Source organism: Tachyglossus aculeatus, chromosome X1 (assembly GCF_015852505.1).
Source record: "Tachyglossus aculeatus isolate mTacAcu1 chromosome X1, mTacAcu1.pri, whole genome shotgun sequence".
NCBI classification, from domain to species: Eukaryota; Metazoa; Chordata; class Mammalia; order Monotremata; family Tachyglossidae; genus Tachyglossus; species Tachyglossus aculeatus.
Genome location: NC_052101.1, coordinates 116,212,595 through 116,281,649, shown reverse-complemented (window position 1 = coordinate 116,281,649; position 69,055 = coordinate 116,212,595). Strand labels below are relative to the sequence as shown.

The 69,055-nt window shown below is 48.3% G+C and overlaps 2 protein-coding genes across 2 annotated transcripts; one reads left to right on the top strand and one right to left on the bottom strand.

The window, feature by feature from the left end:
• The first annotated feature begins 9,260 nt into the window (after positions 1-9,260).
• Positions 9,261-49,388, top strand: ADGRE1 (adhesion G protein-coupled receptor E1). The gene is made up of 27 exons (XM_038771778.1): positions 9,261-9,291; positions 15,723-15,728; positions 15,826-15,942; positions 16,622-16,663; positions 19,241-19,387; positions 23,607-23,726; positions 23,875-24,021; positions 25,181-25,300; positions 25,449-25,595; positions 26,153-26,272; positions 26,421-26,567; positions 27,445-27,564; positions 28,603-28,749; positions 30,693-30,848; positions 33,342-33,436; positions 35,374-35,460; positions 36,049-36,226; positions 38,648-38,767; positions 39,578-39,780; positions 40,997-41,167; positions 42,753-42,947; positions 43,862-44,097; positions 45,564-45,630; positions 46,265-46,356; positions 47,871-48,039; positions 48,126-48,230; positions 49,178-49,388. The coding sequence occupies exons 1-27, from the start codon at positions 9,261-9,263 to the stop codon at positions 49,211-49,213; spliced, it is 3,321 nt and encodes a 1,106-aa protein (XP_038627706.1). The 3' UTR covers positions 49,214-49,388.
• Positions 49,389-63,045: 13,657 nt separating this feature from the next.
• LOC119949922 lies at positions 63,046-66,404 on the bottom strand. Its single transcript, XM_038771777.1, has 4 exons — positions 66,300-66,404; positions 65,807-66,118; positions 64,274-64,464; positions 63,046-63,450 (listed from the first exon to the last, which is right to left on the bottom strand). The coding sequence occupies exons 1-4, from the start codon at positions 66,402-66,404 to the stop codon at positions 63,306-63,308; spliced, it is 753 nt and encodes a 250-aa protein (XP_038627705.1). The 3' UTR covers positions 63,046-63,305.
• Between the last annotated feature and the right edge of the window lie 2,651 nt (positions 66,405-69,055).

Genomic DNA, 69,055 nt, shown 5'->3' with positions numbered 1-69,055 from the left:
TGTCTGCTGTGTGACCTAGGGCAATTCACTTCGCTTCTCAGTGCCTCAGTTCCCTCATCTGGAAATGGGGATTGAGACCGTGAGCCCCATGTGGGACAGGAACTGTGTTCAACCCAATTTGCTTGTATCTACCCCCATGCTTGGCACATAGTAAGCACTTATCAAGTACCACACTTATTATTATTATTAACTCTGTAGTATTGTACTCTTCCAAGCGCTCAGTGCGGTGCTCTGCCCACAGTAAGCACTCAATAAATGTGATTGATTGATTGATGGGGAGACCTGGAGGAGGCAGAGGTTGTGTGGGGTGGCAGGAGAAGCAGTTGGAAGGAGCCAGCCAAGGGGAGTGAGGGAGAACTGGCTGCAGGACTCATGAGAGACTCAGCAGGAGTAAACCTGGCTCTGTTAGCCTTTTCCTTCCCCTGCTCCCCATTTCTCCATTCCCCACCTCTGCCACTCCTTCCTGAAGCTTCCTGAAGCTTCACTGGGCTAATTCTCCCCATACAACTTTCTGCCACTCCTTGAGGGAGCATCAGGGAGGATGCTAATTACCCAACACACACAGACACAGACACACACACACACAGGTATTTTCCAAAAGAAATGCTATTATTGGTTATTCTGTCTCCATCAGGGGCAACAGGATGCTTGGAGGATCAGCTAGAGAATATTAATAATAATATCAGCTCTCTTGACTCCCCTCATCCTGAGCGCTTTCCAACAGGCTATATTGTTTCTGATCCATTCCCTACCCTCAAAGAGCTTACACTCTAATGGGGAAGACAAAGAGTGGAAACAAGAGTAAGAACTGCCGGCAGTAGTAGGCAGGCAGTAGACTAGAGAGATCAAGATGAAGTAGCCGAATAAGTAATTGAGTAAACAAATGAACAAACAAAAATGCACACTGATACATAAGTTCCAAGGTGAGGAAATTTTTAAAAAAGGGTGTTCCGTGTGGGTGTTGGATTGATGCTAGTGAAACACTGACAGTTGCTCAAGGGACACTGAAGGAAGAAACAGGACGGTACCTGGCAGGGCCAGAGGAATTTTCCATCTTTGGTTCTTTATTCTCCCAACAATCAACCCCTCCCCACCTGCCTGACTCCATTGCCCAGGTGCATGGGCCAGCGCCTAGGCCTCCACTTGCACTTCCAGTTGCCCTGAGCTGGCCCTGACCCACTGTTGTCATTTTCCTTTGCTGTGCCAAGGGGAAGAGCTCACCTCTTCCAGGAGGCCTTCCCAGACTGAGCCCCCTTTTTCCTCTCCCCCTCCCCAACCCCCCGCCCTACCTCCTTCCCCTCCCCACAGCACCTGTATATATGTTTGTACAGATTTATTACTCCATCTATTTTACTTGTACATATTTACTATTCTATTTATTTTGTTAATGATGCGCATCTAGCTTTACTTCTATTTATTCTGATGACTTGACACCTGTCCACATGTTTTGTTTTGTTGTCTGTCTCCCCCTTCTAGACTGTGAGCCTGTTGTTGGGTAGGGCCCGTCTCTATATGTTGCCAACTTGTACTTCCCAAGTGCTTAGTACAGTGCTCTGCACACAGTAAGCACTCAATAAATACGATTGAATGAATGAATGAATGGCAGACTAGAACATTTTTGTCCAATTAGAATGTGAAAAAAAAGAAATGCTTTAGACAAAAATAGGGAATAAAATAACTGAGTCATTCTCTGCTTCCGAGAGAACTTTCCAAGCACCACACTGCCTCTGTCTGTTTCATTCCTCTCCTCAACTGGGCCCTTTTCTGCCCTAGCTGACCTTGCTGTTGAACCCCTTATAATCAAGGAGATTTTGGTGAGGCAGAAGCTGTTTGCCCTAGTGGAAAAAGCAAGGGACTGGGAGCCAGAGGACCTGGGTTTTAAACCCTGTTCCTCCACTTATTGGTTGTCGGGACTAGGGAAGTCACTGAACTTCTCTGAACCTCAGTTTCCTCATCTGCAAAATGGGGATATGATACCTGTTCTCCTTCCCCCTTAGACTGTGGGGAACATAGACTGTGTCTGACCTGATGATCTTGTACTTACCCTAATGCTTAGCCCAGAGTAAGCCCTGGATAAATACCATTATTATTGACTCACAAATCTACCTCTCTAGCTTTGACCTCTCCCCGTGAGACAATCCTGCCTCTCCGCTTGCCTCCGGTACGTGTTTATGGGACTGCACTGCCAACACCTCCAACTCCACATGCCCAAAGCCTAACTTCTTAACTTCCCTCCCAGACCCTCTCCTTTTTTAAAAAAATGGTATTTGTTAAGCACTTACTATGTGCCAGGCACTGCACTAAGCGCTGGGGTAAATACAAGCTAATCAGGTTGGACACAGTCCATGTCTCATGTGGGACTCGTAGTCTTAATCCCCATTTTACAGATGAGAGAACTGAGGCACAGAGAAGTTAAGTGACTTGCCCAAGGTCACAGAGCAGATGGCTGGGGAGCCAGGGTTAGAACCCAGATCCTTTGACTCTTAGACTTGGGCCTTAGCCACTAGACCACACTGCTTCTCAATTTACATCCACGACTCCTCGCTGCCCTTTCTCATTTCCAACTTGTACTTCCCAAGCGCTTAGTACAGTGCTCTGCACACAGTAAGCGCACAATAAATACGATTGATTGATTGATTGATTTCACAGATCCTCCCTTTCCTTTCCACCCATACAGCCTCTGCCCTGGTTCAAGCACTCGGCGTGTCAAGATTGAACTACTGTGTCAGCCTTTCTGCTAGTCTCCCTACTTTCGACTTCTCCTTATAGTATCCATAGTCCACACAGCTGCTGGAAGCAGCATAGCATAATGGATAAAGCATGGGTCTGGAATTCAGAAGGACCTGGGTTCTAATCCTGGCTCTGCCATTTGTCTGCTCTGTGACCTTGGGCAAGTCACTTAATTTCCCTGGGCTTCATTTACCTCATCAGTAAAATGGGGATTTAGAGTGGGAGTCCCATGTGGGACAGGGACTGTGTCCAACCTGATTAACATGTTAGTGCTTAACAAGTACCATAATTATTATTATAATTTTCCCAAAGCATGTCTTAGCAAACTTTCCCCTCTTCCCAAATCCCTACAGTGGTTACCCACCTCCTTCCACATTAAGCATGCCTTAGCAAACGTTTCCCTCTTCCCAAATCCCTACAGTGGTTACCCACCTCCCTCCACATCAAGCAAGCCTACTTAGGCTTTAAGGCTGTCCACGAAGTTTTGTTTGGTGGCTCGCCTCACCCCCTACTTCCCTGTTCACACACCTCCCTCCCCTCAAATCCATCCTCTGGCTGTGCCTCACTCTCACCTTATCCACTTCTGACTCTGACTTCTGACTTTTCTGCCCTTATCCACTTCTGACTCCCTGCTCTCCTTGCCCCCGAGACCTCGAGCTTCCTTCTCACTCATACCTGCCAGACCTTCTGCATCACCTTTGCACTCAGGTCTGTTCCCCTTAAGCACTTTGATAGTTACCTCACCCCTACCTTCACACCACTACCCCCTCCCCACCACATCCACACAGCCACATATCTTTATACTCTGCTGTTTCCCCTACCTGTCATTTACATTAATGTCTGTCTCCCTGTTATCAAAAACTAGGGTGCAAAATAAGTTAACCGGTATAAATCGGCTGCGGGGTTCGAGAACCCAAGGTGGTGACACAGATAGGAAAAATAATAATGATGGTATTTGTTAAGTGCTTACTATGTGCAAAGCACTGTTCTAAGCACTTGGAGACATGAGTTCAGCTAGAGCAGGAAAGGTAGGAAGGTTGACTACCTGCCCGTTCACCTCCTGAGAGGTACGAGTGGCAAGCAGCCCCGATCCCAGCCACTTCTTCCTCTTTTATTTGGTTACTAATCTGAGCTACACAAAGGATTCCCACACACCTGCCGCAGGTGAAACCTTGGCATCCCTAGATCCTGAGTTAAATTACAACCCTTTGTTTGTCATGGTTTGGTTAATGCCCCCTCCTTCCTCTCCCCCTCCTCCCCCTCCCCCTCCCCCCGCCTTACCTCCTTCCCCTCCCCACAGCACCTGTATATATGTATGTATGTTTGTATGTATTTATTACTCTATTTATTTATTTTACTTGTACATATTTATTCTATTTATTTTATTTTGTTAATATGCTTAGTTTTGTTGTCTGTCTCCCCCTTCTAGACTGTGAGCCCGCTGTTGGGTAGGGACCGTCTCTATATGTTGCCAACTTGTACTTCCCAAGCGCTTAGTACAGAGCTCTGCACACAGTAAGCGCTCAATAAATACGATTGAATGAATGAATGAATGAATAATGTCAAAATCCCTGTTAACAGGATGCCATCAGGAGATAATGGTCAGCACAGGATGGGGACAACTCAGACAGAGAGAAGCCACTTTGGTTAATGAAGCTTTACACACTGGAGTACTTTTGGTCTGCACAAAGTTGGAGGGTTACTGTTGGTATGCACAAGACGAAATCAGTCATGCCAAGTTTGCTGGCAGACAACACTCCCCCACTATATTGTAAGCTCCTCTAGGGCAAGGAACATGTCTACCAACTCTATTTGCATTGTACTCTAGACTGTGAGCCCGTTGTTGGGTAGGGACCATCTCTATATGTTACCAACTTGTACTTCCCAAGTGCTTAGTACAGTGCTCTGCACACAGTAAGTGCTCAATAAATACGATTGAATGAATGAATGAATGTACTCTCCCAAGCGCTTAGTACGGTGCTCTGCACACAGTAAGCACTCAGTCTTCCATCAGTGGTATGTATTGAGTGCTTAGTGTGTACAGAGCACTGTACGAAGAGCTTGGGAAAGTACCAAATAACAGTAAACAGACACATTCCCTGCCCGTAACTAGCTTACAGCCTAGAGGGGGAGACGGACATTAATACAAATAAATAAATTACAGATATGTACATAAGCACTGTAGGGTGGGGGCATGAATAAAGACAGCAAGTCAGGGAGATGCAGAAGGGAGTGGGAGAAGAGGAAAGGATATGCCAATTTTGCAGATGAGAGAACTGAGGCTCAGGGAAGTTAAGTGCCCATTCTCTTTCCACTAGGTCGTACCATTGATTGATAAGAAGGGAAGTGGTACCATGATCAATGTATGGGACAGTTGAGCCACTGAGGAGGGAGAGGGGCAAGGGTGGCAAGAAGACAGAGTTGGGTGAACTGGAATGTGTGGGCTTCTCCTTGGATGAGAGCAAAGAGGAAGGGCAGAGCCTGCTTTGAAGAGTTTGGATTTCATCTGGGATACAAGACAATGAGGTGGCGGAGATTAGCCTGAGGCGTCCCCCGAGATTTCCAGGGCAAGTGGTTAATGCTGTCCGTACTCACGGGGAAGTTGGGCAGTGGTGGGGCTGTGGGGGAAAGATGAGAAGTTCTCTCTTCTATTATGGCAAGAAATTGAAAAGAAGATCAAGATCTTGATCTCCTTTCCCTCTCCTTCCCCACATTGGGGCTCCTTCAGGAGAGGTCACTGTCCTGGGAGTTGAACAGGACAAGAGAGATGAGTCTGGAGTATCCCGCCCCACCTCCTCCCTACAGCCCCGTTTTCTAACTAGCGAAAGCCCATTCTGCAATGAGCAGCTGAACCTGTAGTGAAGTCAAGGGCATCTTCTGGGGCGGGGGTAGGAGAGGGCCGTCAGGGCCAAAGCCTGTGTGTCCACCTGGGAGTCTTCAGATGTGTCTCACTGGGTTCAACTCGCAGGGTCAGAGTACTCCCATTCTACACCCCCACCCCCACTCCCTGCCTTCCTCCCTCTCACCACACACACCCAGTGTCCCTCGCTGGCCAGTACATGGGCTTTGGAAATGCTGACGTGGTTCCAATGACTGGACACTGAAGAAGAAAGTGGAGGAGCTCTAGGGCTCTCTGGGTGTGGTGGCGTGGAGCTGGCAAGGCCAGAGCACCACGAGTGGACAGGATGTGACCTGAAACTGAAGCAAGAGGAAGACATCAGGGTGGGTGATGTAGAAGTCACCCACTGGAGACGGGAGGTAGAAGAAACCTTGACAGCAGCTGACCCCACCAGAAAGAGGGAGTAGAGGGGAGAGCAGAGGGTCCAGGACAGAGGCCTGAGGGTCCCCCCATCTCAGCAAGAATGAGAGAAGAGGAGGAACCGTGGAAAGCTGTGTTGAGGGATTTTTGGAGAGACGAGCTGCCTGGGCGATATGGGGCATATCTATCTTCACACGATTCCACCGCATGGTATGGTATGGCATGGTACCACAAATGTTGGTAGAAACTATCTCTGTACTTTGAGAAGCAGTGAACAGTGTGGCCTAGTGGAAAGAGCACGGGACTGGGAGTCAGAGGACCTGGGTTCTAATCCTGGCTCCACCACATGCCTGCTGTGTCACCTTGGGCAAGTCACTTAACTTCTTTGTACCTCAGTTCTCTCATCTGCAGAATGGGGATTCAATACCTGTTCTCCCTCCTACTTAGACTGTGAGCCCCATGTGGGACCTGATGATCTTGTTTCTACCCCATTGCTTAGTACAGTCCTTGGCACATAGTAGGTGCTTAACAAATACCACAATTGTTATTATTATTGTTACTTTGCACAAATAAGACATTTTGGGAATATTTGCTGTCAGTGGAAAAGTCTAAGTGAAGATTCATAAGCAGTTCTCTCAGAGCACTTAGAGGCTGCTCAGATGGGTGAGAAGGAGGGTGGTGAGAGAGAGAGAGAGAGAGAGTGTAGCAGCCTGCCCTCTGTTTTCCCCCTTTGTTACGGGGGAGACCCCGAAGCCCAGCCCCAAGTTCCCTTTGATGAGGATTGGATATCTCAACCCAGTAAACTGAGCAAATTTCCACGATGCTAGACTACTGGGTGGGGCTACCATGGTCAGATTTTCTGGGGGTTGGTACTCCCATCCTCACTAAAAAAGGGTAATACAATAAGTGCATCTCAATCCATAGTCTGTCAAGCAAATGCCCACATGCCTACTGGAGAAGTTTGATTGATATCAAAAAGGATCATCAAGCTTAGAGGGATAGCTAGCCTAGAGCCAAGAACCCCATGGGAAGCATGACTGGGGCCACGTGAAAAGGATCCATGAGGGGCTGGGGGGCAGGGGAGCTTCAGAGAGCTGCTGGCCCCCACCGTCTTTGTCTTCTAAAATCCAGAGTGCCTCCTATCTAGACCGAGGCCCACTAGGCCATGATGTTTTTCTCATTCTGGAAGCCTCAACGTGGTAGCCAGAATGATGCTAGATGGAAGGAAGGTCATTTGGGGCAGGTGTGGTGGTGGCGGGGGGAGTAGATGTCAACTTCTTACTGTGAATGTGGGGGTGATAAGGGTACAGGGCCGTTGGGGAAGACCAAGTAGAACAAGAGTAGGACTGGCAGCTTTGAAGAGTGAACTGGCCAGAAAGATATTAAATAATAATAAATGTGATATCTGTTAAATGCTTCCTATGATGATGATAATTGCACTTGTTAGGCAGTTACTGTGTACCAAGCACTGTCCTAAGTGCTGAGGCAAATACAAGTTAATCAGATTGGTTACAGTCCCTGTTCCCCCTGGGCTCACAGCCCAAGGCAAAGGGGGAACAATTATTGAATCCCTGTTTTACAGATGAGGAAATTGAGCCCCAGAGAAGTTAAATGACTTACCCAAGGTCACACAGCAGAAAAGTGGCAGAAACAGGATTAGGACCTAGGTCCTCTGATTCCCAGGCCCAGGCTCTTTCTGCTATGCTTCATTGCTTCTCAAGATCCAATCTTAAGTGTTTGCAGTTCTACTGGGAATCTCTTAGGTCTTGTGGAGTCCTGCAATGAGCAAGGTTGGGAGTCTAATCCAATCAATTTAGTGGGGAAGGGGCATGACAACAACAGCTTTATCCACAGCTGGAAACCAAGGTGTGGAGTGACAGCTTCCAGTGTCCCCACCAAATTGGGACCTATGAGAGGGGTTGCAGGTAGGAACCTGGGCAAGTATAGCCAGTTTGGGCCTTCAAACAATAACCAATAATTCTCAGTCCCGTATTAGAGATGGCTGATCTATTTGTCTTTGAGAAGGGAAGTCATGGGTCAGATCTTCTTTCCTGGAACTTATCTGTTCCCTGCTTGTTTCTTCCCCTCGTTCTCCCCCCTCCCCTCTGCCCCCATCTATACAGTTGATGGCGATGTGAGGACATAGATACTTCCTTTCTGACAGAGGAAGCCAGGCCAAGCCTAGTTTTACTCCTCCAAAATGGTGCACTCCTCCAAAATGGTGCTTCCTATCCCTCTGGAATTCTGTGTGAGCCTCTATTTGCTGTATCTTGAGAAGAACCTAACAGCTAGAAAAAGGACCCTAGAAGGGCAAGGGCAGGCTGAAAAGATGAGCGCTTTTCAGTATGGCGAGATGCAGGCTGAGAGGGGATGGGATCAGGGTGAGGAGACACAACACAGACGGAAGATGGTAGGTTCAAAGCAAACCAACCGACAAACAGACACATTTATGGATGAGTGGGTGCATAGGCTACTAGAAGGAAAGTTAGGGATTAACTGGTCCATCCTTCGCCGTGAGGACAGCGGTCCAGGAAGGCCACCAGAGCACGTTTCTTCCAAGAGTCCTGGTGCCGCTGTTGAAGACAGTCTTGGGCTGCTTGGATCATGGGGCCAACCAGTATGGCTTTGTACATGATTTTAAAGCCTGACCATATTTCTTTTTATGGTACTTGCAAAGCACTTACTATGTACCAAACACTTTACTAAGCACTGGGGTAGATACAAGATAATCAGGTTGGACATAGTCCCTGGCCCACATGGGGTTCACAGTCTAAGAGAGTAGGATTTAATCCATTTTATAGATGAGGTAACTGAGGCCCAGAGAAGTGAAGTGATTTGCTCAAGGTCATACAGTGGGTAAGTGGCAGAGCCAGGATTAGAACCCATGTCCTCTGACTCCCATGTTCTTCCATGTTCCATGTTCTTTCCACTAGACCACACTGCTTTTCCTACTTGGGATGGCTTTCTCTCACACCATTGTTTTTCTCGTCGATGAATCCGAGATTGCATTCTAGGTTGTTCTTCAACAACTCACGTTCCCAGCAACTTCCCCTTTTTTGATGAAGAGAATTATTTCAGAGAGGAGGAAGGGAAATTTTGGGGCCAGAACCAATGGCCTATTGCTCAACAGAAAGTCATCAGATGACCAGATACACTAAAGAGGACCCCAGGACACCCACTCGAAGCAGCATTACCCAACTCCTTTCTTGGCCACCACAGAAAACCATTGAGAGGACAGCTTCCCTTCTAGAGCCAGAATCGTGCCAGCAAAATGCAGGACAGCCACATTGTGCTCCTTCTGGGTGAGTAGGACTCTTGGATGGGGCGAGAGTGTTGGTCTTTGGCTCTGGGAACCAGGAGGAGGGGGGATAGAGCTGAGAGGCCCTGAGTTCTAATCCCAGCTTGCTGTGTGACTGTCACTTAACTTTTCCCTGCCTCAGTTTCCTCTCCTGTAAAATGGGGATTCAATGCCTGTTCTCACTCCTACTTAGACTGGGAGTCCCATGTGGGACAGGGACTGTGTTGGGCCTGATACCTTGACTTCACTGACACTGTCTTTTCCTGGTTCCCCTTCCTCCTCTCTGGCTGTTACTTCTCAGTCTTTTTCAGGAGCTCTTCCTCTGCCTCACATTCCCTAAATGTGGGAATTCCTCAGTTCTGGGTCCCCTTCTATTCTCTATCTACACCCACTCCCTTGGAGAGCTCATTCACTTCCATGGCTTCAACTATTATCTCTATGCAGATGATTCCCAAATCTACTCTCCAGCCCTGATCTCTCTCCTCTGCAGTCTTGCATCGCCTCCTGCCTTCAAGACATCTCTACTTGGGTGTCCCCCCAACATCTCAGATTTAACATGTCCAAAACACCACTGTAAATACCACCACCATCTTTCCTGTCTCATAAGCCTGTAACCTTGGCATTATCCCCGACTCTTTTCTCATTCAACCCATACATTCTGTTGATTCTACCTTCACATCTCTAGAATCTGTTCTTTCCTCTTAATCCAGATTGCTCCTACATTGATCCAAGCACTTATCATTTCCCATCTTGACTACTGCATCAGCCTCCTTGCTGACCTCCCTGCCTCCTGTCTCTACCCACTCCAATCCAAACTTCACTCTGCTGCCCGGATCACTTTTCTAAAAGAAACGTTCAGTCTCCCCACTCCTCATAACCTCCAATAGTGGCCCATCCCTCTCAGAATTAAATAGAAATTCCTTAGCATCAGATATAAAAAACTGAATCAGCTCTCTCCCTTTTCCCTTACTTTGATCATCTCCTATTACAACCCACCCTGCACAATTCGCTCCTCTTACATCAACCTCCCATCTTTATCTTGATCTTGTTTCCCTCACTGCCAACCCCTCGCCCAAGTTCTCCCTTGGGTCTCCCTTCATATCCAACAGACCACCCCTCTCCACATATTCAGAACTATCCTAAAATCGTATCCCCTCCAAGAGACCTTTCAATCAATCAATCATATTTATTGAGTATTTACCATGTGCAGAATACTGTCCTGTTTGGGAGAGCACAATGTAACAGAGTTGGTAGACATGTTCCCTGCTCCCAGTATGCTTACAATCTAGTCGGGAGATTGACATTAATATAAATAAATTGTGGGTATGTACATAGATGCTGTGGGGCTGATGGTGTAAATAAAGGGTGTAAATTCAAGTTCAAGGGTGATGCAGAAGGAAGTGGGAGGAGAAGAACTGAGGATTTACTCGGAGAAGGCCTTTTGGAGGAGAAGTGCTTTTAATAAGGCTTTGAAGGTGTAGGGAGTGATGGTCTGTCAGATATGAAGGGGGAGGGAGTTCCAGGCCAGAGGCAGGAAGTGGGTGAGAGGTTGGCTGTGAGATAGATGTGAATGATGTGAGTAGGTTGGCATTAGAGGAAAGATGTGTGGAGGCTGGGTTGTAGTAAGAAATCAGAGAGGTGAGGTATGGGGGGACAAGGTGATTGAGGGTCTTAAGGCCAAGGGTAAGGAATTTCTGCTTGATGCAGAGGTGGATGGGCAACCACTGAAGGTTCTTGAGGAGTGGGGAAACAGGGACTGAATGGTTTTGTAAAAAAATGACCTGGGCAGCAGAGTGAAGTATGGACTGAAGTAGGGATAGACAGAAGGGAGGAAGGTCAGCAAGTAGGCTGATGTAGTAGCCAAGACAGGATAGGGTAAGTGCTTGGATCGACATGGTAGCAGTTTGGTGGAGAGGAAAAGCCGAAGGTTGAACTGACAGGATTTGGTGACAGATTGAATGTTGAGGTTAAATGAGAGAGATGAGTCAAGGATAAGGCCAGGTTTACGGACTTGTGAGAGAGGGAGGATAGTGGTGCTGTCTACAGTGATGAGAAAGTCAGTGGAAGGACAGGGTTTGGGTGGGAAGATGAGGGGTTGTGTTTTGGACATGATAAGTTTGAGGTGTCGGTGGGATATCCAAGTAGAGATGTCCTGAAGACAGGAGGAAATGTGAGGCTGCAGAGAAAGAAAATGATCATGGCTGGAGAGGTAGATTTGAGATTCAGCCACTTAGAGATGGAAGTTGAAGCCATGGGAGCTAATAATTCTCCAAGGGAGTGGGTGCAAATGGACAATAGAAGGGGACCCAGAACTGAGCCCTGAGGGACTCCCACAGTTAGGGGGAGGGAGGCAGAGGAGGAGCCCACAAAAGAGACTGAGAATGAGCGGCTAGAGAGATAAGAGAAGAACCACGAGAGGACAGTGTCAGTGAAGCCAAGATTGGATAATGTTTCCAGGAGAAAGGGGTAGAAGACAGTGTTGAAGGCAGCTGAGAGGTCAAGGAAGATTAGGATGCAGTAGAGGCCGATGGATGTGGCAAGAAGGAGATTATTGATGACTTTTGAGAGGGTGGTTTCAGTGGAGTGAAGGGGGTGTAAACCAGATTGGAGAGGGTCAAGGAGAGAATTGAAGGAGAGGAACTTGAGAAAGCGGGTGTAGACAACTTGCTCGAGGAGTTTGGAGAGGAATGGTAGGAGGGAGATGGGAAGATAATGGGAGGAACTTGTGGAGACAAGGGAGGCTTTTTTTAACACAGGGGAGACATGAGTATGTTTGATAGCAGTGGAGAAAAAGCCATCTGAGAGTGAACAGTTGAAGGTGGGGGTCAGGGAGGGAAGAAGGGAGGGGACAAGTGTTTTCATGCAAAGGGTTGGAGTCGGAGCAGGTGGAAGGGATAGATTTTGAGAGGAGGCAGGAGATCTCTTGAGATACTGCTGGGAAAGATGGGAAAGTTGAAGAAGGGGCAGGGGGAGGGGAGGACTGGAGAGAAGCAGGGGAGGCTTTACGTCATGCTTGATGGTTTCAATTTTGCTGATGAAGTAAGTTGCCAGGTCATTAGGGGCAAGAGATTCGGGAGGTGGGGGGGTAGGGGGTTTGAGAAAGGAGTAAAATGTCTGTAACAACTGGCCAGGAAATGGACATGGGAGTCATTAAGGATGGAGAAATAATGTTTCTGGGCATAAGAAAGGCCTAATACGTCATTTCCTCTACTAACCTTCCCTTCTGTGCCAACTATGAAGCCTCCCTGACTAAGCCCTCGTCTCCTCTTCTCCCACTTCCTTCTGCGCCACTCTTACCTGCTCCTTCATCCATCCTCCCTCCGATCCCCAGAGCACATATGTATAAATCTGTAATTTATTTATCTATTTTTATTTATTTATATTAATGTCTGTCTTCCCCTCTGGACTGTGAGCTCACTGTAGGCAGGAAAGTGTCTGATTGTTGTTATGCTGTACTCTCCCAAGTGCTTAGTACAGAGCTTTACACACAGTAAGCACTCAATAAATACAGTTGAATGAATAAAGGAGTGAACTATGCACTTGGCTGTGTACTCCTTGAACACTTTGAAATTTGCCACAGTCCCACAACACATATATCAATATTCTTATATGCTATTACTTTCCTAATCTTTAATCTATTTTAATGTCTGCCTCCCTCTGCAGGCTGTAATTGTGGGCAGGAATTGTTTCTGCCAAATGTTTCGTTTTGTATATTCCCAAGCATTTAGTAGTGTTCCGCACACAGTAAGCACTCAATAAATGCCATCAAATGACTGATTGCTTATAACAGTGCTTGGCACATTACTGAGCAGTTAACAAATACCTTTTTTTTGGCGGGAGGGGGGAGGAGGGCCAGCAAGTGCACTGATGCCCAGTTGTATTTGGCATTGGTTATTAGGAGGCTACGTTTTTGAGACCTGGCCCACCTTTCTAAATTAGTTTCATAACAGCTGATGGTTTATAAGTTGAAGGTAACTAGGTGGAGAACAATGAAAATCAATGAGGTAGGAAAGTTTCAATGAGAACCTTTATTATTTTGGCGATTTGATGATTTGGGGGACACACCCCAATTGTTGGCTGCATCATCGACCCAGAGGGTGGAAGGAAATCTATGATCTAGGCCTGGTATTGACGCTAGCCCTCCTTCAGCAAGTCACCTAACCTCTGGGAACCCTAGTTTCCCCTGTGGACCAACAGGGTCCAGCCCCTCGTGGATCTCGGGAGATTGTATGACATGGGAGTCCTACAGGAGGAACTCCCAGGTTTACAAGTATTTCATTCCTATCGATCCCGTGGTGGATAGGGGAATGCTGAGGGAAGCTCCAGGTTTCCTTAAACAACTTCCCGCTTCAAGGCCTGAGAAGAACCAGGAGTTCCTAGTTAAACTAATCCCATCTTTGCCACTTCTCTGCTGTGGAAACTTGGTCAAGTAACTTAATTCTCCCGTGCTTCAGTTACCTCATCTATAAAATGGGAATTACGACTGTGAGCCCAATGTGGGACATGAACTGTGTCCAGCCTGATTATCTTGTATCTACCTCAGGGCTTAGTACAGTGCCTGGAATATAGTAAGCACTTAACAAATGCCATTTAAAGAAATCCAACAACAACAACAACAACAACAAAATGCTAGGTTTGGGCCGTTACACCTTGAAGCCACTATTCTTTCTTTCCCTCAGCACGGCTATTTGACATAGTGGAAAGAGCCTAGTCCTGGGAGTCAAGAGATTTCACTTCTAATCCCAACTCTGCCACTGGCCTGTTGGGTCACCTTGGGCTAGTTGCTTGACATCTCTATGCTTCAGTTTCCTCATCTGACAAATGGGCTAAGATACCTGCTCTCCCTCTTAGATTATGAGCCCTGTGGCTGGCTGAGTCTAATCGCTCTCGTAATCTTAGAACTGTCCCAGTGCTTTTAATAATAATAATGGCAAGATCTAATATAAAAAGATTAGACAAGGTCTTATCCCACATGAGGCTCGCACTCTTAGCGGGTGGGAAAAAAATTTTACAGGTGAGGAAAATGAGGTCCAGAGAAGTAAAGTGACTTCACCAAAGTCACACAGCCGGTAAGAGATAGAGCTGGAATTAGAACTCCCAGGCCCAGGCTCTTTCCACTAGGCAACACTATTTCTCTAGTTCTTGCCATCCTTAGTGATACTGCTGCTGCTGATGGAGTCTCCTGACAAGAACACTGGGTGAGCCTCGGTCTTGAGACTTAGACTGTGACCCTGCATCTGACCTGAAGCAACGTGGCTTAGTGGATGGAGCTCGGGCCTGGGAGACAGGAGGACCTGGGTTCTAATCCTAGCTCCACCACCTGTCTGCTGAGTGACCTTGGGCAAGTCACTTCACTTCTCTGGGCCTCAGTTCCCTCATCTGTAAAAGAGGGATCAAGACGGTGAGCCCCATGTGGGACAGGGACTTTGTTCAACCTGATTCACTTGTACCTATCTCAGTGCTTAGAATAGTGCTTGGCACGTAGTAAGTGCTAAACAAGCACCATTATTATTATTGTTACGATCTTCTATCTACCCCAGTGCTTAGTACGGTGCTTAACACATAGTAAGCACTTAGCAAATTCCACAATTATTATTATTATTTTCATTCTTCAGGACCAAGAAACTTGCACGGAGCAATTGGTTCTAGTGCAGGTGACTTGCCCAGCTCTGCTCAGGCTCTCTTGTTTCTGTCAAGTCGTGTTCCTGCTGGGGCACGGAGTGCAGTGAGAGATTAGGAGGGCAGAGTGCAAGGGTGTGGAGGTGTTTAAAAAAATACCCTAATTCTTTTTAAATACTTCCCTAAATCCCAAGTACCATTTTCTAATGCTCAGCTAGCTCTAGCATTTCCTCAATGTCGCTGCGTCCAGACTCCTTCCACCATCTTGTGTCTCTCGGGGACACCCAAGCCTTTGTTTGGCAGCAGGGAAACCAGTGCGGGACAGAGGAACTGGGGGTAAAATCCCCAGAGATGGCAAAGCTAACGTCTGCAGGATCCAGGAGGTCTGGGAGAAATGACTGAAAGCTATTTTTTTCAGTGGGCCAGGAAGGGGACTCCAGAAGAAAGGGCAGGGGCAGAGAGAGCTGGCGTGGAGAGAAGGAAGAGGAGGGGGGAAAGGGACAAAGGGGGAGAGGGACAAGAAGTGAGAAGAAGAGAGAGGCGTGAGGGGTGAGGGACTAGGGATAGCTGAATGAAGAGCAATAATCCACTGTTTTCTTTGCTTCTGGAGTTTGTAGGGCGGCTCCAGCCACCCACCTCTGTCCTTCCCCTCCTTTCACTCAGACCCCTCCTCCCCTACCCAGGAGGGAAATGCTGTCACAGTGAACAAACATCTTCCTCCCTATCTGGTCCCCTCCCATTGGCTGAGCTGCTCAGGCATCTTGATTGACCTTATTTTGTCCTTGAGATTCTTCAGGATATATCCATGTCCTAAAGCGAAAGGTGGGTTAGACCCCCCTAAATTCCAGGACCATCTGGTCGAAACAAGGACATCCGGGCATCTTACCTTACTCACCGCCCCCTCCCACTCCACCCTCAGCTCCCCTGGTCCCTCTGGAAATGGCACAACGAAGAAAACTCTTGCTGAAGCTGGTTCTGATCCAGGGCAGCCATCTTGCATACAGTGCTGCCGTGGAGGTGTCTGTGAAAAAGGATGGTGCAGTGAAAGGCCCTCCCACCCACCCATGAACTTTGCCCAAGTTCTGCTCATAGTGTGTCCATTCTCAGTAGTTTCCCCTATAATCATGAGGGACCGCACCTATTGCCCTCTCATGACTTGTCTGCTCTCACTGGAAAACCAGGTGTTTCAATAAATCAATGCTACTTATTGAGCACTTACTCTGTGCACACTGTATTAAAGACTTGGGAGAGTACAATACAACAAAGTCGGCCTCAGCGAGTCTCTGTCTCATTTCATATATGTTTGCTCATTTTGTCTTTCCCAAAGAGTGTAAGCTTCTAAAGGACCCAGACGCCAGTTTCTCCAAATGGCAAAAAATCCCCAGAGTCCCCCAACAAGACCATGCCAAGTATGGAAGCAGCGTGGCCTAGTGGAAAGACCCCGGATCTGGGAATCAGAGGGCCTGGGTTCTAATTTCGGCTCTACCACTTGTCTGCTCTGTGACCCTGGGCAAATCACTTCACTTCTCTGTGCCTCAGTTCCCTCATCTGCAAAATGGGGATGAAGAATGTAAACCCATATGGGACATGTGTCCATCCCGGTTAGCTTGTTTCTACCCCAGCGCTCAGTGCAGTGCCTGACACATAGTAAGCGCTTAACAAATACCATTAAAAAAATCTATTTGTTGAAGATTTTCCCTTCTTTTTCGTTCCAGGCGTCGGCTGCCTCGTTTCCAGCTTGAGAGCTCTAACCCAGGGTAAGTGGATCCCTCAGAACATAGAGTCAGGTAGGGGAATTGGGAAGGAAGGAAGAAGCTGTTAGTTCATGAATGGGGAAATGCTTCCTCTGCCGATAAGACAGAGCTCTGCCTCAAGAGTCTGGAAAGAAGGTTCCCTCCTGGGCCACCAGAGACCCTTACACATGGCTCCACCAATTCCAGCAGCAACAGGACTGAAGCAGAATGGACACCCACCTCTCCCTCCCCAGGAGCCCCTTCCCGTTGGTTGAGAATGAAAGGGCAAGAAAGAAATGTGGAGAAAACTGTAACATGGCTTAGTGTCAAGCAGCGTGGCTCTGTGGATAGAACATGGGCCTGGGACCACGTGTCTGCTGTGTGACCTTGGGCAAGTCACTTCACTTCTCTGTGCCTCAGTTACCTCATCTGTAAAACAGGGATAAGAGTGTGAGCCCCACGTGGGACAGGGACTTGTGCCCAACCTGATTAAATTGTATCTATCCCAGTGCTTAGGACAGTTCTTGGCACATAGTAAGCACTCAAAAAGTACCATAATTTATTTATTTTTATTTTTATTTTATTATTCAGACTGGGGAAGAGAAGTCTAAGGAGGGATTCAGTCATGGTCTTCCAACCACACAGGGTCTTCCTTTTCACCAATTCTTTGTTTTTGCGGCTTCCCAGCCCCCTGGATTATTTGGTCTAGAAGGCCTGTGCGTGTCTGGGGAAGGGGCTGGAGGCATAGAGGGCTGAACCACTTACTGGAGAGGCAGGGGGTGGGAGGGAACTGGGGGGAGCAAGAAGAATGGTGCCGGCTGATCTGAGCTCCAGAGGTTGGACCACACTTCCACCTCTCCAATTCTGGGATGACGATGCTTTTCTCTGGGAGAAGCTTCAGGCTAACTGGGCCGCTAGGAGGTAAGGGGACTGAGGCCTGGTCTGCCCCGGAAAGTCTCTTAAGGTTCCTTCTAGGTCCATTGTACTGTGACGGCAACTCTGACTAAGTCCAGACAGGAACCCAGGAAATTGAAAGCTGCTCAAATTGTGAAAATAAAAGTGCAAAAGGGGAACTGGACAATGAGGTGGGGGGCGGGTGGGGGGAAGAGGAAGCTAGAGTCTAGCAACTAGTGGAAAACAAATTGTGCTGCCATTTCCAGATGAGGGAGAGACCTTTTGTAAGATGCCTGGGTGGGGTGGGGAGAACCAGCAGACTGGTGGTTCCAAGGCCTAGGAAGTCTTTCCTAATAATACTGTTAAGCACTTACCATGTGCCAGGCACTGTAATAAGTGCTGGGGTGGACACATGCAAATTGGGTTGGACACAGTCCCTGTCCCACATGGGGCTCAAAGTCTTAATCCCCATTTTACAGATGAGGTAACTGAGGCACAGAGAAGTGGAGTGACATATCCAAGGTCAAACAGCAGACAAGTGGCAGAGCTGGGATTAGAACCCAGGTCCTTCTAACTCCCAGGCCCATACTCTATCCACTAGGCCATGCTGGAGGACACAAACTGAGTGTACTGGAAGAATAACGATAGCAATAATAATCATTGCGATGTCTGTTAAGTGCTCACTGAGTGCCAAGCCCTGGGGTAGATACAAGACAATCAGGTCAGACACACTCCCTGTCCTATACAAGGCTCCCAAACTGGTGAAGAGCTGAGAAGTAGGTGGTCTGATTTGGTTTTCTACAGAAAGAATCAGTGTGGAGACTTCCAAACAAGTTAAGAATGTCCTACTGCTCCAGGGCTGAGTGAATGACCATGAAATGTGCAAAACCAAATCATATAATGAAGATCTAGACAATGAGGAGCTAGCTAATGATCACAGGAAGTTAAGTTCTTGATCTTATGGGTTTTTAAAGCCCACTAAGCTCTTGGTGGGCAGGAAACACATCTTTTCTCTGTGTTATCCATCAATCAATCAGTTAATCAATGGTATGTATTGAGCAATTACTATCTGCAGTGCCTGGTACCATCAATCAATCAATCATATTTATTGAGCACTTACTGTGTGCAGAACTCTGTACAGTTTGGGGGAGTACAATATAACAATATAACAGAGTTGGTAGATGCATTCCCTGTACAGTCTAAAAGACTAAGCACTTGGGAGTTGGGAGCACAACAGAATTAGCAGACACAAAACCTGCCCACCACGAGCTCTCAGTCTAGAGGGGAAAAGCAGACATTAATATAAATAATTTACAATATACAACTTAAATATAAGTAAGCAAGTGCTGTGGGGTTGGGGGCAGGGCAAATATCAATTGCCCAAAGGTCACAGTTCCAAATGCACAGATGATGCAGTGGTTTTCCAAGCATTTCACACATGATGCCCAGTGTCTCCATGATTCCACCTGTCCTCAAAATTCCCACTGTCACTACAGCATGGGGAGTTACTCCTGCACCTGCAGGGATGGCTTTGCCTTTAGGAATTTTCAGTGTGATGGTTCTGTGGAAATTCATTCTTATTTGTACACTTGCAATTGTTCTGGCTTAACCTCATTTGTGAATTTGGGGGATTATGACCTAGCCAAGATCTAGCCTTTAAAACTATCTAATTAGACTGACTTCTCTGTCTCCTCTTCTGTCCTCCAGATGTTGATAAGTGTCTGGACACCAGAGCTTGTCCTGCATATGCAACTTGCAACAACGCTCTTGGAAAATATTTTTGCGCCTGCAAAAAGGGATTTTCCTCGAGCACTGGCGAACAGCAGTTTGTGGGTCAAGGAGTAGAATGTGAAGGTGAGTGGAGAGCTGGTTGCAAACAAGGGGACTGAGACTTACGTTTGAAGAGCAGCCTTCAAAAGCCCTGCAGTAACAATAATCAATGGTAATCCTGATAGCATTAATGCTTATCGTGTGCTAAACTCCGGGATGGATACAAGATTATGAGATCAGATATACCCCTACTATCTCTACATGGATGATTCTCAAGTCTACCTCACTAAAACATTGACCTCTCTCCTCTGCAACCTCGCCTCTTCTCCTGCCTCTAGGATATCTCTACATGCATGTCCTGCTGGCAATCAAACTCGACGTGTCCTAAACTGGGCCCCGCATCATCCCTCCCAAATCCTCTCCTCCAAATAATTTTCCCATCAGACTCGACAACACCAACATCCTCCCCATATCACAAGCCCCTGTCCTTCATTCCTTGACTCCGGTCTTTCACCAAATTGCACTTTCCAAGTGCTTAGTACAGTGCTCTGCACACAGTAAGCACTTAATAAATATGATTGAATGAATGAACTCTCAGATTCAACCTGACACCAAATCCTGTCAATCAATGAATCAATCAATTAAATAATAGTATTTACTGAGCACTTACTGTGCCCTGAGCACTGTACTGTGTGTTTAGAAGAGTAAAACAGAGTACCTAGGCATGGTGCCTGCCCTCAAGGAACATACAGTCCAGCAGAGGAGAGAGACGTTAATAGAATTTGCCTTTCCTCTCCACCCAAACTGCCACCACATTAGCCCAAGCACTTGTCATATCCCCCTTTGACTTCTGCATTAGCCTCCTCTCAGAACTTCCTGCCTCCTTTTTGAATTTTTATTTTTATTATGGTATTTCTTAAGCACTTACTCTATGTCAAATGTTGATCTAAGGACTGGGGTAGATACCAGTTAATCAGGTTGGACTGGGTCCCTGTCCCATATGGGGCTCACAGTCTAAATAGCTACAGAGAGTAAACTGAGATACAGAGAAGTTAAGTGATTTGCCCAGGATCACACAGCAAGCAATTGGCAGAGCTGAGATTAGAACCCAGGTCCTCTGGCATCCAGGTCTGTGCTCTTTCCACTGGGCCACATCGCCTCCAGTCTCTCTCTTCTCCAGTTCACATTTCACTTCGCTGTCTGGATGACTTTCCTAAACCATCTAGTTGGTAGAACTTGGGCCTGAAAGTCAGAAGGACCTGGCTTCTAATCCTGGCTCTGTCACTTGTCTGCTGTGTGACTTTGGGCAAGTCACATAACTTCTCTGGGCTTCAGTTACTCATCTGTAAAATGAAGATTAAAACTGTGAGCCCCAAGGGGGACATGGACTGAGTCCAACCTGATTAGCTTGTATCTACCCCAGTGCCTGGCACACCCTAAGCATGGAACAAATAACATTAAAAAACTTCCCCAGTCCTCAAAAACCTCCATTAGTGCGCGTTCCTCATCGCATCAATCAGAAACTCCTGACCAGTGACTCTACGGCGTTCAATCAGTTCTCTCCCTCCTGCTTAGCCACTCAATTCATTCATTCATTCAATCGTATTTATTGAGCGCTTACTGTGTGCAGAGCACTGTACTAAACGCTTGGGAAGTACAAGTCGGCAACATATAGAGATAGTCCCTACCCAATAACGGGCTCAGAGTCTAGAAGGGGGAGACAGACAACAAAACGAAACGTGTAGACAGGTGTCAAAATCATCAGAACAAATAGAATTAAAGCTGTATGCACATCATTAACAAAATAAATAGAATAGTAAATATGCACAAGTAAAATAAATAGAGTAATACATCTGTATGTATATATATATATACATATATATATATATAAGTGCTGTGGGGAGGGGAAGGAAGGAGGTAGGGTGGGGAGGATTGGGAGGAGGAGAAGAAAAGGGGGGCTCAGTCTGGGAAGGCCTAATTCTCCCCCTACAAAACATCTCTCATGCTTTGTTCCTTTCAAATCAATCTATGCACTGTACCTCATTCTTGTCTTTCTTGCTCATGCCTTCCCTTCTGCTGGGAACTCTTTCCCCCTTCACATCAGGCAGACCACTGCCCACCCCATCTTCCAGGCCCTTCTGACATCACATCTACTGCAGGAGGCCTTCCCTGATGAAGCTCTCATCTCCACAACCTATTTCCCCCTCAACTGCCATTTTAACACATCAGCATCATCTAAACACCTGGGTACTCACATTCGTCCCCACTGTCTTTGGCTATACCTATTATTTTTACACTCTGTTCTTTCCTCCTTCATCTAACTAATTGTAGTGCCTGTCTTTCCCTTTAGACTATAAACTCCTTATGGGCATGGAGCATGTGGACCATCTACTAACTATATTTTATTGCACTCTTCCAAGAACTTAGTACGGTGCATTGCATGGACTAACTGCTTGTACTCTTCATGGACTAAGCTCTTAATAATAATAATAGTAATTTTGGTATTTGTTAAATGCTTACTATGTGCAAAGCACTGTTCTAAGCACTGGGGAGGATACAAGGTGATCAGGTTGTCCCATGTGGGGCTCACAATCTTAATCTCCATTTTGCAGATTAGGTAACTGAGGCACAGAGAAGTTAAGTGACTTGCCCAAAGTCACACAGCTGACAAGCGGTGGAGCTGGGATTTGAACTCATGACCTCTGACTCCCAAGCCCGTGCTCTTTCCACTGAGCCATGTTGCTTCTCTAATATATAATACTGATTTATCGATTGTTTGATTTCCCTGTGGTGATGAGCAGAGTGGAAGAAGTTTAGGTCCACAAAGGGAAGCAGTAACAGGGGAGAAAGCCCTTACCTCCTTCCCTTCCCCACAGCACCTGTATATATGTATATATGTTTGTACGTATTTATTACTCTATTTATTTATTTATTTTACTTGTACATATCTATTCTATTTATTTTATTTTGTTAATATGTTTTGTTTTGTTCTCTGTCTCCCTCTTCTAGACTGTGAGCCCACTGTTGGGTAGGGACCATCTCTATGTGTTGCCAACTTATACTTCCCAAGCGCTTAGTACAGTGCTCTGCACACAGTAAGCGCTCAATAAATACGATTGATTGATTGAAAGCATCATGCTTACATAGTGAACCCAGGCTCGGGGGAGCAGTTATTGGGTTAGGAAGAGGTCAAGAATGAAGGGGATTTTGTCCTCGACGGTTCTTGACAGGGATATGTGGTGGAGGACTTGGGAAGGGGTGGCCTGATGAACGGAGATTGGGGGTTTGGGATGGAGGTAAAAGATGAGGACTGGGCCCCTCCTGAAATGGAGGGCTTTGAGGGGGAGGCCAGGCGGCTGTCCAAGCCCAGCTGAGTTTGCATTTTTGAGGACCACCCCAGGTTGAGGGGCTCATTCCTGAGGGCTCATGCAGGGCTTTACCTACAGATTTTGCTGCTAATTCCATCTACACCAATACCTTTGAAAACATGATCACCTGGACAATTTTAGGTGATTAGGAGAGTTACCGTGAATAGGTAACAGCAAATTTACTAGGAATTAATGACACACTTTTACCATCCTGTTTATAGATTTTGTCAGGAGTCTCATAAGCTCATTCTGTCCTACGACTTCCAACTGTTCCAATCCTGTGGGCAGCTGGTAACAAGTGCACCAGTAAAAAGCGGGTTTGGCCTCCAGGAACTCCTGGTGTGAAGGAGAAACTCAAGCCCAGATCGCCACTGTCAAAGCAAAGTGGAGAACCATTTTTTCTGGATGTCTCAAGCACAAACCTGACCTTTCCCCATCTGGTGTCCCCTGAAATGCCTAGGTCAGAGGGAGTCCATCAGGAGACCCAACTGACTGCAGTGTGCGACCCACTTCAGATTTTTACCAACTACTTTTACCCAAAAGGCTACCACACATGTCCTATGCAGTTAGCAGGGTCTAGTCACAATTGACACGTGCCCTGACTGAAAATAACCCACAGTTCTTGAGAGTAGTTCAGTTGGATTAATGGCAGTATTCTTATTGACGTGATCAAATTGACTAACAGCTACCACTAGACATGGAACAGTCGCCTTTTGTACTAAATAGTGCAATTAAAATGTTTTCAGATTTTAGTTACTGTGGTGCAGGTATCCCAGCCCTTAGAACAGTGCTTGACACATAGTAAGTGCTTAACAAATATGATAATAATAATAATAATATAATGTTGACAACACTACTGACCTCTTCAGCCCAGGCCTAGAATCCGAGTCAAGTCCTTCCGGTATTTAACAAGAACTTCTCCACTCGCTTTGCAGATATTGATGAGTGTCTCCATAGTTCGGCCTGTCCTCAGAATTCCAACTGTAAAAATGTCATGGGAAGTTACACCTGCCGCTGCTGGGCCGGCTTTGTCTTCAAGAACCGCCAGTGTGAAGGTTCTGTGAAAATTCATTCTTATTTGTAATCTTGCCATTTTTATGGTTAACCTCATTTGTGAACTTGCGGGATTGTGAAATAGCCAAGGTCTAGCCTATAAAGCCACCTAACTAGACTGGCCTTTCCATCTCTTTTTCTGACCTCCAGATGTTGATGAGTGTCTGGACACCACATCTTGTCCCGCAAATGCAACTTGCAGCAACACTAATGGAAAATATTTTTGCACTTGCAATAAGGGATTTGCATCGAGCAGTGGAGAACAGCAGTTTGTGGGTCAAGGAGTGGAATGTAAAGGTGAGTGGAGAGCTGGTTCCAAACAAGGGGACTGAGACTTATGTTTGATGGAACAGCTTTCAAAAGGCCTGCAGGAATAATAATCACTGGTCACAGTGATAATATTAATGCTTATTATGTGCTGAACCGTGGGGAAGATACAAGATTATAAGATCGGATCCACCGCTACCACCTCTGCAGTGATGATTCTCAATTATGAAGCCTTGACCTCTCACCTCTGCAACCTTGCATTTCCTCTTGCTTTGGCCTCCGGGAACTCCTAGTGTGAAGGAGAAAGTGAAGCCCAGATCTCCACTGACAAAGTGGGAGACCTATTTTCTGGGTGTCTCAAGCAAAAACTCCAACTTTCCCCTGGACCATCTGGTGTCCCCTGAAATGCCTAAGTCAGGGGGTAGAGGGACATCAGGAAACCTAAATGACTGCAGTATATGGCCTGACTCAGATTTTTACCAACCATTTTTACCCAAGTGGCTAGCACACAGGGTCTATGGGCCCAGCAATGTGAAATCAGAATTGGTATGTGCCCTGACTGAAAGAAACCCACAGTTCTTGAGAGTAGCTCCATTGTATTAATGCCAGTATCTTTGTTGGCATTATCAAAACTGATCAATGACTACCACTAGGCTTGGAACAGTCCTCTTTGTATAAATGAATGTGATTAAAATAACAACAATAATAATAATTGTATTCGTTAAGCTCTTACTATGTGCCAAGCACTGTACTTAAGGCAAGAGTAGATACAAGGTAATCAGGTTGTCCCATGTGGGACTCACAGTCTTAATCCCCATTTTACAGATGAGGTAACTGAGGCCCAGAGAAGTTAAGCAACTTGCCCAAAGTCACACAGCTGACAAGTGGTGGAGCAGGGATTAGAACCCATGACCTCTGACTTCCAAGCCCGGGCTCTTTCCACTAAGCCACACTGCTTTTCAAAAATGTTCCCTTACTTTAGTTACCACTGTGCATGTATCCCAGGATTTAAACAGTGTTTGATACATAGTAAGCACTTAACAAATATGATGATGATGATAATAATGATAATAGTAATAATAACAATAATTATGAATTATCACAACACCACTGACCGCTTCAGCTCAGGCCTAGAATCCGAGTCAAGCCCTTTTGGCATTTAACAGGAACTTTTCCTCTTGCTTTCCAGATATTGATGAGTGTCTCCGTAGTTCGGCCTGTCCTCAGAATTCTGACTGTCACAACACTTTGGGAAGTTACTCCTGCACCTGCAGGAACGGCTTTGCTTTCAGGAATTCGCAGTGTGAAGGTTCTGTAGACATTCATTATTATTTGCAAACTTGCAATTTTTATGGCTTATCTCATTTATGAACTTATGGGACTGTGAACTAGCCAAAGTCTAGCCTATAAAGCCACCTAACTAGACTGGCTTCTCTGTCTCCTCTTCTGTCCTCCAGATATTGATGAGTGTCTGGACATCACATCTTGTCCCACAAATGCAGCTTGCAGCAACACTTATGGAAAATATTTTTGCACTTGCAATAAAGGATTTGCATCAAGCAGTGGAGAGCAGCAGTTTGTGGGTCAAGGAGTGAAATGTGAAGGTGAGTGGAGAGCGAGTTCTGGTCTAAAGCACCACCCTCAACTTTCCCTTTTACCATCTGGTGTCCCCTGAAATGCCCATGTCGGAGGGGAGGGTGGTAGGGGGCTATCAGGAGATCTAACTACAGTTTGTGGCCTGCCTCACATTTTTGACAACTTTTTACCTAAGTGGCTAGCCACACATGACCTACAGGGCCAGCAGGACCAAGTCAGAATTGATAAGTGCCCTGACTGAAAGAAACCCCACCGTTCTTGAGAGTAGTTCACTCAGACTAATGCCAGTATTCTTGTTGATATATGATCAAAATTGATCAATGGCTACCATTAAGGTTGGAACAGTCCTCTTTTGTATTAATGAATGTGATTAAAATGTTTTCTTACTTTAGTTACCACTGTACTTGTATCCCAGAACTTAGTGCTTGACACACAGAATGAGCCTAAGAAATATGATAATAATAATAATAGCAACATATTATCACAACACCACTGACCTCTTCAGCCCAGGCCTAGACACCAAGTCAAGCCGCATTTAACAGGAACTTTTCCTCTTGCTTTCCAGATATTGATGAGTGTCTCCATAGTTTGGCCTGTCCTCAGAATTCTGACTGTCACAACACTTTGGGGAATTACTCTTGCACCTGCAAGAACGGCTTTGCTTTCAGGAATTCACAGTGTGAAGGTTCTGTAAACATTCATTATTATTTATAAACTTACAATTTTTATGGCTAATCTCCTTTATGAACTTATGGGACTGTGAACTAGCCGAAGCCTAGCCTGTAAAGCCACCTAACTAGATTGGCTTCTCTGTCTCCTCTTCTGTCCTCCAGATATTGATGAGTGTTTGGATACCACATCTTGTCCTGCAAATGCAGCTTGCAATAACACTCATGGAAAGTATTTTTGCACTTGCAATAAGGGATTTGCATCTAGCAGTGGAGAACAGCGGTTTGTGGGTCAAGGAGTGGAATGTGAAGGTGAGTGGAGAGCTAGTTCCAAACAAGGGGACTGAGACTTATGTTTGGTGGAACAGCTTTCAAAAGGCCTGCAGGAATAATAATCAATGGTCACAATGATAATATTAATGCTCATTATGTGCTGAACCCGGGGATAGATACAAGATTATGAGTTTGGATACACCCCTACCACCTCCGCATGGATGATTCTCATATCTACCTCCCTAAAATCCTGACCTCTCTCCTCCGCAACCTTGCATTTTCTCCTGCTTTGGTCTCCAGGAGCTCTCAGTGTGAAGGAGAAACTCAAGTCCAGATCTCCACTGACAAATCAAAGTGGGGAACCAGTGCTATTTTCTGGATGTCTCAAGTACAAACCCCAACTTTCCCCTGGACCATCTGGTGTCTCCTGAAATGCCCAAGTCATGGGGGCGGGGTCATTAGGAGAACTAAGTGACTGCAGTGTGCGGCCTGTCTCGGAGTTTTACCAACCATTTTTACCCAAGTGGTTAGCACACACGACCTACAGGGCCAGCAGGATCTAGGCAGAATTAATATATTGATATTTGCCCTGTGTGAAACAAGTTCATAGTTCTGGAGAGTAGTTCACTTTGATCAACATCAGTATTCTCATTGTTGTAATCAAAATTGACCAATGGCTAGCACTAGGCTTATAACAGTCCCCTTTTATACTAATAAATATGATCAAACTGTTTTATAGTTTTACTACTGCTTTGCAGGTAACTTGCATCTACCCCAGTGCTGAGAACAGTGCTTGACACAAAAAAATATAATAATAATATATTAATCACAATACCTCTGGTCTCTTCAGCTTGGGCCCAGAATCCGAGTGAGGACTTTTCAGAATTTAAGGGGAACTCCTGCCCTTGTTTTCCAGATATTGATGAGTGCCTCCAAAGTTCTGCCTGTCTTCAGAATTCCAACTGCCACAACACAGTGGGGAGTTATTCCTGCACCTGCAAGGATGGCTTTGTCTTCAGGAATTCACAGTGCGAAGGTTCTGTGGACATTCATTCTTATTTGTAAACTTGTAATTTTTCTGGCTAACCTCATCTGTGAACTTGTGGGATTGTGAGCTAGCCAAGGTCCATTTGTTCATTCATTCATATTTATTGAGCGCTTACTGTGTGCTGAGCACTGTACTAAGCACTTGGGAAAGTACAACACAGCAATAAAGAGTGACAATCCCTGCTCACAGTGAGCTCACAGTCCGGGGGGTGGCAGGGGGAGACAGTCATCAATACAAATAAACATTAATATAAATAAACAAAATTACAGATATATACATAAGTGCTGTGGGGCAGGGATAGGTGGGAAGAGTAAAGGGAGCAAGTCAGGGTGAAACAAAAGGGAGTGGCAGATGAGGAAAAGTGGGGCTTAGTTTGGGAAGTCCTCTAGGAGATGTGTCTTTGGTAGGGTTTTGAAGGGGAGGAAAGTAATTGTCTGGTGGATTTGAGGAGGGAGGGCATTCCAGGCCAGAGACAGGACGTGGGCCAGGGATTGGCGGTGAGATAGAGATTGAGGCACAGTGAAAAGGTTAGCAACAGAGGAGTGAAGTGTGTGGGCTGGGTTGTAGGAGAGAAGTGAGGTGAGGAAGGAGGGGGCAAGGTGATGGCCTGTTTTAAAGCCAATGGTGAGGAGTTTTTGCTTGATAGGGAGGTGGATAGGCAACCACTGGAGATTCTTGAGGAGGGGGGTGACATGTCCTGAACGTTTCTGTAGAAAGATGATGTGGGCAGCGGAGTAAAGAATGGACTGGAATGGTGAGAGGCAGGAGGTTGGGAGGTCAGCAAGGAGGCTGATGCAGTAATCTAGGTGGGATAGGATGAGTGACTGTCTTCACGAGGTAGTAGTTTGGATGAAGAGCAAAGTGTTGATTTTAGCGATGTTATGAAGGTGAGACTGCCAGGATTTGGTGACGGATTGAATATGTGGGTTGAATGAGAGCAGAGGAAAGGATAATAACAAGGTTAAGGTCTAGCCTATAAAGCCACCTAACTAGACTGGCTTCTCTGTCTCCTCTTTTGTCCTCCAGATTTTGATGAGTGTCTGGACACCACAGCTTGTCCTGCATATGCAACTTGCAGCAACACTCATGGAAAATATTTTTGCACTTGCAAAGGGGGATTTGCATCGAGCAGTGGAAAACAGCAGTTTGTGGGTCAAGGAGTAGAATGTAAAGGTGAGTGGAGAGCTGGTTCCAAACAAGGGGACCAAGACTTATATTTGATGTAATGGTTTTCTAAAGGCCTCCAGTAAAAATAATAATAGTAATAGTAGTAATAGTATTTATTAAGTGCTTACCCTGTTCAGAGCATTATACTAAATGAATACACAAGTGGAAATTTGATGTAGCCCCTAGGCCTCAAGAGGTTCAAAAAAGCAGTGTGGCCTATTGGATAGAGCACGGGCCTGAGAGTCTGAGGACCTGGATTCTAATCCTAGCTCTACCACCAGTCTGCTTCGTGACTTTGGACAAGTCACTGAACTTCTCTGTGCCTTAGTTACCTCATCTAGAAAACTGGGATTAAGACTATGAGCCCCATGTGGGCTCAGAGAAGCAGCGTGGTTCAGTGGAAAGAGCCCGGGCTTTGGAGTCAGAGGTCATGGGTTAGAATCACGGCTCTGCCAGTTGTCAGCTGTGTGACTTTGAGCAAGTCACTTAACTTCTCTGTGCCTCAGTTCCCTCATCTGTAAAATGGGGATTAAGACTGTGAGCCCCACATGGACAACTTGATGGTCACCTGTAACCTCCCCAGCAGTTTAGAACAGTGATTTGCACATAATAAATGGCGTTATTATCATTATTATTATTATGTGGGGCATGGAATGTGTCCCTTCTAATTATCTTGTTATCTACACCAGGGCTTAGTACACTGTCTGGCACACAACAAATACCATTTAAAAAAATCAGAAAATATTAGGCAGGAGAGGGGACTGGTGACAGACACATAAAGAGAGATGAAACAAAACAGTAAGACAACATAAAGTCTTGGACAAGTACACAAAATTAAAACAAAAATCCATAAGGTAGTATGGCTAGAGGAGGAAAATAAGAAGCAGCATGGCTCAGTGGAAAGAGCCTGGGCTTTAGGAGTCAGAGGTCATGGGTTCTAATCCCAGCTCCACCACATGTCTGCTGTGTGACCTTGGGCAAGTCACTTAACTTCTCTGAGTCTCAGTTACCTCGCCTGTAAAATGGGGATTAAGACTGTGACCCCACGTGGGACAACCTGATCACCTTGTATCTCCCCCAGCGCTTAGAACAGTGCTTTGCACATAGTAAGCGCTTAACAAATGCCATTATTATTTGAGAAGCAGCATGGCTCAATGGAAAGAGCATGGGCTTGGGAGTCAGAGGTCATGGGTTCAAATCCCAGCTCCGCCAATTGTCAGCTGTGTGACTTTGGGCAAGTCACAACTTCTCTGTGCCTCAGTTACCTCATCTGTAAAATGGGGATTACTGTGAGCCTCACGTGGGACACCCTGATCACCTTGTATCCTCCCCAGCGCTTAGAACAGTGCTTTGCACATAGTAAGCGCTTAACAAATGCCATCATTATTATTATTATTGTTAATAATGGAAATAGTTATAGTATTAAATGCTTACTCTTTTTTAAACTCTGAGGTAGATAACAGACTATGAGATGGGACACCGACTCTGTCCCACAATCTAAATCGCAATCTAAAAAGGAGGGAGAGCAGGGATCTTAATCTCCATTTTACAGATGATGAGATTGAGGGCCAGAGAGATTAAGTGACTTGCCTAGAGGCACCAAGCAAACCAGTGACAGAGCTGGGCTTCGAACCAAGATAATAATAATTAATAATGATAATTATGGTATTTGTTAAGCACTTACAATGTGCCAAGCACTGTTCTACGTGCTGGGGTAGATACAAAGTAATCAGGTTGGACTCAGTCCCTGTCCCACATGGGGCTTCACGGTCTTAATCCCCATTTTACAGATGAGGGTAACTGAAGCACGGAGAAGTGAAGTGACTTGTTCAAGGTCACACAGCAGCCCTCCTGACTCCCAGTCCTGTGTGCTTTTCCCTGGGCCAAGCTGCCCCCTAATGTAATCTTTTCCCACTCTCATGGATAACTTGTTGAATTCTTCCCTCTAGATATCGATGAATGTTCCTTGGATCCTGCCCTGTGTGGGCCAAATGCCATCTGCAATAACACCATAGGGAGGTTCACATGTAGTTGCGCAGCTGGATTTCTACCCTCTAAAGATGGCCCTGGGAGACACGGTGACCCTAGCCACTTGAACTGCACAAGTAAGCGTCACTGGGAGGTTGTTAAGCGTCTATGTCAGTCGATCGATGTCTAGTGAACGTTTACCACGTGCAGAGCCCTGTACTAAGCGCTTGAGTGAGTACAAAACAACAGAGTTGGTAGACATGGTCTCTGTCCTCAATAATAATAATAATGGTATTTGTTAAGCGCTTACTATGTGCCAAGCACTGTTCTAAGCGCTGGGGGAGCTACAGTCTAGAGTTACACCTGGATTTGGAAGAAAAGCATTCACCTTTCCCCAGCGGAAGCAGTGTGGCCTAGTGGGAAGAGCATGGGCTTGGAAGTCAGGGGATCTGGGTTCTAATCCCCACTCCGCCACTTGTCTTCTGTTTGTGACCTTGGGCAAGTTACTTCATAACAATAATAATAATGATAGCATTTATTAAGCGCTTACTATGTGCAAAGCACTGTTCTAAGCACTGGGGAGGTTACAAGGTGATGAGGTTGTCCCACGGGGGGCTCACAGCCTTCAACCCCATTTTACAGATGAGGGAACTGAGGCCCGGAGAAGTGAAGTGACTTGCCCAAAGTCACACAACTGACAAGTGGCAGAGCCGGGATTTGAACCCATGATCTCTGACTCTAAAGCCCGGGCTCTTTCCACTGAGCCACGCTGCTTCTCCGTGCTTCACTTCTCTGTGCTTCGATAACCTCATCTGTCAAATGGGGATTGAGACTGTCAGCCCCATGTGGGATAGGGACTGTGTTCAATCAATCAGTCAATCGTATTTATTGAGCACTTACTGTGTGCAGAGCACTGTACTAAGCGCTTGGGAAGTACAAGTTGGCAACATATAGAGACAGTCCCTACCTAACAGTGGGCTCACAGTCTAGAAGGGGGAGTCAGAGAACAAAACCAAACATACTAACAAAATAAAATAAATAGAATAGATAGGTACAAGTAAAATAAATAAATAAATAAATAGAGTAATAAATATGTACAAACATATATACAGGTGCTGTGGGGAAGGGAAGGAGGTAAGATGGGGGATGGAGAGGGGGACGAGGGGGAGAGGAAGGAAGGGGCTCAGTCTGGGAAGGCCTCCTTCCCATTTGTTCAACCTCATTTGCTCCACCCCAGTACGTAGTACAGTGCCTGGCACATAGTAAGCGCTTAACAAGTACCATAACTATGTGAGACATGGCTTGTGTCCAACCTTATTATCTTGTATCTATCCCAGCACTTCGTACAATGCCCGGCACACAGTAAGGGCTCGAGAAATACCATTAAAAAGCGGGGTTGTTTGCAAAGTTCTAAAGTCAAAGTCTTTTTCTCTGAAGATGGCGGGAGATTGAGTGGGGCCTGAATTTGCCCCTTTTCCTTGACTATTTGCCCCTTTTCTTGACTGACCAAGAGCAAAGTTTTTCCTCTGTGGCCAAGAACAGTGGGCTCACAGTCTAGAAGGGGGAGACAGAGAACAAAACCAAACATATTAGCAAAATAAAATAAATAGAATAGATATGTACAAGTAAAATAAATAAATAGAGTAATAAATATGTACAAACATATATACAGGTGCTGTGGGGAAGGGAAGGAGGTAAGGCATACATCAATACCACTGATTGATGGGAAGGAGAAGAGCCCATAATGATCTATAGATTATTTATGTGTGTGTGTGTATATAATGTATAAAATACCACAAAAATATTTAACAAAAGAATTATTTTGACCTCTCTAGTTGCAGATAATATTATATTTGCCTCTCCTGTTAGAGTGTAATAATAATTTGTTAAGCACCTACTATGTGCCAGGCACTGTACTGAGCTCTGGGTGGGAATACAAGCAAATCAAGTTGGACACAGTCCCTGAATAATATATAGTTATTAAATGAAGTGGCATGGAAAGAGAATGGGCCTGGGAGTGAGAAGCCCTGAGTTCTAATCATCATCAATCGTATTTATTGAGCGCTTACTATGTGCAGAGCACTGTACTAAACGCTTAGCACTGTACTAATCCCGGCTCTGCCAAATGCTTGCTGTGTGACCTTGGACAAATCACTTAACTTCTCTGTGCCTCAGTTCTCCTGTTCTCCCTCCTACTTAGACTGTGAACCCCATGTGGCTCAGGGACTGTGTCCATCCTAATTCACTTGTATCTACCCTAATGCTTAGAACAGTGTTTGGTAAGCGCTTAATATACCATAAAAATATTTAACAAAATAATTTGACCTCCCTAGCTGCAGATAATCTTATGTTTGCCTCTCCCGTTAGAATGTAATGATAATAATTTGTTAAGCACCTACTATGTGCCGGGTACTGTACTGAGCTCTGGGTGAGAATACAAGCAAATCAGGTTGGACACAGTCCCTGTTCGGCTCACGGTCTAGCTCACTGTGGGCTGGAGAGAAATCACTTCATCACTCTATGTTTCCCAAGCACTGGGTACAGTGCACGGCATCAAATGGAGCGCAAAACATGTTATAACTACCATTACTTCTGGGGTATTCACACCCTGCCTATTTGATATTTCCTAGGGGCTCCTTTCAAGTGCCAGATCGACTTTGGGCAGAAATATGCCCGGTGCCAAAACCTGTCACTAGGAGAGCAACATGGAAACTTCTCTGAACATGTAGGTAATCATTTCTTGGGTTCTGGCCTCGCAGGGGCCCTGATTGGCGATAGAATCACAAGGCAGGACCGTGGCCCAGTCCCAAATTGAACCAGCCTCTACACTGCCCCAGGAAGTTGGCGGGCGACCCTTCCCTTTTCTCAGAGATCTTCAGTGAGGGGGAAGTCGTGTGAGCCCTGAGGGCGGAACTGATGGTCCCTGCTGCAAAATTTGGTTAGAATTCACATTTTGGAAGAGACTGCCATTTTAAGTTTTCAGATTTCAGGCCCTTTCCCCACATCTGGGTCCCTCAGAACACTTGGGTCATTTTTTTTCATGGCGGAAAATAGTACTAATTTTCAAATCTGGACCAAATGGTGATTGTTTTTCCCTAGGTCAAAGATAGCCTTTCATATGTCAATTAATCAATCAATCATTCATATTTATTGTGCACTTACTGTGTGCAGAGCACTGTACTAAGCGCTTGGGAAGTACAAGTTGGCAACATATAGAGACAGTCCCTACCCGACAGTGGGCTCACAGTCTAGAAGGGGGAGACAGAGAACAAAACCAAACATACTAACAAAATAAAATAAATAGAATAGATATGTACAAGTAAAATAAATAAATAGAGTAATAAATATGTACAAACATATATACACATATACAGGTGCTGTGGGGAAAGGAAGGAGGTAAGATGGGGGGATGGAGAGGGGGACGAGGGGGAGAGGAAGGAAGGGGCTCAGTCTGGGAAGGCCTCCTGGAGGAGGTGAGCTCTCAGTAGGGCCTTGAAGGGAGGAAGAGAGCTAGCTTGGAGGATGGGCAGAGGGAGGGCATTCCAGGCCCGGGGGATGACGTGGGCCGGGGGTCGATGGTGGGACAGGCGAGAACGAGGCCCGGTGAGGAGATTAGCGGCAGAGGAGCGGAGGGTGCGGGCTGGGCTGGAGAAGGACAGAAGGGAGGTGAGGTAGGAGGGGGCGAGGTGATGGACAGCCTTGAAGCCGAGGGTGAGGAGTTTCTGCCTGATGCGCAGATGTCCAATCATGCTCATGGCAGAAGCATTATTCTGTAAGCACTCCCATGTGTCAGGTGCTTTATGATACTCCAACAGCATCTCATTCCTCAAATAGAAAGACCCCAGGCCTGGGAGTGGGAGGACTTGGGCTCTAAACCTGACTCCACCACATGTCCACCACAGGCTCCACCCTGGCCCACATCCTTCCCTTGGCCTGGAATGCCCTCCCTCCACACATCTGCCAAACTAGCTCTCTTCCTCCCTTCAAAGCCCTACTGAGAGCTCACCTCCTTCAGGAGGCCTTCCCAGACTGAGCCCCCTTTTTCCTCTCCTCCTCCCCTCCCCATCGCCCCCCCGCCTCCTTCCTCTCCCCACAGCACTCGTATATATTTGTACATATTTATTACTCTGTATATTTTACTGGTACACATTTACTACTCTATTTTATTAATGATGTACAGATAGCTATAATTCTATTTATTCTGACGGTTTTGACACCTGTCTACTTGTTTTGTTTTGTTGTCTGTCTCCCCCTTCTAGACTGTGAGCCCGTTTTTGGGTAGGGACCGTTTCTATATGTTGCCGACTTGTACTTCCCAAGCACTTAGTACAGTGCTCTGCACACAGTAAGCACTCAATAAATACAATTGAATGAATCAATGAATGAACGTCTGCTGGGTGACTTTGGACAAGTCACCTAACTTCTCTATGCCTCAGTTACCTCATCTGTAAAATGAGGATTAAGATCGTGAACGCCACGTGGGACATGGACTGAATCCAACCCGATTAACTTCTATCTACCCCAGAGCTTGGTACACTGCCCGGAACATTTAACAAATTCCACTAAAAAACCAACACGTCATTGGGTTTGGATTCAGGGTTCAGTGTTTATGTGCTTAATTCCAAATGAAATGTGTTTACTGATTCCTTTGTGGTGTGGCAGGCTTCTTTCTGTGCCTTGATGAATGCCACATCCAGTGCTCTTGAAGACACCTGTGGAAAGAAAGTGAACGCCACCGTTTCATTGGAGGTAACCACTTCTGGGTTTGTGATCATCCATATTTTGGTATAGTGGAAACTCCCGAGCTAAAGTCAGAGATATCTAGGGCCACGATTGATTCCTTTGTTTCAGATGTGGGTGGTTCAACCCAGGAGATTTTGAGTTTATCCTGGTGGGGACCCTGGCTTCCTGTCTCAGCGCATTTCTCCCTAATTGCCTCATACAATGAGATTGGGTCAAGAATGGTGAGGCAAGGTGAAAGGTGGCCCTTCGTTGTAGTAGTAGTGGTAGTAGTAATAGTAGCACTTAGGTGCATATCTGAAATGTATTTATTTATATTAATGTCTGTTTCCCCCTCTAGACTGTAAGTTCATTGTGGGCAGAGAATATGTCTGTTATATTGTTATATTGTACTCTCCCAAGTGCTTAGTACAGTGCTCTGCACACAGAAAATGCTCAATAAATAAGACTGATTATTAAGTGCTTACTGTGGTGCGGAGCACTGTACTAAGTGCTGGAAGAGAATACACAGGTGGGAATTAAACACGGTTCCTGTCACTTCTGGAACTCGCAAGCTAAAAATGTGAAGAAAAATCATGCCTGTCCCTTGTCCGGCAGAAAACTGCAAGGAATTTTGGCTCCATCCTCAAAAAGACTGCTATTTGGTCCAACCTGAGTAAAGAGGAAGCCTCCGCCACAGCCACTGCCTTTCTGAAGAGTGTAGAGAGTGCCGCACTGGCCACTTTCAACACCCCCTCAGTAAACACCAGCCAGATTGTGAGAAGCGAATACCTAGGTGGGTCCTGCTTCCGAAAAACCCGCACTCGCTCTTCGCCCAACGCCACCCCGCTGCCCGTCTGGTCCCTCGTTGCGCTCGGTGCCTGAAGCGGGAGCATGACTGGCCGGGCTGAGAGAGTGTGGGTGGCACCGCGCAAGCCACTCTGGCGCTCTAGTCCTATCAATCAATCAATCAATCAATCAATCGTATTTATTGAGCGCTTACTATGTGCAGAGCACTGTACTAAGCTCTTGGGAAGTACAAATTGGCAACACATAGAGACAGTCCCTACCCAACAGAGGCTCACAGTCTAAAAGGGGGAGACAGAGAACAGAACCAAACATACCGACAAAATAAAATAAATAGGATAGAAATGTACAAGTAAAATAAATCAGGTCCCAGGCTTGCCCGTCGTCCTCGACGGGAGACTCCATTGTTCTCACCGAGCTGGGTGCTACAGCCGCTTGGGTTACTCTGAATGCTCCCTGCTTGACTTTCCTATCTGACAGACCACCGCTCTCCCCACCTGCAAAACCTTGCTACAATCACAACTCCTCCAAGAGGCCTTCCTTGACTACATCCTCGTTTTCCCTACTCCCTCTCCCTTCTGCATCCCCTGTGCACATGGATCTGTACCCTTTATTCACACCAACTTCAGCCCCACAGCACTTACGTGCGTATCCGTAATTTCTTTGTTTGTATCGGTGTCTGTCTCCCCTCTAGACTGTGAGCGCCTTGTGGGCAGGGAACGTGTCTACCAACTCTATTGTATTGTTCATTCATTTGTTCAATCGTATTTATTGAGCACTTCCTGTGTGCAGAGCACTGTACTAAGCACTTGGGGAGTACAAGTTGGCAACTTATAGAGACGGTCCCTACCCAACAGTGGGCTCACAGTCTAGAAGGGGGAGACAGACAATAAAACAAAACATATTAACAAAATAAAATAAATAGAATAAATATGTACAAATAAAATAGAGTAATAAATATGTACAAACATATATAATAATAATAATAATGGCATTTGTTAAGTGCTTATTACGTGCAAAGCACTGTTCTATATACAGGTGCTGTGGGGAGGGGAAGGAGGTAAGGCGGGGGGGATGGTAAGCGCTTGTTCTCTCCCAAGCGCTTAGTACAGTGCTCTGCATGGAGTAAGCACCCAGTAAAGACCACTGATTGAGAAACAGCATGGCCTATAGGATAGAGCGTGGGCTTTGGAGTCAGAAAGACCTGGGTTCTAATCCTGCTCCGTCACTTGTCTGCTGTGTGACCTTGGGCAAGTCACTTTACTTCTCTTTGCTTTAGTTAGCTCATCTGTAAAATGGGGATTAAGATTGTGAGCCCCATGTGGGACAGGGGCTGTGTCCAACCTGATTAGCTTGTATCTACCCCAGCTTTCAGAACAGTCCTTGCACATTGTAAGTGCTTAACAAATACCATCATCGTCATCATCATCATCATCGATTGACTGATTGATTTCAGGGCTTGACTGCACCCAAATATAGCTTTGCCCATGACATTTTCCTCCTTCCGGGTCCTCCTCCCTTTCCAGCCTGGGCAAACCACCCAGATTCACAGCCTGACGCTGTTTACCGCCCTGCTGTCCCCAGCTCCGTCACTACCTGCCCCACCTCTTTGGCCCGAGAGCCTTCTCTCCAGATTCATCATCATCATCATCAATCGTATTTATTGAGCGCTTACTATGTGCAGAGCACTGTACTAAGCGCTTGGGAAGTACAAATTGGCAACATATAGAGACAGTCCCTACCCAACATTGGGCTCACAGTCTAAAAGGGGGAGACACAGAACAAAACCAAACATACTAACAAAATAAAATAAATAGAATAGATATGTACAAGTAAAATAAATAAATAAATAGAGTAATAAATATGTACAAACATATATACATATATACAGGTGCTGTGGGGAAGGGAAGGAGGTAAGATGGGGGGGATGGAGAGGGGGACGAGGGGGAGAGGAAGGAAGACTTTTAGATTCAGCCTTGAGCCTCTTCCCACCTTGCTCTGCTTAATAATAATAATGATGATGGCATTCGTTAAGTGCTTACTATGTGCGAAGCACTGTTCTAAACACTGAGGGGGGATACAAGGTGATCAGGTTGTCCCACGTGGGGCTCACAGCCTTAATCCCCGTTTTACAGATGAGGTAACTGAGGCCCAGAGAAGTTAAGTGACTTGCCCAAAGTCACACGGCTGACAAGTGGCAGAGACAGGATTAGAACTCATGACCACGGACTCCCAAGCCCGTGCTCTTTCCACTGAGCCACGCTGCTTCGCTCTCTCTCTCTCTCTCTCTCTACCAAAAAGCTTAAGGTCTCTTCCTCTTTTTATCTGGCTTCCAATGGGTTGAACGTAGATCCTGGGAGTGGGTCGGCACCGAAACATTCAACCGGCTCTTCCGTTCTCCTCTTTTCAGACATAGAAAGCAAAGTCACCGAAAGAGACTGCAGCATGGAAAAGGAAATGTTCAGACTGAAAGCCAAAGGTGATATGCTGCAGATCGACTGTGAGGCGGTCTCTGGGAAAACGTCCCAAGGTAAATCATTGCCACCGGTAATTCCGGGCGAGGGTCTGGGGAAATGGGTCAGAAAGAATAGACACCTGGACTGAGAAGCAGCGTGGTCTAGTGGCTAGAGCACGGGCCTTGGGAGTCAGAAGGACCTGGGTTCTAATCCCGGCTCCGCCACTTGTCCGCTCTGTGACCTTGGGCAAGTCACTTCACTTCTCTGTGCCTCAGTTCCCTCATCTGTAAAATGGGGATGAAGACTCTGAGCCCTATGTGGGACAGGAACCATGTCCCACCCAATTACGTTGCATCTACCCCGGCGCTTAGCACAGTGCCTGGCACGTAGCAAGCGCTTAACAAATACCACGGTTATTGTTATCATTATTATTGAGCTACAGAACTGGGAAACCTCCAAAGCAGTTTAATTTCTAGATGCACGAGTGAGGTGGGCCCAGTCGTGAATTCGGCAGTTCGGCCCGCCACTCGACAGGCCGCTGGCAGGACCCCATTACGTTCCCACTCTTGGTTGGGCTGGTGGAAGGCGAACTGGCCGTCAGAACACACACCACAGGAAGATGGAAGAGTGGAGAAGAGGCCCCCCGATCTTCCTCTCCTGCAGCCCCCACTGGGGCTACCCCTGCTGCCACCGCCGTGGCTGAACTGGCTGAGCCCTGGGCCATTTCCTGCCCACTCTGACACGCTTTGGCCTATGCCAAAAGGCTCCAGGAAGCCAAATCTGGACAGTGAGTGGATGAGGAAGTAGAGGAGAAGGGGGATGAGTCTTAAACTAGGCGGTTGAAGGAAATGACCTGTCCTGCCTGCTTTGGGAATGATTGCCAGGCCCCAGTGGAGTGACTTTTGTCTCCTTCGTGGGCCTGGAGTCCATTCTGGATGAGAGCTTCTTCCACGAGCTACATGACAGCAGCTCTGCCGACACCAAGAGGCAGGTAAAGATGAATTCCCGAGTAGTGGGGGCCACCATCACCACCCAGAAAAGCATCAACTTCTCCAAACCGGTCATCTACATTTTGGAGAATATCGTGGTAAGGATGGTGTCAGTCCTGTGCAACCCTGTTAGGCACCAGGCCTCTCTGAGCACTAGAATCTCTGCAACAAGATGGCCAACCTACCCACTGTGCTTCGTTCTTGTCTCTCTCACCTTCGACCTCTTCCTCACGTACTTCCTCCTTCCAGGAACTCCCTCCTCCTTCAAGTTCGTCAAACCACTGCCCTCCCCATGTTCAAAGCCCTTTGGAAATCACATCTCCTTCAGGGGGCCTTCCCTGATTAATCTCTCATCTCCCCATCCTCTATCCCTGACAAAAACCACTTCAACACTTCCACGTTACCTCACCACTTGGGTATTCACACCCAACAATTGCGCTCACATACATTTCTCTACACTCTATTGCTTCCTTCTACCGTAATTTCTTTTAGTGCCTGTCTCCCCTGCTAGATTACGAGCCCCTTGAGGGCAGGGATCATGTCCACATACTCTAACCATAGTACTGTGCCCTTACACAGAGTAAGCACTCAGTGAAGAGACCGATTGATTGATCGACTGATTAGTAGCGAGAAGCAGCGTGGTCTAGTGGATAGAGCACGGGCTTGGGAGTCAGAAGGACATGGGTTCTAATCTTGGCTCTGCCACTTATCTGCTGTGTGACCTTAGACAAGTCACTTCACCTCTCTGTGCCTCAGTTACCTCATCTGTAAAATGGAGATTGAGACTGTGAGCCCCACGTAGAACAGGGACTGCATCCAACCTAATTTGCTCGTATCCACCCCAGAGCTTAATACAGTGCCTAGAATAGTGCTCTGCACAGAGTAAGGACTCAATACCATTGAATGATTGCCTCAGCACTGCTGCTTTCAATTTTTCTAAGAATGAGGCAATATTTCTGCTTCCTATGGACCAAACTCTTGACATAGCTCCACATTCAAATCCCCAAGTTTGACATCGATATCAAATCATTCCATTTCAAGCTGGTAGCCTAGGTAAATCAATCAATCAATCATATTTATTGAGCACTTACTATGTGCAGAGCACTGTAGGTAAAGAATGCTAGGCGTTAACAATATCTCCAACCTTGAAGTGAAGCTTCATCGTCATGCTTTGGGGTACAGAGTGACTTGGGAGTACTTGTGAAAGGAAGTCCTCACTGTCTACCTTCATGAAAGACCTGAAAAATTTGCCTGAAATAAAACCTGTTCCCAGACTAAATCAAACTCTTTTATTCTATCCCTTTCCTTCTCCAGCCAAACATTTACTCAGACCAGTTAATCTGTGTCTCCTGGGTTTCGGACGGCCAGGTTGGACGGTGGACATCTGCAGGATGTAAGCTGGAGGACTCCAATGTGACACATTCAGTGTGTAGCTGCAGACACTTGGCCAACCTGGCCATCATCATGGCTTCCGGGGATATAACGGTAAATGGGGCTCTTCCCTTTGCCCCGTTAGCTCAGGCTGGCGAAGAAGAGCGCTGTCCGTGGGGAGCTGAATCGGGTATCCAAGAGTTAACTGTTCCGTGTTCCTGGAGTGAGTCGTGGTCTTTTCCAGCTCTTGCCGGGAGGGTCAGGAAGGGGGAACGAAGGCAGTGGATTTCCTGAGGGAGCGACAAGTGGGTGAATTCACGTACACAGCCGATGGACCGAGCAATCCAGGGTGAGCAGGGCCTTGTGATGCCAATCTTTTGTCACATAGAGGTGACCCTGCTGGGTGACTGAGGAAACAAGCACCTGGGTGCGACAAGGTGGTCTCGGGCTGCTTGTCGATCAGTCACTAATCCATAGTCTCTACTGAGCGCTAACCGTGAGCAGAACAGTGGACTGGAACCTGGGAGAAGACAAACAATCCCTAGTCCTCGATAGTTGGGGAAAACGGGCACCCACCAAAAATGTATAGCATCACACTCTTCCGTGCGTCTTCAAAAGGCCGCAAATACTGACCCGACTGCTGCTCTTGAGCCCGTTTACAGGTGTCCTGGCACTATTGCAGGATTGAAGTAAGTAGGGAAAACAGCTGAACCCCCTGTTCTGAGTCCAACCTCTGGTCTGGAGAGGTGACCCAGAGCAGGTGTTTTGATGGGTGAAGGCATGATCAGATGATCCTGGCCCCCTAAAACGTGAGCTACTCCCATGGGTGGGTTAGGCAACTCTTCACGGCTAAGCGGTATTCTTTCTCTCAAGCCCAGGGGTGCTTTTTAGCAAATGCCACTTCAGTGTCCCAAGATTTGAGTTCATCAGAACTGGGATTCGACTGTTGACTTTTCAGTGCTCCATCCCCTAGGCTCTGCAGCCTTTCCTGTGCTGCAATAGTGTGTGAAATGATTTCCAGGGGTCAAGGAAAGTTGCAGTTGCTAAGGGGCTGTCACAGGAACCCAGGCAGAGTTCACTCAGTCAGTCACTCTCTCTCTCTCTCTCTCTCTCCCTCCCATTCCTGATGGATAGAGCACAGGCCTGGGAGTTAGAAGGTCGTGGGTTTTAATCCTGACTCTGCCATTCATCTGCCGTGTGACCTTGGGCAAGTCACTTCACTTCTCTGTGCCTGTTACCTCATCTGTAAAAATGGGGCTCGAGACTGTGAGCCCCACATGGAACAGGGACTGTGTCCAACCTGATTTGCTTGTATCCAACCCAGCACTTAGTACAGTGCCTAACACATAATAAGCACTTAACAAATACCGTAATTATTATTATAAGCCAAGAGGAACTGGAGAAGAGGAGCTGAATTTATCTCGACATCTCTCTGGCTCTACCCACCCTTAGTGTTCAGGCTTCTGTTTGCTGAACAAGGGATCAGCTGTTTTGACTCCGGAGAGAGTGACATCTTTGGACCAACAGAATAGATTATCGAAGGCCTGGGATGGTTTAGGGGTGGCTCAGCGTGAAGATGGGGGGATGGACTGGAATCCTCCTGAGGACCCGTTCTTCCTTTGAATGACGGGATTCTGTGGCGTGACCTGGAAGCTGCCGGCCAGTGAAGTTCTGGGTGTGTGTCCTTCTTTCCTTCCAGATGGACTTGGCCTTATTTGTGATCAGCCACGCGGGACTGATCCTCTCTCTGCTGTGCCTCTGCTTGGCCATCATCACTTTTCTCCAGTGCCGCTCCATCCAGAACCCCAACACCTCCATCCATCTGCACCTCTGCGTGTGTCTCTTCCTGGCTGAGCTTCTATTTCTCACCGGAGTGGACAAGACTGACAACAAGGTCAAGAGCCCCAAACTCCCTCCTGACTCCCCCCGCCCCAGCATGAGCCTCACAGCACAGCAACACAGAGGCAGATGGGCCAGGCTTATTTCTTGGCCACCATTTGGATCTGAAACCAGTAAAGGGGTTTCAGCCAACAGGCCTGCTCCCCTCCCTTCCGCCCCAGATCAGGCTTTTTGATCATTCTGAGCCCTTCTGCACCCTGTGGGAAGACCTTATCCAAGACCCTATTCGGGAACCCTTCTTGCCCACATCTGATGGGGCATTAGTCCAGCTGGGATAGCTGCTCTGAGGTTGGTGCAAGGGTTGGCGGGTGACCCTGCCTTGATGGAACTACCCCAGGCACCATTCCTAACACAAATCTTTGAAGTAGATTGGAAAGGCATAGAGAGAGGTGTCCCCCTGGGGGGATCTGGCCCAAGCCAGGCCACTTCATGGATTCGGGGTTGATGATGATGATGGTGGTATTTGTTAAGTGCTTACTATGTGCCAAGCACTGTTCTAAGCACTGGGGGAGATACAAAGTTATCAGGTTGCCCCAGGTGGGGCTCACAGTCTTAATCCCCATTTTCCAGATGAGGTAACTGAGGCCCAGAGAAGTGAAGTGACTTGCCCAAAGTCACACAGCTGACAAGTGGCAGAGCTGGGATTAGAACCCACAGCCTCTGACTCCCAAACCCGTGCTCTTTCCACTAAGCCACACTGCTTCTCTGGTGGGTGGTGGGGGGTGAGGAGCACTTGGAATCAGCCTAGTCTCCAGGGATCAGCCCAGTTTGGGCCAGATCCCCAGGGACTTCTCGTGAGTCTCCCGAGATGGCGACCGGGTTACCTGCCGTGGGATTTAGGGGCTCTGGCTCCCTTGAGGGAGGACACATATCAGCTGAGATTGTCTTCTTTTCCCCTCTCCCGCGCAGACCTTATGTGCTGTCATCGCTGGCCTGCTGCACTACCTCTTCCTGGCTTGCTTCGCCTGGATGCTGGTGGAGGCCGTGATGCTTTTTCTCACGGTCCGGAACTTGAAAGTTGTGAACTACTTCAGCTCCCGCAACGTCAAGGTGCTGCACCTCTGCATCTTCGGCTACGGATTTCCAGGAGTGATTGTGGCCGCGGCTGCGGGAATCCAATCTAGGGATTACGGGATGCACAATCGGTAATGTCTCATCGACATCCAGATCCTGTGGGTGGTGCTGTTGATTCGTAATAATAATAATAATTATGGCATTTGTTAAGCGCTTACTATGTGCCAGGCACTGTACTAGGTGCAGGGGTGGATACAAGCAAATCAGGTTGGACACAGTCCCTGTCCCACGTGAGGCTCACTGTCTCAATCCCCATGCTGCTTCCTTCGTAGTCAAGTGCAGCATTGTTCTGGACTTACAAATTGCTTTGGGATCCTTTAAAAGTCTTTCTGGTCTTTGAGGACTGATGATCAGGTGGGGTTGGGAAATCAGAGAAGCAGCATGGCCTGGTGGATAGAGCCCAGGCCCGGGAGTCAGAAAGATCTGCGTTCTAAGGCCGGCTTCGCCACTTTTCTACTGTGTGATCTTGGGCAAGTCACATAACTTCTCTGTGCCTCAGTTACCTCGTGTACAGTGGGGATTAATACTGTGAGTCCCAAGTGGGACATGGACTGTGTCCACCCTGATTAGCTTGTATTTACCCCGGTGCTTAGTACAGTCCTGCTACATAGTAAGCACTTAGCAAATACCTTTTTTTTTTTAATGCAGTGATTTGCTTAGTGGCATCTGGTGAGCATTTCCTCCAGTATCTCCACAGCCTGAAGTGCTGGGGAGGCAGGGGGAGAGAGACACACTAGGGATTTTTTTTCTATTTCAGCAGCAGATTGGGGCCTTTTGGGACTTGGAATTGAAGTGGAGGGCATGTGTAAGGTCACCGGATGTCCTGATTTCGTGAAACAGGATCCCAGTTTTGGAGACTGTCCCGCCACCTTCTTTAGGTGTTTTTGGGCTACATTTAAGTCACAAAACATCAAAGCTTAGCAGAACACCGGTCCTTTACACCAAATGGCTGACAGAGAGGTCTGGCATCTCAGCTGATGGGAGAGGTGACATCGGGATGGAGACACATGCCTATGTCAGCCCACATCTCCCTGTCTGCGTAGAAGGGGTGAAGAGGAAAACAGACAAAGAGAGGGGAGGGGAGGTGCCACTGGGGTCAGAAGCGCTTCTGTCCTCCTCTCTCTGGCTTTATCTTTATCTCTCCCTCCACCTCTTTTTCTATCCCTTTCTCCATCTCTTCGTCCTTCTCTTTTCTCAATTCCTCTCTGACTCTCTTACTTTCTGTCTCACAGCCCTGCCCTCAGGCCTACTTTGGTCCCTTCAGGCGTACTCTAGACTGCCTCGAGGAACAACAGAGTGGCAAAGAAAACAGAAATGGACAAGCAACCCACCAGTTCATTTGGTCACATTGCTCCCTTCATTGCTTTGTCCACCCTCGTTAGTCCATTTCTGTTTCCAGCCACTGCGGCAGTCCAGGCAGTGGCCACGTCATCCGGCCCAAATGGCAGTGACTCTGACCTGTGGGAATTTGCAAGTCGGGAATTATTCAGTGATGCGGTGGGACAGTTAACACTGACTCTTCTCATTCTTTCTACAGCTGCTGGCTGAACACAGAGACAGGGTTCATCTGGAGTTTCCTGGGGCCTGTTTGCTGCATTATTGTGGTATGTGAATCTCTGGTCAAGTGCCACTCTCAGTCTTCCAGGGAAGGCTAGAGGAGTTATGGGCGGGTTAGAGGCAACAAGTAGTTATACAAGAAATGGGGGTCTAAACTAGTTGGTCTAGAGGATTTGGGAAGGCCATAACTTCTGCACGATGGCCTACACCCTCCCTCCATTAGTTTTTTTTGGTGGGGGAGAGTTGCCCTAAAAGTCAGAGGAAGGTCCTGTCACTTTTACAGACACCTATGCGAGGGCTGAGGATTAATGGAGGGATTGGGAGTGGGGAGGCCGCACTAGAGTCACGTGGGGTTGATTTGGGAAAGTGTGACTGAATCCAGGTCAACTTTCCTGTCAACTCATCAGATGCCTGCAGTAGATCGAAATGTCGGATCTCCTGGTGAAGCCCGTTTGAGCATGTGAAGACAGTACTAAGCGTTACCCAGAGAGGGCTGCCATCTTAAAGGAGACCAAACGGATACAATATTGAGTAGACATACTTCCAATAGGCATTTGGCCAAATTCGTTAGAAAATCGAATCTGGGCCCAAATGAAATGCAATGCCGTACTCACCCCAAGGACACTGGGTGGGAAACTGCAAGTTCCAATTCTGATAAGTTTCTTTGGCTTTTGTTGTTAGATCAATTCAGTCCTTTTTACCTTGACTTTATGGATCCTGAGAGAGAAGCTCGCTAGTGTCAACGCGAACGTGTCTACTCTCAGAAACACCAGGTAGTACTAATTAAAGGCAGAAGAGTTATTTTGGGTTTGTGTATATGAAGGGGTGGGCGGGGGTGGGAAGAAGAGGGAAGTTGTCCCCCTGAATGGCCGCAGCTAAAATTACACCAGGGCTTAATGGAGCTCAGCCCTGGGACCTGTGGGCAGATCCCTGGCACCTCGACCCCAGCAGTCCACCGTTCCTTCTAAAATACGCCGTGAGCTTGCAGGCACCTCGCCCTCCATCTGACTCTGCTGGAACATTGCCTTTGGCCAGAGCCGCTCTGTCTCCCAGGAGGATTTATAAGGTTGCATCCTGGAAATATAAGAGCTTCTGTTGCCTTTTTTTAAAATGGCATTTATTAAGCGCTTACTATGTGCAAAGCACTGTTCTAAGCGCTGAGGAGGTTACAAGGTGATCAAGTTGTCCCACATGGGGCTCACAGTCTTAATCCCCATTTTACAGATGAGGTAACTGAGGCCCAGAGAAGTTAAGTGACTTGCCCAAAGTCACACAGCCGACAACTGGCAGAGCTGGGATTTGAACCCATGACCTCTGACTCCAAAGCCCGTGCTCTTTCCACTGAGCCACGCTGCTTGAGCTCCTCCTTCCCTGTCAACAAATAAATTCAGCCTGGCAAATGGCCACACAAAGTTGAAAAATAGCTGGTGGGGAAAGATGAAAGGTGGCTTAGCCAAATTTCAGCTAAGGTGATCAGGTTTGCCCTGGTCTAGGGCAGGATGAGGGTGGGGTCTCCAGGGGTCAGGCCAAAAAGGGATGGAGGCAGAGGGGGGAAAAGGGGAGAAGCAGCATGGCCTAGTGGAAAGAGAACGGGCCTGGGTTCTAATCCCAGCTCTGCCAATTGTTTGCTGTGTGACCTTGGCCATATCACTTAACTTCTCTGTGCCTCAGTTTCCTCAACTGTAAAATGGGGATTTTAAAGTGGTGGACCTGTTCTCTCTCCTACTTAGACTGTGAGCTCCATGCGGGACAGGGACTGTGTCCGACCTAATTAATTTGTATAGAAGCAGCATGGCAGTGTGGATTAGAGCATAGGCCTGGGAGCCCGAAGGTCATGGGTTCTAATCCCGGCTCCACCATTCGTTCGCTGGGGGACTGTGGGCAAGTACTTTCACTTCTCTGTGCCTCAGTTGCCTCATCTGTAAAATAAGGATTGAGACTGTGAGCCCCACGAGAGACAGGAACTGTGTCCAACCCAATTTGCTTGTATCCACCCCATTGCTTAATACAGTTCCGGGCACACGGTAAGTGCTTAACAAATACTACAATTATTACTATTACCCCAGTGTTTAGAACAGTGTTTGACACATAGTAAGTGCTTAACAAATACCACAAAATGGGGTGGGGGAGAGAACATAGCTTCTCCTCTTCTTCCATCACTTTGGCACCACATCCCGCCATGCAGCCCCTACCCCAACCCCCATCGATGATCTCCTCTGCGAAATGATCCTGTCTCCTGCAGGCTAAGTTTCCGAAATTGATCTCTTTTCAAATCTCCTCGACTCAGGGTACTGACATTGAAAGCCTCCGCTCAGCTCTTCATTCTGGGCTGCACCTGGATTTTAGGGATTTTCCAGTTGGGCCCCGCAGCCAAAATCATGGCATATTTGTTCACCATCATCAACAGCCTGCAGGGAGTGTTCATATTCTTCATTCACTGTGTCCTCAATCGCCAGGTAAAAGCTGCTCCCGATTCAGTAGGGGCTGACTTTCCTGCCGCTGTTAGGGGCATGGGCCGCTGACTATGTTTCTAAATCCCCAGGTGAGAGAAGAGTACAGGAGGTGCATTACAGGGATTTCAAAACGCAGCACCAAATCCCAAACTTCTGGAGTTATGCTGTCAACTGTCACTTACAGCTCCAAAACGGTAAGAGGATTGCTCAGGCCAAAGTTGATCTTCTCCCTCCCTCCCTGCACCACTTGAAACGGTGACTCCAGCAGATAGAAGGTGGTGAGGGGCGGGGAGAGAATACCTTCACAAGGGCCACGCCAGGGCCTTCTAACAGCTGCAGTGGACCCCATGACATCCCCCCGCCACCCTGCACCTCCCCCTACTTCCCAAATCCCAGGGGTCTTGGACCTCAGGAGCTGCCCTTTTTCACCAAAATGGTAAAACAGATCTGACTGCATATGAACTAAAGTTAAGGGATCCTTACAAGTTCCAAGCTAGGCAGAGGATTTGCCATAACCTGCCATAACCTGAGGATCTGCTTTAGGAGAAGCAGCGTGGCTCAGTGGAAAGAGCACGGGCTTTGGAGTCAGAGGTCATGGGCTCAAATCCCAGCTCCACCAGTTGTCAGCTGTGTGACTTTGGGCAAGTCCCTTAACTTCTCTGTGCCTCAGTTACCTCATCTGTAAAATGGGGATGAAGACTGTGAGCCCCCCGTGGGAAAACCTGATCGCCTTGTCACCTCCCCAGGGCTTAGAACAGTGCTTTGCACATAGTAAGTGCATCATAACGGAATAGATGTCCATAGGACAGCCGAGATGTGTAATCTAGGAGGCAGGAATTATGGATCAGACCCTGTACTAAGCAGCTTCCTTTGATGACCTAGAAAATGACACTAACAGCCCTGTTCTAGCTAAACAGGAAGACCTCTTTTTTGGCTTGTCTTGGCCGAGCTGGCTATCTACTTTTCTACAGGGCCCTCTCGGGGTTTGTGGTGGCAAAGCCAAGCAGAATGTGGTTTTGACTCACTGGCCTTTAAATATGGCTGGCAGTGGGCCGATAGCAAGTATCTGAAATGGATTCATCCAGCAAGATGCCCACGGGAATATTGTTTTCTAATTCTAGATATCTTCTCTGTTTTCTAGGGAGATTCCCTTGGAGTTTCCTGGAACAAATCTTAATGCAATAACCGGCAGGCACCAGAATGGATGGGGCTGTTATCTCCTTTAACATCCTGTCCCTGCAGAGTGAGGTGGGAGGTCAATTTTCTCCTACTGATAGTCTGGGAAAACCTTGGAGAGCTCGCTTTCTTCCTCACGGGGGGGGGGAAATCCCACCTAGTTCTCGACGACCCAGCTGGGCAACGGAAGAGGAAAGAAAACTCTACCTTGCATTTTTTTCTTTTTTTCTAAAGCTTACTATCGAAATGAAGAACGCTAGCACTAAAGAAAGCCCTAAACACCTGTAACGTGAGCAGCGGCAGTAGAGTTACGATGACAGGCTTACCGGCTTCCACGTTATTTCCCATTTAACTGCCTTTCATGTTCAAATTCGCTCTCGGTGAACTTCAGGTGCAGTGTGGGTGGTAGCTGGAAATCTCAGTGGATGGCGGTCAGTCCTTGCCCACTGGACACGCTTGGAGATCGTCCTTCATTCATTCAATCATATTTATTGAGCACTTACTGTGTGCAGAGCACTGTACTAAGCGCTTGTACTAAATCCTTGGCTGTCCTGCCATATGTATGATTTGCAGCATGATCTTTTAGGGTCAGCCTTTTGCTACCACGATCTTCCTAAGGCCTTTGGTCAAAAGGAGCCCCTTCACCCCCACCCCTGCCCGGCATTGGAGGGTTTGTTGCTGTTGCCGCCTCCCAACAACCCACGGTTGGAGCCGCAGCAAAACAGTTGCTTCTGTCACTGATGCAGACTCAGGTGCTGAACGTTCAAGCTGCCATATCGTTGCCTAAATCAAGGAGTGGACCCTAACAAATGGGTTCAATTCTAGCTTGACAAATCACAGCCTGGAACCTTACATAATTTTTCTGCAGGTTCTTGGGAGCAGGACTGTTTGAGTTAACTAGTTTCGGGGACTGGCCGGGCATGCGGTCGTTCTGCCCAGATTCAGTGCATCCCCCAATCTCCCCCACACCGCTTCTTCAAATTTGGGAGGAATAGCGGAAGTAGGGACGTTCCTAGGGAAGTAGGAAGGAACGTTGAGTGAATGGGGGTTTCTGTGCTGATTTCTAAGAACGGGGCACTTGGACATTGGAGTGTGATGGGACTGAGCACTGAACACTTTAGAAATCTCATTTGACTGGAGTAGGTTTCCAGGTTCCATTCCCCAACTCAGTTGCCTCTCACTGGAGTGTGTGTGAAGGAATCTCTTTTGGCAATTTGGGGAATCCCAAGACTAGGAGGGGATAAGGACTGGTCATTGCACTTAATAATGCTCCCCACTTCTGCGGATGCTAAGGCCCTTGCTAATTATTCCCCTCCCCACACTTAGTGCAAATGCCCAGGACTTGAACCCTCACTAGCAAGATCATGTTTAAAACAGTATTGAGCAAGATTGGCTTCAGAGACCATTTTCCTGGAACTGGAATGCTTATTCCATTGCTATGATGAACCTGTAAATTGTTGTTTCAATTCACTGCTTGTGATTTGTCTTTAATTAAAAGAAACCCAATTCACTGCTTATGATTTGCCTTTAGTGAAAAGAAACCCAATTTCCACACGGTGCGAGTATACTCAGTTCCTCTGCGCTTCACTGACAGAAATGTCACTCACCTTCGAAAACTAAGAGCAGTGAAGTGACCCCAGCCCCGTTTTAAAAGACGATACCATTTGTTTTTTCTCACCAATTGATCTGCAAAGCATTTGGAAGCCCTCTCCTTGCTCTGCTTGCTGATCAGAACCATACTTGAAATGGAAAGTTGGCACCCATGGATCCCATAATAACTGTCACCATCTTTCTCTGCCTGACTGGCTTCTCTGGGAGACATTGCACTGCCCTATTTTTCTCTGCTGACTGGAGTGGTGAGATTGGAGACCACCATGGGTAGAATATTTGGTTCCTACAGACCACTCACCAGTAGCCACCCTGAACCCACCAAAAGAGTCTCCTTATTGGGCCTGGCCCTCGGCTCTGTTCTCCTACGCCAACCCTCATGCTTCGCTCCTCTAATGCCAACCTTCTCACTGTATCTCGATCTCGTCTATCTCTCCGCCCTCTCTCACACCCGTGTCTTGCCTCTGGCCTGGAACTCCTTCTCCCTTCGTATTCCACAGACGATCACTCTTCCCACCTTCAAAACTTTAACCAAATCACATCTCCAAAAGGCCTTCCCTAACTAAGCCCTCATTTCCTCTTCTCTCATTCCCTTCTGCCTTGCCCTTGCACTTGGGTTTGCACCCTTTCTTCACCCTACCCTCAGCCCCACAGCACTTATGTCCATATCTGTAATTTATTTATTTATACTGCTATCCGTGTCCCCCTCTAGACCGTAAGCTCCTTATGGGCGGGGAATGCACTTACCAACTCTACCAACTTTTAGGAAACGGAGTTCGCCTTCTTGATATGTTTCAAATTGAGCCACGTCATATAGGTCAGTTCTGGGTCACCTATTCTCCACCTACACCCACTCCCTTGAAGAGCTCATGCCCTCCCAGAGGTTCAACCACCATTTACTATGTGGATGATCCCCACCCTCTCTGCAGTCTCACACGTCTTCCTGCCTTCAAGACATCTCTATTTGGATGTCTTGCCATCACCTCAAACTTAACACGCCCAAAACAGACCTCCAAACCCCGTCCTCCCCACTGGTTTTCCCATCACTGTAGACAGCACCCCACCATCCTTCTCACAAGCCCATAACCTTGATGTTATACTTGACTCATCTCTCATTCAACCCACATATTCAATGTCTATAATTCTATTTATTTATATTGATGCCTGTTTACTTCTATAGATGACCGTCCCCACCCCTCCGGCCCCCAGACTATGAGTCTGTTATGGGCAGGGACTGTCTCTATTACTGTACTGTACTTTCTAAGTGCTTAGTACAGTGCTCTGCACACACAGTAAGAGCTCAATAAAAGATTGAATGAATGAATGTCATAAAATCCTGTCAGTTCAACTTTCACAACATTGCTAAAATCCCTCCTTTCTTCTCCATCCAAACTGCTACCACATTAATCCAGGCACTTATCCTATCCCACCTTGATGACTGTATCAGCCTCCTTGCTGACTTCCCTTCTTCCACACTCTCCACACTCCAGTCCATTCTTCACTCTGCTGCCCAGATCATTTTTCTACTAAAACATTCAGTCCATGTTTCCCCATTCCCCAAGAACCTCCAGTGGTTGCCTACCCACTACTGCATAATAATAATAATTGTGGTATTTGTTAAGTGCTTACTACGTGCCAGGCACTGTACTAAGTGCTGGGGTAGATATAAGGTAATCAGGTTGGATACAGTCCCTGTCCCACATGGGGCCCACAGTCTTAAATCCCCATTTTACAGATGAGTTAACAGAGGCACAGAGAAATGAAGTAACTTGCCAAGGTCACAGAGCGGGCAAGTGGCAGAGCCGGGATTAGAACCCAGGTTCTTCTGACTCTCAGGCCCGTGCTCTATCCACTAGGCAACACTGCTTCCGCATCAAACAGAAACTCCTCACCATCAGCTTTAAAGCACTCAATCACCCTGCCCGCTTCTACAACCCAGCCTGCACACTTTGCTCCTCTAAAGCCAACCTACTCATTGTTTCTCGTCGCCAACCTCTCGCTCATGTCCTGCCTCTGTCCTGGAATGCCTTCCCTCTTCATATCCAATAGAAAAATTTCTCTCCCTACCTTCAAAGCCTTATTGAAGGCACATCTCCTCCAAGAGGGCTTCCCTAAGCCCTCATTTCCTTTTCTCCCACTTAGTTTTCTGTCACCCCGATTTGCTCCCTTTATTTGGCCCCTATCCTTAGTCCCACAACACGTATGTACAGATCTGTAATTTATTTATATTAAATAAGTGTATTAAATAAGGTCAACCCCCTCTACACCGTAAGCTTGTTGTGGGCAGGGAATATGTCTGTTATATTGTTACATTGGACTCTCCTAAGTGCTTAGTAAAGTCTTTTGCATTCAGTAAGTGCTCAATAAATACAACTGATTGATTGGACTGCAGTGGAGAGACACAGGTGGCTGGGAGGTCAGCAAAGAGGCCGATGCATTGGTCAGTGCTGGATGAGGGCTTGGATCAGGAGAGTTATCAGTTTGGATGGAGAGGAAAGGCCTGATTGTAGCACTCTTATGAAGGTAGAACCATCAGGATTTGATGACAGATTGAATACATGGGTTGAATCAGAGGGATGAGTCTAAGATAATGTCAAAATTATGGGCTAGGGAGACAGGGTATAGTGGTGTTGTCTATAGTGAGGGGAAAGTCAGGGGAGGACAGGGTCAGTCAAAATCACATTTATTGAGCACTTACCATATGCAGGGCACTGTACTAAGTCCTTGGGAGAGGACAATATAACAATAAACAGATACATTTCCTGCCACCAATGAGCTTACAGTCCAGAGGGTTTGGGTGGGAAGATGAGAAGTTCTGTTTTGGACATGTTAAGTTTGAGGTGTCTGCAGGACATCCAAGTAGAGATGTCCTGAAGACAGGAGGAGATGCAAGACTGCAGAAAAGGAGAGAGAGCAGGGATGGAGATGTAGACTTGGGGATCATCCACATAGAAATGGTGGTTGATACCCTGGGAGGGCATGAGCTCTTCAAGGAAGTGGGTATAAGTGGAGAATAGGTGACCCAGAACTGACCTATTTGATGTGGCTTGATTTGAAACATATAAAGGTGGTGAACTCTGTTCCTCCCAAAAAGAAACCGTCAAATTACAGTTCAAAGGGCAAGTATGAATGTTCACCTTACATGACTTTATGGGTGCGGCCTATTGATATTAATTATAGACACAGGACATATCACACTGAACAATACACATTTATTTATTCTGTATAAAACACAAACACGCATGAATATTTGCATGAACATCTATCATATAAGTGTACATATCCATATATCCACATACATACACATTTCCAACTGTACACAATTCAAATCCACTGGAGTACAGATTCGCTGTAAAGGAAATAGTTTATACTGAACTATGATTATACTTTTTTTTAAATAGTATTTGCTGAGAGCTATGTGCCAGGCACTGTAGTAAGCGCTGGGGTAGATACAAGTTAGGTTGGACACAGTCCCAGTGCCATACAGGGCTCAGCTCAGTCTTTATCCTCATTTCACAGATGAGGTAACAGGCACAGGGAAGTTAAGTGACTTGCCCGAGGTCACACAGCAGACAAGTGGCAAAGTCAAGATTAGAACCCAGGTCCTTCTGATTCCCAGGCCCACGCTCTACCCACTAGGCAATACTGCTGCTTCTGCTTCTCCCGCAAACCCAAATTGGCCCCGCTAAATCTACATATTTGGCAGTATAGTTTTTGCCTTTGTCTGATACCATTTTAAACTAGGCTGGGGCGAAATAACCCCCCTTGTTTCTATTCCTGACAGTACTGAAGGGAAAAGAAAAAGTGTTTTTATTTCTGCAAACTCCTGCACTGAAGAGGGTTCATCTGCCCAACCCGGGCTTACGGACCCAGATTTAGGGATCCCAGACTCGGGAACTCCAGATTAAATCGATCAACCGATCAGTGGTGTTGACTGAGCGCTTATTGTGTGCAGAGTCCTATACTAAGCTCTTAGGAGAACGGGAGGGTGAGTGTCCCTAGCCCAGAATGGGAGCCCGGGATGGGAGTAGAGGGGTCCAGGGCTCTTTGAAGAGCTTTCCCTGGATTGTACAGCAGCAGTCAATGCAAGCCACGCCCGTCACTAAGTCTGCTATCAGGAGGGCATGAACTCAAACAAACAAGCTAGGTAAGGTACTTGCCAAGAGGACCGGTGAGTGCAAGAAAGAATCTGTGACCCTGGAATAAAGTGGATTCGGCCAGGGCTGTTGCTTAGGCTTTTGGTAGAAGGGCAGGGAGGGTCACTGAACCCAGGAAAGGAAGCCAAGCTGCTGAACAGAGGGGTCCAGGGCTCTTTAAGAGGTTTCCCTGGATGTGGCTGCCGTGTTCAGCAGCAGTCGAGGAAAAGCAATCTCGTTACTAAGTGCAACATCGGGAGGGGATGAACTCCAAGAAACAAGGCGCTTTACAAAGCCGACTGGTGGGCTAAGGGGAGAGTAACTGCGATCCCTCCACCGAACTGGAGACCATGGTGCTCAGAGGAGTCGAGGGCTCCTTAAGAGTTTGGGCTGGCCTGGATGGCCACTCCACTGTGAGAAGCAGCCAGTGGAGTGAGGGGCAGGGCCTCCCGAGGAGGGGAGGACGGTGGGGGACAAGCGGTGCCCAAGGGGCGTGGGTGCAAAACTTCCCAAGGAAAGGGGGGGAAGATGTCCCCAAACACCAGGAGTTCAAAGTCTCCTGGGAAATGGGGGTGAGAGCCTCCCAAGGAGTGGAGGCACAGACTCTATCAAGGAATGAGGGGCAGAGCCTCCTGAGGAGCAGAGGGGCAAGAGACACCCAAGCCGGGGGGGGTGAGGGAGAGCAGAACATCCCAAGGAGCAGAAATACCCAACTTTCTGAGGAATGGGGTGCAGAGCCCCCCAAGGAATGGGGGGCAAGAAGTGCCCATGGAGTGGATGTGCAGAACTTTACGAGGAATGGGGTGCAGAGCCTCCCGAGGAGCAAGGGAAGACCAAGGAGCGGGGGGTATAGAACCTCCTGAGGAATGGAGGTTAGAGTCTCCCAAGGAGCCGGGGGCAAGAGGCGTCCAAGGCACAGAGGTACACAGCTTCCCGAGGAATCGGGGGGCACAGCCTCCCAAGGAGTGGGGTGCAGAAAGCGCCCAAGGGGCGGAGGCACAGAACTTCATGAGAGCAGACCCTACCAAGGGATCGGGGTACAGAGCCTCCCAAGGAGTAGGGAGGAAGGGATGACCAAGGAGTGGGAGGTGCAGACCTCCTGGAGGAATGGAGGACAGAGCCGCCCAAGGAGTGGGGGACAAAAGGTGCCCAAGGAGGGGAAGTACATAACTTCCTAAATGGAGGGCAGAGCCTACCACGGAATCGGGCAGCAGGACCTCTCACGCAATGGTGATGCAGAGCCACCCGAGGAGCATGGAGTGAGGGGTGATCAAAGATCAAGGGATGCAGAGATGCTGGAGGAATGGAGGACAGAGCCTCCCAAGAAGGGGAGGTACTGAATTTTCTAAGGAATGGAGGACAGAGCCTCCCAAGGAGTGGGGGACAAAAGGTGCCCAAGGAGGGGAAGTACATAACTTCCTAAATGGAGGGCAGAGCCTACCACGGAATCGGGCAGCATGACCTCTCACGCAATGGTGATGCAGAGCCACCCGAGGAGCATGGAGTGAGGGGTGATCAAAGATCAAGGGGTGCAGAGATGCTGGAGGAATGGAGGACAGAGCCTCCCAAGAAGGGGAGGTACTGAATTTTCTAAGGAATGGAGGACAGAGCCTCCCAAGGAGTGGGGGACAAAAGGTGCCCAAGGAGGGGAAGTACATAACTTCCTAAATGGAGGGCAGAGCCTACCACGGAATCGGGCAGCAGGACCTCTCACGCAATGGTGATGCAGAGCCACACGAGGAGCATGGAATGAGGGGTGATCAAAGATCAGGGGGTGCAGAGATGCTGGAGGAATGGAGGACAGAACCTCCCATGGAGGGGAAGTACCAAATTTCCTAAGGAATGGAGGGCAGGCAAGAGCCTCCCAAGGAGGCTCAACGCCAACTCTGACCTCGACCTCCTCCAATCTGGCTTCCGTCCCCGAAGAAAGGGGGGGAAGATGTCCCCAAACACCAGGAGTTCACAGGCTCCTGGGAAATGGGGGTGAGAGCCTCCCAAGGAGCGGAGGCACAGACTCTATCAAGGAATGAGGGGCAGAGCCTCCTGGGGAGCAGAGGGGCAAGAGACACGGTGGGGGGGGGGGGGGGGGGGGGGAGGGTGCCCTCTCAAAGGTCACCAATGACCTCTTGTTTGCCAAATCCAATGGCTCCTACTCTATCCTAATCCTCCTCAACCTCTCAGCTGCCTTAGACACTGTGGACCACCCCCTTCTCCTCAACTTGGCTTCACAGACTCTGTCCTCTCCTGGTTCTCCTCTTATCTCTCCAGCCGTTGATTCTCAGCCTCCTTTGTGGGCTCCACCTCCCCCTCCCATTCCCTTACTGTAGGGGTCCCTCAAGGGTCAGTTCTTGGTCCCCTTCTGTTCTCGATTTATATTCACTCCCTTGGTGAACTCATTCGCTCCCACGGCTTCAACTATCATCTCTACGCTGATGACACCCAAATCTACATCTCTGCCCCTGCTCTCTCTCCCTCCCTCAAGGATCATATCTCCTCTTGCCTTCAGGACATCTCCACCTGGATGCCCGCCCACCATCTAAAACTTAACATGTCCAAGACTGAACTCCTTATCTTCCCTCCCAAACCCTGCCCTCTCCATGACTTTCCCATCACTGTAGACGGCACTACCATCCTTCCGGAGCCAAGAAGGGGAGGTACTGAATTTCCTAAGGAATGGAGGACAGAGCCTCCCAAGGAGTGGGGGACAAAAGGTGCCCAAGGAGGGGAAGTGCGGGACTTCCTAAATGGACGGTAGAGCCTACCAAGGAATTGGGTGGCAGAACCTCTCACGCAGTGATGATGCAGAGCCACCCGAGTAGCAGGGAGTAACCATGACCAAGGAGTGGGGGGTGCAGAGATGCTGGAGGAATGGAGGACAGAACCTCCCAAGGAGGGGAGGTACCAAATCTCCTAATGAATGGGGGGCAGGCAAGAGCCTCCCAAGGAGTGGGGGGCAAGATGTACCCAAGGAGGGGAAGTACATAACTTCCTAAATGGAGGGCACAGCCTACCAAGGAATTGGGCGGCAGAACCTCTCACGCAGTGATGATGCAGAGCCACCTGAGGAGCAGAGAGTAAAAACGACCAAGGAGTAGGGGGGTGCAGAGATGCTGGAGGAATGGAGGACAGAACCTCCCAAGGAGGGGAGGTACCAAATCTCCTAATAAATGGGGGGCAGGCAAGAGCCTCCCAAGGAGCGGGGGGCAAGATGTACCCAAGGAGGGGAAGTACATAACTTCCTAAATGGAGGGCACATCCTACCAAGGAATTGGGCGGCAGAACCTCACACGCAGTGATGATGCAGAGCCACCCGAGGAGCAGGGAGTAACCACGACCAAGGAGTAGGGGGTTGCAGAGATGCTGGAGGAATGGAGGACAGAACCTCCCAAGGAGGGGAGGTACCAAATCTCCTAATAAATGGGGGGCAGGCAAGAGCCTCCCAAGGAGCGGGGGGCAAGATGTACCCAAGGAGGGGAAGTACATAACTTCCTAAATGGAGGGCACAGCCTACCAAGGAATTGGGCGGCAGAACCTCTCACGCAGTGATGATGCAGAGCCACCCGAGGAGCAGGGAGTAACCACGACCAAGGAGTAGGGGGGTGCAGAGATGCTGGAGGAATGGAGGACAGAACCTCCCAAGGAGGGGAGGTACCAAATCTCCTAATGAATGGGGGGCAGGCAAGAGCCTCCCAAGGATTGGGGGGCAAGATGTACCCAAGGAGGGGAAGTACATAACTTCCTAAATGGAGGGCACAGCCTACCAAGGAATTGGGCGGCAGAGCCTCTCACGCAGTGATGATGCAGAGCCACCCGAGGAGCAGGGAGTAACCACGACCAAGGAGTAGGGGGGTGCAGAGATGCTGGAGGAATGGAGGACAGAACATCCCAAGGAGGGGAGGTACCAAATCTCCTAATAAATGGGGGGCAGGCAAGAGCCTCCCAAGGAGTGGGGGGCAAGATGTACCCAAGGAGGGGAAGTACATAACTTCCTAAATGGAGGGCACAGCCTACCAAGGAATTGGGCGGCAGAACCTCTCACGCAGTGATGATGCAGAGCCACCAGAGGAGCAGGGAGTAACCACGACCAAGGAGTAGGGGGGTGCAGAGATGCTGGAGGAATGGAGGACAGAACATCCCAAGGAGGGGAGGTACCAAATCTCCTAATGAATGGGGGGCAGGCAAGAGCCTCCCAAGGAGTGGGGGGCAAGATGTACCCAAGGAGGGGAAGTACATAACTTCCTAAATGGAGGGCACAGCCTACCAAGGAATTGGGCGGCAGAGCCTCTCACGCAGTGATGATGCAGAGCCACCCGAGGAGCAGGGAGTAACCACGACCAAGGAGTAGGGGGGTGCAGAGATGCTGGAGGAATGGAGGACAGAACCTCCCAAGGAGGGGAGGTACCAAATCTCCTAAAGAATGGGGGGTAGGCAAGAGCCTCCCAAGGAGTGGGGGGCAAGATGTACCCAAGGAGGGGAAGTACATAACTTCCTAAATGGAGGGCACAGCCTACCAAGGAATTGGGCGGCAGAGCCTCTCACGCAGTGATGATGCAGAGCCACCCGAGGAACAGGGAGTAACCACGACCAAGGAGTAGGGGGGTGCAGAGATGCTGGAGGAATGGAGGACAGAACATCCCAAGGAGGGGAGGTACCAAATCTCCTAATAAATGGGGGGCAGGCAAGAGCCTCCCAAGGAGCGGGGGGCAAGATGTACCCAAGGAGGGGAAGTACATAACTTCCTAAATGGAGGGCACAGCCTACCAAGGAATTGGGCGGCAGAACCTCTCACGCAGTGATGATGCAGAGCCACCAGAGGAGCAGGGAGTAACCACGACCAAGGAGTAGGGGGGTGCAGAGATGCTGGAGGAATGGAGGACAGAACATCCCAAGGAGGGGAGGTACCAAATCTCCTAATGAATGGGGGGCAGGCAAGAGCCTCCCAAGGAGTGGGGGGCAAGATGTACCCAAGGAGGGGAAGTACATAACTTCCTAAATGGAGGGCACAGCCTACCAAGGAATTGGGCGGCAGAGCCTCTCACGCAGTGATGATGCAGAGCCACCCGAGGAGCAGGGAGTAACCACAACCAAGGAGTAGGGGGGTGCAGAGATGCTGGAGGAATGGAGGACAGAACCTCCCAAGGAGGGGGAGGTACCAAATCTCCTAAAGAATGGGGGGTAGGCAAGAGCCTCCCAAGGAGTGGGGGGCAAGATGTACCCAAGGAGGGGAAGTACATAACTTCCTAAATGGAGGGCACAGCCTACCAAGGAATTGGGCGGCAGAACCTCTCACGCAGTGATGATGCAGAGCCACCCGAGGAGCAGGGAGTAACCACGACCAAGGAGTAGGGGGGTGCAGAGATGCTGGAGGAATGGAGGACAGAACCTCCCAAGGAGGGGAGGTACCAAATCTCCTAAAGAATGGGGGGTAGGCAAGAGCCTCCCAAGGAGTGGGGGGCAAGATGTACCCAAGGAGGGGAAGTACATAACTTCCTAAATGGAGGGCACAGCCTACCAAGGAATTGGGCGGCAGAACCTCTCACGCAGTGATGATGCAGAGCCACCCGAGGAGCAGGGAGTAACCACGACCAAGGAGTAGGGGGGTGCAGAGATGCTGGAGGAATGGAGGACAGAACCTCCCAAGGAGGGGAGGTACCAAATCTCCTAATAAATGGGGGGCAGGCAAGAGCCTCCCAAGGAGCGGGGGGCAAGATGTACCCAAGGAGGGGAAGTACATAACTTCCTAAATGGAGGGCACAGCCTACCAAGGAATTGGGCGGCAGAACCTCTCATGCAGTGATGATGCAGAGCCACCCGAGGAGCAGGGAGTAACCACGACCAAGGAGTAGGGGGGTGCAGAGATGCTGGAGGAATGGAGGACAGAACCTCCCAAGGAGGGGAGGTACCAAATCTCCTAATAAATGGGGGGCAGGCAAGAGCCTCCCAAGGAGTGGGGGGCAAGATGTACCCAAGGAGGGGAAGTACATAACTTCCTAAATGGAGGGCACAGCCTACCAAGGAATTGGGCGGCAGAACCTCTCACGCAGTGATGATGCAGAGCCACCCGAGGAGCAGGGAGTAACCACAACCAAGGAGTAGGGGGGTGCAGAGATGCTGGAGGAATGGAGGACAGAACCTCCCAAGGAGGGGAGGTACCAAATCTCCTAATAAATGGGGGGCAGGCAAGAGCCTCCCAAGGAGTGGGGGGCAAGATGTACCCAAGGAGGGTACGTACAGAACTTCCTTATGTATGGGGTGCAGAGCCTCCCAAGGAGTGGGGGTGTACAGCCTCCCGAGGAGCAGGGAGTAACGGATAGCCAAGGAGTGGGGGGGCACAGAGACTCTTGAAGAATGGGGGGCAGAGTCTCCCAAGAAGCGGAGACACAGACTTCCCGAGTGGAGGGCAGAGCCCACCAAGTGGGAGTGCAGAGTGTCCCAAGGAATGGAGGTACAGAAAATTCTCGAGGAATGGGGGGGCAAAAGGCACCCAAGGGGTGAGGGTGCACAACATTCCCGAAGAATGAGGGGGGACAAAAGGTGCCCAAGGAGGGTCCAAAACATTCCCGAAGAATGGGGGGGGCAAAAGGCACCCAAGGAGTGAGGGTCCAAAACATTCCCGAAGAATGGGGGGCATAAGGCACCCAAGGGGTGGATGTACAGAACTTCCTCAGGAGTGGATGCGGGGGGCAGAGCCGCCCGGGGAGTGGGGGACAGAGCTCCCAACAAGGGGGACCAATCAAGGAATGGTTATCTCTTGATTAAGTGTAGTATCAGGAGGGAACAAAATCACACGAGCAAGGCACTTCCCAAATAGACTCGGGGGGCCGAGGAGAGAATCTAACCACCACACTGGAGGAGCACATCGACGAACACGCAAAATCAAGTGGGTTGGGCCCCACCTGCTCAGTAGGCCATAAGGAGGAAAGAAGGGAGAGTCGCCGAGCCCAGAACGACCCACCTTCAAAACATTAGCAACATCCCTTCTTCTCCAAGAGGCCTTCCCCCATGAAGCCCTCCTGTCCCCTCCTTCTTCTTCGCCTACATGCTTGGGTCCGTACCTTCGGGCACTTGGAAGGCACTCCACCCTCAGCCCCACGGCCCTTATGACATTCATGTCTGTAATCCATTTCTTTATATCAACGTGCGTCTCCCATCTAGATCATAGGCCCATTGAGGACAGGGAACGTATCCACCAACTCTGCTGCACCCCACCAGGTGGTCAGTACAGTGCTCGGAACACTCTAAGCGCTCAAATACCACTGAATGACTGATTGATTGTTGCGATCTGGGAAGTCATTTCCCGCAACAGCCAAGGAAAAAACAGGGGACAATAGGAGGGGTGGGAAGTCAAAGCAGTGACATAAGGGGGAGAGGAGGCACCACCCCTCTAGGCCTAAAGAGCCCAATGGGTCTCAAGCGTAAAGCATGTCAGCCCCTCGTCCTTTTCCCTCCTTTTCTTCTGCCCACCTCCCGGGGCTTGGCTCAGCATAGCGGGGGCCACGGCTACGCCAAAGTCCCTCCCCACCCTGCGCCACCTCCTGCGTGCTCCGAGGATTTGAGACACCGCAGGCTTCAGGAAGAACCAGCTCCTGCCGGGCTCCTGAGAAGGATGGGCCTTCCTAATTCTCTTGGAAAAATCTCTCACCTGCTGCCCTCTCACCTTCCTCATTTGAAACACAATATTGGCACTGATCCCCAAGCCGCCCACTGCTTCCTGAGGAAGTGCAAGGCTGGTTTGGGGGAGCAATCGGCTCAAGTTAGACTTTCCACTTCCCCAAGCCCACTCTTGGTGTGGGCGAGTGAGTAAGGTATTGCCTTCCCCAAGGTTCCTGGTCCAGTTGTTGGCCCACCAAGGCCCACTTAGACCCTGGGAGTTTCTCTTCCTGAACCACTCCACGGGGAACTCCTATACCAGCTTCCCTCCCCTTCTCTCCATCCCCCACTCCGCACCCTCCGCCACCCCTCCAACCCCCACGACGTACACCACCATGACAACGTACACCATCACTCCACGGGGAACTCCTATACCAGCTTCCCTCCCCTTCTCTCCATCCCCCACTCCGCACCCTCCGCCACCCCTCCAACCCCCCGACGTACACCACCATGACGCCCTTGCTCTGGGTCCAATGCCCAGAGCCGTCCTTTACCCACGGCCTGAGGCGACTTCCTCTCCACCCTCGCTATGTCTCCGGCTCCCTCACCCAGCAGGGCCAGTCAGAACACCCGGTTCCGCCCTGCAATGGGTTACATCCTCTCTCATCTCTTCTGCACCCACTTGTCCCCCAGTACCACCCACCCGTCGGCTGCACCATTTTTGGACCCGGTGCGATGGCCAACGCCGTCCTTCACGGGCTACAGAGGTTTTCCGGCCCGCCGGCTCCCTGCAAGCCAGGGTGAGGTCACCAGCCCGCGGATCCACGGCTGCCCGGCGATCCTGGAGCTTGGATCCCTCAGGTCCCGGCGACTGAATCCTGAGTCGTCACCGGTCACACTCCTGCTGCACAAGAGAATGAGGGAGGATCCAGGCAAAAGAGAAGCATTTTCCACTAATCCTTCACGTACCACCCCAACATTGGAATCCCGGCCCTCAAGGAACACCAAATACTTGGCTTCAGCTTGGGGATTCAGTCACCTCAAGTAACTTGCTCTTTGGCTGCTCCGGATACTGAAATTAAAAGCTTCTCATTTGCCCAGGTACTGTGTCGGCAAAATCGCCACATAATGACCAGACCTGAAACACCTCTTCCTTCTTTTTACTTGGTCTTTGGAATCCATTTCGGGAGCCTCCTTAGTGTACAAGCAATCTGGCAGCCCCTTTCCCGCCCCATACCCGGAAGTCCAACCAGGGGAAAATGGAATTCTAGAAGATTACAGGATTGGGGGGGGGGGGGGGGGGGGGGGAGGAGGAATGAGGGCGGCCATCTCCAGTTATATGTAGCCAGCTGGAGTCAGAGAAAGAATGGGGATATGAACTTCAGCAGCTAGAGCATGGAGGGATGAAAGAATGAAAAATTGCATAGAAAAAATGAAGAGCGCACACGAATCAGCTTGACAACCCTCATTTGTTTCAAGCAAATCTGTGTTCCCAGTACACGAGAGGCCCCTTTTTATTTGCATTCAAAAATTCCCCTCCACCTCAGTCATTTTAGTACATCGTAATCCCGGCCTTCTCCCTAGGCACACCGAGCTTCACCGGCTCAATCCCAACCTGTGGGAAAGCTTGTTTGACAAGTGAAATGGAAAAAAAGGTAAGAATTATTTCTTAAAGGCCATGAACTGGATTTGTACATTTCCCCATTCAGAGCAAGCTCTGCACTTACCGAGTGATGGTCCCATAGTCACCGTAGCCAACTCCCGCTGAAACTGCCACGGTCACAGCTGGAGACCCGGAGCCCAAGGACTTCTCAGGCCTCTTCCTCAACCCGCCCGTGCTGGCTTCCAGGAGCATGCTGGTGCAGGGGGCCCCCAGGGCCAGACAATGTACCACACCAGCCAGGATGGGACAGAAGCCCTGGAGGAGAGGGAAAGGTGGGGATGGGTGACTGATCCCTAAGGCGGAATATCCGCCAATTACCAGGGCTTCAGCTTAAGTGGCCCCCGGCCACGTTCCGAGAGAGGAAGCTCCGTGGAAGTAAAGGAGCAGTCAGGCCAGTGGAAAGGGCACACCTCTCTTAGTCGGGAGACCTGGGTGCTGGGGCCTGCTCTGTCACCTGCTGGGGTTATGTCCAAGCCATCAAGGGGGAAGCTTTCAAGTAAAACACCATTTAGGGCATTCTGTGAGGCAGACAAGTTCAAGGGGAGTCCCTAGCAACGGCCAGCTCGGGTGCTGGCGAAAACAGCAGCTTCCAAGGCAGCCGTCTGCTGGGTCGCAGCACGGCTAAAAAGCACAGGGGCAGCGCTAGGCTGCAGTCACTTGGGCTGCATACAGGTTCTTGGCATGCACTGGGCAAAAGACTCGCACCACTCACCCCACCCTTGTGCGTTGCACCCTGTGCCCCGGGAAGGTCACGGCTCACAGGGTCGTGAGCCTTCAAGAGTCGCTGTGTGGGTAAGTAAGCCCTGAAAACATGTTCTCCGAAAGGTTCTTGGTCCTCAGAGTACCCCGTGAGCACCTGATATTCACCACCCCCCCTCAGCCCCACCCCACTTGTGTAGGGGAAGCAGCGTGGCTCAGTGGAAAGAGCCCGGGCTTTGGAGTCAGAGGTCATGGGTTCAAATCCCGGCTCCACCACTTGTCAGCTGTGTGACTTTGGGCATGTCACTTAATCAATCAATCAATCGCATTTATTGAGCGCTATGTGCAGAGCACTGTGCTAAGCGCTTGGGAAGTCCAAATTGGCAACATATAGAGACAGTCCCTACCCAACAGTGGGCTCACAGTCTAAAAGGGGGAGACAGAGAACAAAACCAAACATACTAACAAAATAAAATAAATAGAAAAGCTATGTACAAAAACAGAGTAATAAATTACAGACTTAACTTCTCTGGGCCTCAGTTACCTCATCTGGAAAATGGGGATTAAATCTGTGAGCCCCCCCATGGGACAATTTGATTACCTTGCATCTACCCCAGCGCTTAGAACAGTGCTTGGCACATAGTAAGCGCTTAATAAATGCCATCATTATTATTATTATTATTGTGTACATAACCGTACCCTCTACCACTTCTTCTATCTGGAATTAATTTCCAAGTTTGTAGCCCCCTCTAGACTGCAAGCTCTTTCCAGTCACAAATAACATCCACCAATTAGTCAATTGTACTTTTCCCAGGGCTCGGTCCAGTGCTCCGCACACAGCACGCATCCAATAAATACCACCGACTGAAGGCGGTGTCCCGGCACCAATGCGACTCACCTGTCTCCCTGGAAGGGGGTCTCCCTCAGCATCAGCAGCGGCGGTACTGTACTGAGCGCGTTGTCCTGGACAACGAAGGGGGGGACGGCTGAAGATGGCGGCCTGAGGGGAATCTCTGGCGCGCGTGCGCACACACACACACACCCCAGAAAACGGGGTGCGGGGGGCCCCCGCGTCGGAGCCGAGGGCCGTGGCTTCCAACCAGGCCGAGAAGGCTCGTCTCCGCGGGCAACGTCCTTCCCAGGGAGCGCACGGAGGGGACGGACAGAGAAACGGGGAGGGCCGCCGCGGACCACTCTCGCGCACGCGCGCCTACTCCCCCTGCTCCCGCAAACGTCGACCGCCCCTCACTACCGCACCCCCCGCCCGCGTTACCGCATTTTTCCGCTCCCGCAAACGTGCCTCACGGGCGACGGCCGCGGCGGCCATTAAACCGGATCACAACGATTTCCGGCGGCGGGCGCAGGGGCTGATGGGTAGCGGGAGGACCGACCTCCGAAGAGGACGGGGCGGGACCGTGCGCGCATGCGCGCGAGAGCAGGCTCGGATTTGGGGCCGTCTGCGCTTGCGCCACTTCGGGCTTTTCTGCGCGCACCATGGCGTTTGCACACGGCACTTTCCAATCAATTGCACACGGCACTTTTCAATCATTCAATCAATCAATCGTATTTATTGAGCGCTTACTGTGTGCAGAGCACTGTACTAAGCGCTTGGGAAGTACAAGTTGGCAACATATAGAGACAGTCCCTACCCAACAGTGGGCTCACAGTCTAAAAGGGGGAGACAGACAACAAAACCAAACATACTGACAAAATAAAATAAATAGAATAGATAGGTACAAGTAAAATAAATAAATAGAGTAATAAATCATCATCATCAATCGTATTTATTGAGCGCTTACTATGTGCAGAGCACTACTAAGCGCTTGGGAAGTACAAATTGGCAACATATAGAGACAGTCCCTACCCAACAGTGGGCTCACAGTCTAAAAGGGGGAGACAGACAACAAAACCAAACATACTGACAAAATAAAATAAATAGAATAGATAGGTACAAGTAAAATAAATAAATAAATAGAGTAATAAATATGTACAAGCAAATATACATATATACAGGTGCTGTGGGGAAGAGAAGCAGGTAAGGCAGGGGGGATGGAGAGGGGGACGAGGGGGAGAGGAAGGAAGGGGCTCAGTCTGGGAAGGCCTCCTGGAGGAGGTGAGCTCTCAGTAGGGCCTTGAAGGGAGGAAGAGAGCTAGCTTCAATCAATCAATCAATCAATCAATCGTATTTATTGAGCCATTACTGCGTGCAGAGCACTGTACTAAGTGCTTGGGAAGTTCAAGTTGGCAACACATAGAGACGGTCCCTACCCAACAGCGGGCTCACAGTCTAGAAGGGGGAGACAGAGAACAAAACCAAACATATTAACAAAATAAAATAAATAGAATAGATATGTACAAGTAGAATAAATAAATAGGGTAATAAATGCGAGCAAACATATACATATATACAGGTGCTGTGGGGAAGGGAAGGAGGTAAGGTGGGGGGGTTAAGCTTGTTGTGAGCAGGAGCTGTGTTTGCTTATACTGTAATAATAATAATGATGATGGTATTTGTTAAGCGCTTATTATGTGCCAAGCACTGTTGTAAGCGCTGGAGTAGATGCAAGGTAACTTAGGTTGTCCCACGTGGGGCTCACAGTCTTCATCCCCATTTTCCGTCTGAGGTAACTGAAGCACAGAATAATAATAATGGCATTTATTAAGCGCTTACTATGTGCAAAGCACTGTTCTAGGCGTTCAAAGCACTGTTCCAAGAGAAGTGAAGTGACTTGCCCAAGGTCACAGCAGACAAGTGGCAGAGCCGGGATTACAACCCACGGCCCCTGACTCCCAAGCCCGGGCTCCTTCCACTAAGCCACTCTCCCAAGCGCTTAGTACACTGCCCTGCACACAGTAGGTGCTCAGTAAATTCGATTGAATGAATGCACTTCTCGGTGCTTCAGTTTCCTCAGCTGAAGAAAGAGCATTCAATCCCTATAATAATAGTAATAATAATGGTATTTGTTAAGCGCTTACTATGTGCAAAGCACTGTTCTAAGTGCTGGGGAGATACAAGGTGATCAGGCTGTCCCACGGGGGGACTCACAGTCTTAATCCCCATTTTACAGATGAGGGAACTGAGGCCCAGATAAGTGAAGTGACTCGCCCAAAGTCACACAGGTGACGAGTGGCAGAGCCGGGATCAATCAATCAATCAATCGTATTTATTGAGCGCTTACTATGTGCAGAGCACTGTACTAAGCGCTTGGGAAGTACAAATTGGCATCACATAGAGACAGTCCCTACCCAACAGTGGGCTCACAGTCTAAAAGGATTTGAACCCATGACCTCTGACTCCAAAGCCCGGGCACTTTCCACTGAGCCACGCTGCTTCTCTATTCTCACCACTACTGTATATACCTGTATATATGTATATATTTATTTTATTTGTACATATTTATTCTATTTATTTTATTTTGTTAATATGTTTTGTTTTGTGCTCTGTCTCCCCCTTCTAGACTGTGAGCCCACTGTTGGGTAGGGACCATCTCTATATGTTGCCAACTTGTACTCCCCAAGCGCTTAGTACAGTGCTCTGCACATAGTAAGCGCTCAATAAATACGATTGAAGATGATGATGATCCCCCTGGCCTGGAATGCCATCCCTCCGCACATAAGGAGTTTAAAGATGCTCAAAACTAGATTGTATGTGTGGGTAAACATGCTCAGTGACCTAAATAATGGCTTTTTAGCCTGTGTTACTCTTGAGTCCAGAGCTGCTGGTGAAGAAGCTATTCTTTTGGGTTTTTTTAATGGCATTAAGTGCTTACTATGTATCAGGCACTGTACTAAACGTTGAGATGGATACAAACTAACCAGATTGGACAAATAATAATAATGTTGGTATTTGTTAAGCACTTACTATGTGCAAAGCACTGTTCTAAGCGCTGGGGTAGATACAAGGTAATCAGGTATTAGGTAATCAGGGTATTAGGCAGAGAAGCAGTGTGACTTGGTGGTAAGAGCCCGGGCTTGGGGGTCGGAGGTCGTGGGTTCTAATCCCAGCTCCGCCACTTCTCAGCTGTGTGACCTGGGGCAAGTCACTTCACTCCTCTGTGCCTGTTACCTCATCTGGAAAATGGGGATTAATTAATGGCGGTATTTGTTGAGCACTTACTATGTGCAAAGCACTGTTCTAAGCGCTGGG

Excerpts from the sequence above, each read along its gene's own strand:
- ADGRE1 (XM_038771778.1), top strand. The coding sequence starts at position 9,261 with ATGCAGGACAGCCACATTGTGCTCCTTCTGG. Across the intron at positions 46,357-47,870 it reads TCTACTCTCAGAAACACCAG|GGTACTGACATTGAAAGCCT; the intron begins GTAGTACTAATT and ends TCCTCGACTCAG. Across the intron at positions 48,040-48,125 it reads ACTGTGTCCTCAATCGCCAG|GTGAGAGAAGAGTACAGGAG; the intron begins GTAAAAGCTGCT and ends CTAAATCCCCAG.
- LOC119949922 (XM_038771777.1), bottom strand. The coding sequence starts at position 66,404 with ATGGTGCGCGCAGAAAAGCCCGAAGTGGCGCAAGCGCAGACGGCCCCA. Across the intron at positions 66,119-66,299 it reads CCGCCCCGTCCTCTTCGGAG|GCGCGCGTGCGCGAGAGTGG; the intron begins GTCGGTCCTCCC and ends CAGGGGGAGTAG. Across the intron at positions 64,465-65,806 it reads ACCCCCTTCCAGGGAGACAG|GGCTTCTGTCCCATCCTGGC; the intron begins GTGAGTCGCATT and ends CCTCTCCTCCAG.